Source organism: Somniosus microcephalus, unplaced genomic scaffold, assembly GCF_052327205.1.
Source record: "Somniosus microcephalus isolate GS21.2 unplaced genomic scaffold, FLI_Smic_1.0 unresolved_chr5, whole genome shotgun sequence".
NCBI lineage: Eukaryota > Metazoa > Chordata > Chondrichthyes > Squaliformes > Somniosidae > Somniosus > Somniosus microcephalus.
In genome coordinates, this window is record NW_028225183.1 from 17,198,174 (window position 1) to 17,270,068 (window position 71,895).

At 47.5% G+C, this 71,895-nt stretch overlaps 1 protein-coding gene across 1 annotated transcript; it reads left to right on the forward strand.

Annotated features, from left to right (window-relative positions):
• The first annotated feature begins 29,629 nt into the window (after nt 1–29,629).
• LOC147087634 (putative G protein-coupled receptor 139) lies at nt 29,630–41,061 on the forward strand. Its single transcript, XM_085977811.1, has 2 exons — nt 29,630–29,788; nt 39,363–41,061. Exons 1-2 carry the CDS (start codon nt 29,722–29,724, stop codon nt 40,271–40,273), a joined length of 978 nt encoding a protein of 325 aa, XP_085833937.1. The 5' UTR covers nt 29,630–29,721; the 3' UTR covers nt 40,274–41,061.
• The last annotated feature ends 30,834 nt before the right edge of the window (nt 41,062–71,895 follow it).

Sequence of the window (71,895 nt, forward strand, 5' to 3'; positions counted from 1 at the left end):
CAAGGTTGATTTGGGGAGAGTGCAGGAAGGTGGATTTGGGGATAGTGCAGATGGTGGATTGGCGTAAGTGCATGAAGGTGGATTTGGGGTTAGTGCAGGAAGGTGGATTTGGTGCTAGTGCGGGAAGGTGGATTTGGGGATAGTGCGGGAAGGTGGATTTGGGTTACTGCGGGAAGGTGGATTTGGGGTTAATGCGGGAAGGTGGATTTGGAGTTAGTGCGGGAAGGTGGATTTGGGGTTTATGCGGGAAGGTGGATTTGGGGTTAATGCGGAAGGTGGTTTTGGAGTTAGTGCAGGAAGGTGGATTTGGGGCTACTGCGGGAAGGTAGATTTAGGTTTAGAGCAGGAAGGTGGATTTGGGGTTATTGCGGGAAGGTTGACTTGGGGTTAGTGCGAGAAGGAGGATCTGGTGTTAGAGCAGGAAGTTGGATTTGGGGTTAGCGCGGGAAAATCGATTTGGAGATAGTTCGGGAAGTTGGCTTTGGGTTTAGTGTGGGAAGGTGGATTTGGGGTTACTGCGGGAAGGTGGATTTGGCTATAGTGCGGGAAGGTGCATTTTGGTTTAGTGCGCGAAAGTGGATTTGTGGTTATTGCCGGAAGGTGGTTTTGGGGCTAGTGCGAGAAGTTTGATTTGGTTTTAGTGCGGGAAGGTTGATTTGGGGTTCATGCTGGAAGATGGATTTGGGGTTATTGCAGGAAGGTGGATTTGGAGTTAATGCTGGAAGGTGGATTAGGTTTTAGTGCAGGAAGTTGGATTTGGGTTTAGTGCGGGAATGTGGATTTGGGAATTGTGTGGTTAGGTGGATTTGGGGTTAATGCGGGAATGTGGATTCGGGGTTAGTGCAGGAAGATGGATTTAGGGTTTGCACGGGAAGGTAGATTTGGGGTTAGTGCGGGAAGGTGGATTTGGGGTTTGTGCTGGAATGTGGATTTGGGGTTAGTGCGGAAAGGTGGAATTGGCGTTAGTGCGGGCAGGTGGATTTGGGGATAGTGCGGGAAGGTTGATTTGCGGATAGTGCAGGAAGGTTGATTTGGAGAGAGTGCGGGAAAGTAAATTTGGGGTTAGTGCGGGAAGGTGGATTTGAGGTGAGTGTGGGAATGTTGATTTGTGGATAGTGCGGTATGGTGGATTTTAGGGTAGTGCGAGAAGATGGATTTGGGGTTAGTGCGGGAATGTGGTTTTGGGAACAGTGCGGGAAGGTAGATTTGGGGTTAATGCGGGAAGGTTGATTTGGCGTTAGTGCGGGAAGATGGATTTAGGGTTAGTGCGGGAAGATGGATTTGGGGTTAGTGCGGGAAGGTGGATTTGTGGATAGTGCGGTATGGTGGATTTTGGGATAGTGCGAGAAGGTGGATTTGGGGTTAGTGCAGGAATGTTGATTTGGGAAAATATGAGAAGGTGGATTTGGGGTTAACGTGGGAAGGTGGATTTGGGGTTAGTGCGGGAAGATGGATCTGGGGTTAGTGCGGGAAGTTGGATTTGGGGATAGTGCGGGAAGTTGGATTTAGGTTTAGTGCAGGAAGATGAATTTGTGCTCAGTGCGGGAAGGTGGATTTGTGGATAGTGCAGTATGGTAGATTTTGGGATAGTGCGAGAAGGTGGATTTGGTGTTGGTGCGGGAATGTGGATTGGGGTTTAGGGCAGGAATGTGGATTTGGGTTTAGTGCGGGAAGATGGATTTGGGTTATGGCAGGAATGTGGATTTGGTGTTGGTGTGGGATAGTGGATTTGGGGATAGTGTGTGAAGTTTGATTTGGGGAGAGTGCGGGACTTGGATTTGGGGATAGTGCAGATGGTGGATTGGCGTAAGTGCATGAATGTGGATTTGGTTTTAGTGCAGGAAGGTGGATTTTGGTTTAGTGCAGGAAGGGGATTTGGGGATAGTGCGGGAAGGTGGATTTGGGGTTAGTGTGGGAAGGTTGATTTGTGGTTACTGCAGGTAGGTGGATTTGGGGATATTGCGTGAAGGTGCATTTTGGGTTAGTGCAGGAAGTTGGATTTGGGGTTATTGTGGGAAGTTGGATTTGGGGTTAGTGAGAGAAGTTTGATTTGTTTTAGTGCGGGAAGGTTGATTTGGGGTTAATGCGGGAAGGTTGATTTGTGGTTAGTGCGGGAAGATGGATTTAGGGTTAGTGTGGGAAGATGGATTTGGGGTTACTGCGGGAAGGTGAATTTGTGGATAGTGTGGTATGGTGGATTTTGGGATAGTGCGAGAAGGTGGATTTGGGGTTAGTGCAGGAATGTTGATTTGGGAATAGTATGGGAAGGTGGATTTGGTCTTAATGCGGGAAGGTGGATTTGGGGTTCTTGCGGGAAGATGGATCTGCGGTTAGTGCGGGAAGTTGGATTTGGAGATAGTGCGGGAAGATGGATTTAGTTTTAGTGCAGGAAGATGAGTTTGTGGTTAGTGCCGGAAGGTGGATTTGTGGATAGTGCAGTCTGGTGGATTTTGGGACAGTGCAAGAAGGTGGATTTGGTGTTGGTGCGGGAATGTGGATTGGGGTTTAGGGCAGGAATGTGGATTTGTGTTTAGTGCGGGAAGATGGATTTGGATTATGGCAGGAAGGTGGATTTGGGGTTAGTGTGGGATAGTGGATTTGGGGTTAATGCGCGAAGTTTGATTTGGGGAGAGTGCGGGATTGGATTTGGGGATAGTGCAGATGGTGGATTGGCATAAGTGCATGAATGTGGATTTGGGTTTAGTGCAGGAAGGTGGATTTTGTGTTAGTGCAGGAAGGGTATTTGGGGATAGTGCGGGAAGGTGGATTTGGGTTTAGTGAGTGAAGGTGGCTTTGGAGATAGTGCGGGAATTTCGATTTGGGGTAAATGCGGGAAGGTGGATTTGGGGTTAGTGCGGGAAGGTGGATTTGGAGTTACTGTGGGAAGGTGGATTTGGTGTTACTGTGGAAATGTGGATTTGTGGTTAATGCGGGAAAGTGGATTTGCAGTTAGTGTGAGAAGCTGGATTGGGATTAGTGCGGGAATGTGGATTTGTGAATAGTGCGGGAAGGTGGATTTGGGGTTAATGCTGGAAGGTGGATTAGGAGTTAGTGCGGAAAGGTGGATTTGGGGTTTATTGCGGGAAGGAGGATTTGGGGATAGTGCAGGAAGGTGGATTTGGGGTTTGTGTGGGAATGTGGATTTGTAGTTAGAGCAGGAAGGTGGATTTGGGGTAACTGCGGGAAGGTAGATTTAGGGTTAGCGCAGGAAGGTGGATTTGGGGTTAGTGCGGGAAAGTTGACTTGGAGTTAGTGCGGGAAGGAGGATCTGGTGTTAGAGCAGGAAGCTGGATTTGTGGTTAGCGCGGGAAAATCGATTTGGAGATAGTTCGGGAAGTTGGATTTGGGTTTAGTGTGGGAAGGTGGATTTGGGGTAACTGCGCGAAGGTGGATTTGGGTATAGTGCGTGAAGGTGCATTTTGGTTTAGTGCGCGAAGGTGGATTTGCGGTTATTGCCGGAAGGTGGTTTTGGGGCTAGTGCGAGAAGTTTGATTTGGTTTTAGTGCGGGAAGGTTGATTTGGGGTTCATGCTGGAAGATGGATTTGGGGTTATTGCAGGAAGGTGGATTTGGAGTTAGTGCTGGAAGGTGGATTAGGTTTTAGTGCAGGAAGTTGGATTTGGGTATAGTGCGGGAAGGTGGATTTGGGGTTAATGCGGGAATGTGGATTCGGGGTTAGTGCAGGAAGATGGATTTAGGGTTCGCACGGGAAGGTAGATTTGGTGTTAGTGCGGGAAGGTGGATTTGGGGTTTGTGCTGGAAGGTAGATTTGGGGTTAGTGCGGAAAGGTGGAATTGGCGTTAGTGCGGGCAGGTGGATTTGGGGATAGTGCGGGAAGGTTGATTTGCGGATAGTGCGGGAAGGTTGATTTGGGGAGAGTGCGGGAAAGTAAATTTGGGGTTAGTGCGGGAAGGTGGATTTGAGGTGAGTGTGGGAATGTTGATTTGTGGATAGTGTGGTATGGTGGATTTTAGGATAGTGCGAGAAGATGGATTTGGGGTTAGTGCGGGAATGTGGATTTGGGAACAGTGGGGGAAGGTAGATTTGGGGTTAATGCGGGAAGGTTGATTTGGCGTTAGTGCGGGAAGATGGATTTAGGGTTAGTGCGGGAAGATGGATTTGGGGTTAGTGCGGGAAGGTGGATTTTGGGATAGTGCGAGAAGGTGGATTTGGGGTTAGTGCAGGAATGTTGATTTGGGAAAATATGGGAAGGTGGATTTGGGGTTAACGCGGGAAGGTGGATTCGGGGTTAGTGCGGGAAGATGGATCTGGGGTTAGTGCGGGAAGCTGGATTTGGGGATAGTGCGGGAAGATGGATTTAGGTTTAGTGCAGGAAGATGAATTTGTGCTTCGTGCGGGAAGGTGGATTTGTGGATAGTGCAGTATGGTAGATTTTGGGATAGTGCGAAAAGGTGGATTTGGTGTTGGTGTGGGAATGTGGATTGGGGTTAAGGGCAGGAATGTGGATTTGGGGTTGGTGTGGGATAGTGGATTTGGGGATAATGCGTGAAGTTTGATTTGGGGAGAGTGCGGGACTTGGATTTGGTGATAGTGCAGATGGTGGATTGGCGTAAGTGCATGAATGTGGATTTGGGTTTAGTGCAGGTAGGTGGATTTTGGGTTAGTGCAGGAAGGGGATTTGGGGATAGTGCGGGAAGGTGGATTGGCGTAAGTGCATGAATGTGGATTTGGGTTTAGTGCAGGTAGGTGGATTTTGGGTTAGAGCAGGAAGGGGATTTGGGGATAGTGCAGATGGTGGATTGGCGTAAGTGCATGAATGTGGATTTGGGTTTAGTGCAGGAAGGTGGATTTTGGGTTAGTGCAGGAAGGGGATTTGGGGATAGTGCGGGAAGGTGGATTTGGGTTTAGTGAGTGAAGGTGGATTTGGAGATAGTGCGGGAAGTTCGATTTGGGGTAAATGCGGGAAGGTGGATTTGGGGTTAGTGTGGGAAGGTGGCTTTGGTGTTACTGTGGAAATGTGGATTTGTGGTTAATGCGGGAAAGTGGATTTGTGGTTAGTGTGAGAAGGTGGATTGGGATTAGTGCAGGAATGTGTATTTTTGAATAGTGTGGGAAGGTGGATTTGGGGTTAATGCAGGAAGATGGATTGGGAGTTAGTGCGGAAAGGAGGATTTGGGGTTTGTTGCGGGAAGGAGTATTTGGGGATAGTGCCGGAAGGTGGATTTGGGGTTAGTGTGGGAATGTGCATTTGTACTTAGAGCAGGAAGGTGGATTTGGTGTTAGTGCGGGAAAGTGGACTTGGGGTTAGTGCGGGAAGGAGGATCTGGGCTCAGAGCAGGAAGTTGGATTTGATGTTAGTGCGGGAAGGTGGATTTGGTGATAGTTAGGGAAGTTGGATTTGGGGTTAGTGTGGGAAGGTTGATTTGTGGTTACTGCAGGAAGGTGGATTTGGTGTTAGTGCGGGAAAGTGGACTTGGGGTTAGTGCGGGAAGGAGGATCTGGGCTCAGAGCAGGAAGTTGGATTTGAGGTTAGTGCGGGAAGGTGGATTTGGTGATAGTTAGGGAAGTTGGATTTGGGGTTAGTGTGGGAAGGTTGATTTGTGGTTACTGCAGGAAGGTGGATTTGGGGATAGTGCGGGAAGGTGCATTTTGGGTTAGTGCTGGAAGTTGGATTTGGGGTTATTGCGGGAAGTTGGATTTGGGGTTAGTGAGAGAAGTTTGATTTGGTTTTAGTGCGGGAAGGTTGATTTGGAGTTAGTGCTGGAACGTTGATTTGGGGTTAGTGTGGGAAGTTGGTTTGTGGGTTTGTGCTGGAATCTGGATTTGTGGTTAGTGCGGGAAGATGGATTTGGGGTTCGTGCTGGAAGGTGGATTTGTGGTTATTGCGGGAAGGTGGATTTGGAGTTAGTGCTGGAAGGTGGATTTGGTTTTAGTGCATGAAGTTGGATTTGGGTTTAGTGCAGGAATGTGGATTTGGGAATAGTGGTGGAAGGTGGATTTTGGGTTAATGCGGGAAGGTGGATTTGGGTTTAGTGCGGGAAGATGGATTTAGGGTTAGCACGGGAAGGTAAATTTGGAGTTAGTGCGAGAAGGTGGATTTGGCGTTAGTGCTGGAAGGTGGATTTGGCGTTTGTGCTGGAAGGTGGATTTGGCGTTTGTGCTGGAAGGTGGATTTGGCCTTAGTGTGGGCATGTGGATTTGGGGATAGTGCGTGAAGGTTGATTTGTGGATAGTGCGTGAAGGTTGATTTGTGGATAGTGCGTGAAGGTTGATTTGTGGATAGTGCAGGAAGGTTGATTTGTGGATAGTGCAGGAAGGTGGATTTGTGGATAGTGCAGGAAGGTGGATTTGGGGATTGTGCGGGAAGGTGGATTTGTGGATAGTGCAGGAAGGTGGATTTGTGGATAGTGCGTGAAGGTTGATTTGTGGATAGTGCAGGAAGGTGGATTTGGGGATTGTGCGGGAAGGTAAATTTGGGGTTAGAGCGGGAAGGTGGATTTGGGGATTGTGCAGGAAGGTGGATTTGGGGATAGTGCGGGAAGGTGGATTTGGGGATTGTGCGGGAAGGTGGATTTGGGGATAGTGCAGGAAGGTGGATTTGGGGATTGTGCGGGAAGGTGGATTTGGGGATAGTGTGGGAAGGTGGATTTGGGGATAGTGCAGGAAGGTGGATTTGGGGATTGTGCGGGAAGGTAAATTTGGGGTTAGTGCGGGAAGGTGGATTTGGGGATAGTGCGGGAAGGTGGATTTGGGGTTAGAGCGGGAAGGTGGATTTGGGGTTAGTGCTGGAATGTTGATTTGTGGATAGTGCGGTATGGTGGATTATGGGATAGTGCGAGAAGATGGATTTGGGGTTAGTGCAGGAATGTGGATTTTTGTTCAGTGTGGGAAAGTGGATTTGATTTAGTTCGTGAAGATGGATTTGGGGTTATGGCAGGATGGTGGATTTGGGGTTAGTTTGTGATAGTGGATTTGGGGATAGTGCAGGAAGGTGGATTTGGGGAGACTGCAGGAAGATGGATTTGGGGATAGTGCAGATGTTGGATTGGCGTTAGTGCATGAAGATGGATTTGGGGTTATTGCGGGAAGGTGGATTTGGGGTTAGTGCGGGAAGGTTGATTTGGGGTTAGTGCTGGAAGGTGGATTTGGGGTTAGTGCGGTGTTGTATCCGTGTGTTAATGGAGACACGGAATGCAGGAGTTGGTTTACAGGTGTTTATTGAACAAAGTCTGGAGGTGAACTAAAAGATACAAGACACTAAACAGGCTTATATAACCCGAGTGGCCACTACCGGCATTACAGTACACAGGGGCTCTTAAAGTTACATACACCACAATTCCTCCCCTTTTAGACAACCAGTACATAACATTTTAATTCATCATTAATTAACATGTTTACAAGAACAATAATCTACACATTTGCTGCAGTTAATCAATTATAATTAAGTCTCTCTGAAGGCTTCCTGACTCGGTCTGGATAACGCCTCGGTGGTACAGTAGTTTTCGGTGGTGTAGTAGGTTCTTTTGGCAAGGTCGATTCGTCTTGAATGCCAGTGTCGGGTTCTTCTGGTTCCAGTATCACCGGATCAGATGTAGATACTATGGGTATCTCTGCTTCATCATTAGGCATATAGAGTTGTGGTGTATGTTGTCCCTTTTCGGGTGACTATGATGTGGTCAGCATGGCGCCTTATTATGCTTTCTCCAATGTCCACTGTATACATCAGCGGTCCTAGTCATGTGCAAATAGTTCCAGGCTGCCATTTCTCGGTACGGTAGTCCCGGGCCAGAACTTGTTGACCTATCTGGAAGGTTCTAGTTGGCCTTTCATTCATGCCTTGAAATTGTCGGTTCTCTATGTCCCTTCTGATGTTTGGCTTAATCAAATCCAGCCGACATCTTAGTCTTCTATTGATAAACATTATGGCAGGAGTTTGGTTTGTAACCACATGTGTTGCATTCCTGTATACAAACAAAAAGTTATGTACCTTATGTTATAGATTTATGTCTTCATTACCCATGGCATTTATGACCTTCTTGAAGGTCTGGACAAACCTTTCAGCTAATCCATTTGTGGCAGGATGGTATGGGGTGGACGTGTAGTGCTTAACCCCATTGTTTTTTAAGAACTTCCTGAATTCTTCGGACACAAATTCGGTCCATTATCAGAACAGATCTGTTCAGGCAGCCCATTCCTGGCAAATATGGTCCTTAATACTGTGATGGTTTTTTCCGTGGTGGTGGAGGACATCTTTATTACCTCTGGCCACTTGGAGTGAGCATCAACCGCGATTAAGTACAATGAGTCCATAAATGGACCAGCAAAGTCGATGTGTACCCTTTGCCATGGAGATGAGGGCCACTCCCATGGATGTAGAGGGGCTTGTGATGGGGCGTTTTTATCTTCTGGCATCCTAGACAGCTCTTGTTCATTTCTCTGATGTCTCCATTGATACCTGGCCACCACACAAACGCTCTGGCTAGGTTCTTCATTTTCACTCTGCCCAGATGCCCCTCGTGAAGCTCCTTTTGCACTTTATGCTGGAGTTTGGGTGGAATCACCACTCTGGATCCACACATCAATGTTCCTCGGCACACTGAGAGCTGTTCTCTTCTTTGCGAGAATGCTGGCAGCAGTGGTTCACCATGTGCTGGCCATCCCTTCACCGTTATATCGTAGACTCGTGAGAGTGTCGGGTCATTTCTCGTTTCCTTTTCAATGGTAGAATTTGTTACTGGTAGACATTCCACTATGGTTGAGTGGAACATCTCCACTTGGTCCACTGTCAGTGCCTCTTCTACCATTGGCAACGGTAGGCGCGATAAACCATCAGCATTCTCAAGCTGTTTTGTTCCTTTGTATTCTATATCATATTGGTGTGCCACTAGGAAAAGGGAACGCCTCTGTAGCCTTTGCGCTGTCATAATGCGAACGCCCTTTTTAGGGTTGAAGATGGAGACGAGGGTTTGATGGTCAGTCAACAAGGTAAACTTTTGTCCGTGTAGGTAATGGTTGAATTTCTTCACTCCCCATACCAGGCTGAGTGCTTCCCTGTCGATCTGGGCATAGTTACGCTCAGCTGAGTTTAATGAGCGTGACGCAAAGGCTATCGGCCACTCCGAGCCATCAGGGAATCTATGCGATAATACCGCTCCTACGCCATAAGGGGATGCATTGCATGCCAACCTGATTGGCAGTGATGGGTTGTAATGAGCCAACACTTCCTTGGACGTGATCAAGCCTTTGCATTTATGGAAGGCACGTTTACAGTCTTCGCTCCATTTCCAAATTACTCCCGTTTGTAGCAGTGCGTTAAGAGGGTGCAGAACAGTTGACAAGTTCGGTAAAAAATTATGATAGTAATTTAACAATCCCAGGAACGACCTTAATTGTTAGATTTTTTCAGGTGCTGGGGCTTTTATGACAATTTCAATTTTTTCAGGTGACTTATGCAACCCTTCTTCGTTAATTGTATGGCCACAATATGATATTTGTTTTTGGAAAAATTCGCACTTGGGGCGATTTGCTCGTCGGCCCCGTTCTCTCAGCCTAGTGAGCACCTGCTCCAAATTGGCAAGGTGCTCGTTGTCGTTTTCTCCTGTTACATGTATGTCGTCTAGGTAGCATTGAGTCCCCGGAATCCCCTGCAGGATTTGCTCCATAGCTCTTTGCCAGATAGCTGGAGCTGATGCTACTCCGAAAACCAGTCGATTGTACTGGTACAGGCCTTTGTGTGTGTTTATCGTTAGATAATTTTTAGAGGCCTCCTCAACCTCCATCTGTAGATATGCCTGTGCCAAATCAATGTTGGTGAAACGTTTCCCTCCGGATAGTGAGACGAAAATATCTTCTATCCTCGGAAGAGGATATAGTACCGTGTGGAGGACCGGGTTTACAGCCACCTTGAAGTCCCCACAGATGCGAATTTTTCTCTGTTCTTCAGATTTATCATTATTCAACGTTTTCTTCATGACCGGGATGATGGGTGTTGCCCATTCGCTCCAATCTATCTTGGATAACATGCCTGCTTTTTCCAAATTCTCCAGCTCTGCTTCGACTGCTGGACGAATGCGTATGGCACCGGCCTTGCCTTAGAAAACTTGGAAATTGCCGCATCTTCCACTTTTATTGAGGCGGTGACGCCTTTTAAGGTACCTAGTTCCTGTTGAAACACTTCTTTGGCGTTGGCCAAGATGTCTTTCAATCGTTTAGGTTTGACGTCATCATCATTTTTTTTCTTACTGGTCACCGTCAGTGCCTGAACGGAGTGCCAGTCTAAACGTATCTTCCTGATCCATTCACGTCCCAACAGCGATGGACAACCATCTTGCAGAACGTATAAATAAAACTTCTGTATTTCCTTGCCGCTGTGTACAACAGGCACCCTTATTTTCCCTCTGGGGTATACTTTCTGCCCCATATATTTCTTCAAGATAATGGATGTGTCTTGCAAATGTATATGTGGAAATATCCGCTCGTAATCCCGTCGATGTATGACGGTCAGAGCTGATCCTGTATCTTGCTCCATTTTAACTGGGGACCCCGCTATCGTGAGGGTAACCCAAATGGTCTGGTAATCTTCATTGGCAGGTACATTATGTAATTTGAGACAGCTTAGTCTCTTGTTTCCAGAGTCGCTATCGCTCTTCTGGTCTTCGGAGCTACTGTCCGTCATTATTTGTACCTTTCTGTACTTTTCCTTATTGATTTTTTTTTCTGTCAGTGGATTTTTTGTTTCCACATCGGCATACACATTCAATGTGTCCCATCTTTCCGCAATGCCTGCATTCTTTGTCCTTGAACCAGCAGTCCCTCTGGTCATGGGTGGATCTGCCGCAGTGATAACATCTCTCGAAGCACCGTGTCATTTCATGGGTGCCGAAATCTTGTGGCTTTTGCTGTATCTCTGCAACTCCTCTCGCTGCTGCTTCGTATGATACAGCCACACTGAAAGCCTTGTCCAGTGTCAAACCTTTCTGAGAATGTAGCCTTTTTGTGTTCATTCACTTAGGAGACAGAAGACGAATTTGTCTCGTAGAGAATCTGCCAGTCCTGCCCCGAATTGGCAGTGGTTTGACAGCTTCCTTATTTCGGTGAGGTAATCAGCGTTACTTTCATCCTTGTGCTGATTCCTCCTGAAGAATTTGAATCGTTCCGCTATCAGCAGCGGTGTTGGGTTTAAGTGCTCCTGTAGGGTATCAACAATCTCCTTAAAATTCTTGTCCATCGGTTTGGCTGGAGTGACTAAGTTTCGTAACAGCCCGTATGTCCTTGCGCCCATCAGATTTAGAAGAACCGATGCCTTTTTATCATCCTCTACTTCATTCGCTGTGCAATATACCTCCACTCTTTCCACATATGTGGTCCAATCCTATATATCCCTATCGAAAGCAGTAATATTGCCAGTCTTATGCATCCTGAAAATCAAAAATGGCACCTCCCGCGCTTTCCTTTCTTCTCTGCCAAGAAAAAATGGCGCCTGCCGCGCTTTGCCGCCGCTGCCGCTGTTGAAAACGCTGTTCTCCGCGGTGTTTATTTACTCAGATATTTTTAATAGTGGGAGACTCGTTCCCGCCGGACTCTCTGGGACTTTTCCCTCCCTCTGCTTGGTCCGAAAGCCGATCTGCTTTGCAGCGCCGGCCGTCTCCCGAGTGCTCCACCATCCATCTCTGTTTGCCTCCGCCTTCCAACTTAATGCTGGGCCCCGCTGCAGAGCTATCCGATCGAGCCCCAGCCTGCCGCCCAGGAAGGATTATTGCAGTACCTGCCACCATCCCGGCTAGCTGGTGAAACCAAGTTTTTTTGTTTTTTTTCTTCGACCTTCGTCTGAGGAGGCGATCTTCTTGAGGTGCTGCCGAATTGCAGGAAACTCCGTTTCCAATTCGTCAACACTGTTGTATCCATGTGTTAATGGTGACATGGAATGCAGGAGTTGGTTTGCAGGTGTTTATTGAACAAAGTCTGGAGGTGAAGTAAAAGATACAAGACACTATACAGGCTTATATAGCCCAAGTGGCCACTACCGGCATTACAGTAAACAGGGGCTCTTAAAGGTACATACACCACATGCGGGAAGATTGATTTGGGGTTCGTGCTGGAAGGTGGATTTGGGGTTATTGCAGGAAGGTGGATTTGGGGTTAGTGCGGGAAGGTGGAATTGGATTTAGTGCATGAAGGTGGATTTTGGGTTAGTGCGGGAAGGTGGATTTGGGGTTAGAGCAGGAAGGTGGATTTGGGGTTCGTGTGGGATGGTGGACTTGGAGTTAGTGCGGGAAAGTGGATTTGGTGTTACTGTGGGAAGGAGAATTTGTGGTTAACGTGGGAAGGTGGACTTGGGGTTAGTGCGGGAAAGTGGATTTGTGGATAGTGCGGGAAGGTTGATTTGGGGTTACTGCAGGAATGTGGATTTGGTATTAGTGCGGGAAGGTGGATTTGTGTTCAGAGCAGGAAGGTGGATTTGGGGTTAGTGCGGGAAGGTGGATTTGTGGATTGTGCGGAAGGTGGATTTGGTGTTAGAGCAGGGAGGTGGATTTGGGGTTAGTGCGGGAAGGTGGATTTGGTGTTAGTGCGGGAAAGTGGATTTGTGGATAGTGTGGGAAGGTTGATTTGGGGTTACTGCAGGAATGTGGATTTGGGTTTAGTGCGGGAAAGTGGATTTGGATTTAGTGCGGGAAGGTGGATTTGGGGTTATGGCAGGATGGTGGATTTGGGGTTAGTGTGTGATAGTGGATTTCGGGATAGGGCAGGAAGGTGGATTTGGGGAGAATGCGGGAAGATGGATTTGGGGATAGTGCAGATGGTGGATTGGCGTTAGAGCATGAAGGTGGATTTGGGGTTAGTGCAGGAAGGTGGAATTGGAGTTGGTGCGGGAAGGTGGGTTTGGAGTTTGTGCGGGAAAGTGGATTTGGGGTTACTGTGGTAAGGTGGATTTGTGGTTAATGCGGGAAGGTGGATTTGTGGTTAGTGTGGGAAGGTGGATTGGTGGATAGTGCGGGAAGGTTGATTTGGTGTTACTGCAGGAATGTGGATTTGGTGTTATTGCGGGAAGGTGGATTTGGGGTTAGAGCAGGAAGGTAGATTTGGAGTTATTGCTGTAGGGTGGATTTGGGGTTAGCGCAGGAAGGTGGATTTGTGTTTAGTGCTGGGATGTGGATTTGGGTTTAATGCTGGATGGTGGATTTGGGGTTAGTGCTGGAAGGTGGATTCGTGGTTACTGCTGGAAGATGGATATGGGGTTATAGCAGGAAAGTGGATATTTGGTTAGGGCGGGAAGGTTGATTTGGAGTTAATGCGGGAAAATGGATTTTTGGTTCGTGCGGGAAGGTGAATTTGGGGTTAGTGCCAAAAGTTGGACATGGAGATTGTGCGGGAAGTTCGATTGGGGTTAGTCCATTAAGGTGGATTTGGGGTTAGTGCGTTAAGCTGAATTTGAGGTTAGCACGGGAAAGTGGATTCGGCGTTCGGGCAGGAACGTGGATTTGGGGTTATTGTGGGAAGTTGGATTTGGGGTTAATGCGGGAAGGTGGATTTGGGATTAGTGCGGGAAGGTGGATTTGCGGTTGGTGCGGGAAGATGGATTTGGTGTTAGTGCGGGAATGTGGATTTGTGAATAGTGCGGGAAGGTGGATTTGGGGTTAATGCAGGAAGGTGGATTCGGAGTAAGTGCGGGAAGGTGGATTTGGGGTTTAGTGCGGGAAGGTGGATTTGGGGATAGTGCAGGAATGTGGATTTGGGGTTTGTTTGGGAAGGTGGTTTTGGGGTTACTGCGGGAAGGTGCATTTGGGGACACTGCGGGAAGATGCAGTTTGGGGTAGTGCGGGAAGGTGGATTTGGGGTTATTGCGGGAATGTGGATGTGGGGTTAGTGCGAGAAGTTTGATTTGGGTTTAGTGCGGGAAGGTTGATTTGGGGTTAGTGCTGGAAGGTGGATTTGGGGTAAGTGCGGGAAGATTGATTTGCGGTTCGTGCTGGAAGGTGGATTTGGGGTTATTGCTGTAATGTGGATTTGGATTTAGTGCTGGAAAGTGGATTTGGTTTCAATGCAGGAAGTTGGATTTGTGTTTAATGCGGGAATGTGGATTTGGGAATAGTGCGGGAAGGTGGATTTGCTGTTAATGCGGAAAGGTGGATTTGGGGTTAGTGTGGGAAGATGGATTTAGGGTTAGTGCGCAAAGATGGATTTGGGGTTAGTGCGGGAATGTGGATTTGGGTTTAGTGCGGGAAAGAGGATTTGGATCTAGTGCGGGAAGATGGATTTGTGGTTATGGCAGGATGGTGGATTTGCGGTTAGAGTGTGAAGGTGGATTTGGGGATAGGGCGGGATGGTGGATTTGGGGAGAATGCGGGATGATGGATTTGGGGATCGTGCAGATGCTGGATTGGCGTTAGTGCATGAAGGTGGATTTGGGGTTAGTGCAGGAAGGTGGATTTGGGGTTGGTGCGGGAAGGTGGATTTGGAGTTTGTGTGGGAAGGTGGATTTGGGGTTAATGCGTGATGGTGGATTTGGGTTTAGTGCGGGATGGTGGACTTGGAGTTAGTGCGGGAAAGTGGATTTGGGGTTATTGTGTGAAGGTGGATTTGTGGTTAATGCGGGAAGGTGGACCTGGGGTTAGTGCGGGAAGGTGGATTGGTGGATAGTGCGGGAAGGTTGATTTGGGGTTACTGCAGGAATGTGGATTTGGTGTTAATGTGGGAAGGTGGATTTGTGCTTAGAGCAGGAACATGGATTTGTGGTTGGTGCGGTAAGGTGGACATGGGGTTAATGCGGGAAGGAGGATCTGGGGTTGGAGCAGCATGGTGGATTTGGGGTTAGTGCGGGATGGTGGACTTGGAGTTAGTGCAGGAAAGTGGATTTGGTGTTACTGTGGGAAGGAGAATTTGTGGTTAACGTGGGAAGGTGGACTTGGGGTTAGTGCAGGAATGTGGATTTGTGGGTAGTGCGGGAAGGTTGATTTGGGGTTACTGCAGGAATGTGGATTTGGTATTAGTGCGGGAAGGTGGATTTGTGTTTAGAGCAGGAAGGTGGATTTGGGGTTAGTGCGGGAAGGTGGATTTGTGGATTGTGCGGGAAGGTGGATTTGGGGTTAGAGCAGGAAGGTGGATTTGGGGTTAGTGCGGGAAGGTGGATTTGGTGTTAGTGCGGGAAGGTGGATTTGGGGATAGCGTGGGAATGTGCATTTGGGATTATTGCTGGAAGGTGGATTTGGAGTTAATTTGGGAGGGTGGATTTAGGGTTAGTGCGAGAAGGTGGATTTGGAGTTATTGCTATAAGGTGGATTTGGTGTTAGTGCAGGAAGGTGGATTTGTGTTTAGTGCTGTGATGTGGATTTGGGTTTAGTGCTGGAAGGTGGATTTGGGGTTAGTGCTGGAAGGTGGATTCATGGTTACTGCTGGAAGATGGATATGGGGTTATTGCAGGAATGTAGATATTTGGTTAGGGCGGGAATGTTGATTTGGGGTTAGTGCGGGAAAACGGATTTTTGGTTCGTGCGGGAAGGTGAATTTGTGGTTAGTGCGAGAAGTTGGATACGGAGATTGTGCGGGAAGTACGATTGGTGTTAGTCCATTAAGGTGGATTTGGGGTTAGTGCGTGAAGCTGGATTTGAGGTTCACACGGGAAAGTGGATTCGGTGTTAGGGCAGGAACGTGGATTTGGGGTTATTGCGGGAAGTTGGATTTGGGGTTAATGCGGGAAGGTTGATTTGGGATAAGTGTGGGAAGGTGGATTTGGAGTTAGTGCGGGAAGGTGGATTTGGGGTTACTTTGGCAAGGTGGATTTGTGGTTAATGCGGGAAGGTTAATTTGCGGTTAGTGCGGGAAGGTGGATTTGGGGTTAGTGCGGGAATGTGGATTTGGGTTTAGTGCGGGAAAGTGGATTTGGATCTAGTGCGGGAAGATGGATTTGTGGTTATGGCAGGATGGTGGATTTGCGGTTTGAGTGTGAAAGTTGATTTGGGGATAGGGCGGGATGGTGGATTTGGGGAGAATGCGGGATGATGGATTTGGGGATAGTGCAGATGGTGGATTGGCGTTAGTGCATGAAGGTGGATTTGGGGTTAGTGCAGGAATGTGGATTTGGGGTTGGTGCGGGAAGGTGGATTTGGAGTTTGTGTGGGAAGGTGGATTTGCGGTTAATGCGGGAAGGTGGATTTGGGTTTAGTGTGGGATGGTGGACTTGGAGTTAGTGCGGGAAAGTGGATTTGGGGTTATTGTGTGAAGGTGGATTTGTGGTTAATGCGGGAAGGTGGACCTGGGGTTAGTGCGGGAAGGTGGATTGGTGGATAGTGCGGGAAGGTTGATTTGGGGTTACTGCAGGAATGCGGATTTGGTGTTAGTGTGGGAAGGTGGATTTTTGCTTAGAGCAGGAAGGTGGATTTGGGGTTGGTGCGGTAAGGTGAACTTGGGGTTAATGGGGGAAGGTGGATTTGGGGATAGTGCGGGAAGGTGCATTTGGGATTACAGCAGCAAGGTTGATTTGGTGTTAGTGTGGGAAGGTGGATTTGGGGTTACTGCGGGAAGGTGGATTTGGCGATAATGCAGGAATGTGGATTTGGAGTTACTGCGAGAAGGTGGATTTTGGGTTATTGCTGGAAGGTGGATTTGGGGTTAGCGCAGGAAGGTGGATTTGGGTTTACTGCTGGGAGGTGGATTTGGGGTTAGTGCGGGAAGGTGGATTTGGTGTTAGTGCTGGAAGGTGGGTTTGGGGTCAGTGCGGGAATGTGGATTTGGGGTTATTGCAGGAAAGTGGATTTTGGGTTGGGGCAGGAAGATTGATTTGGGGTTAGTGCGGGAAGGCAGATTTGCGGTTAGTGCGGGAAGGTGGATTTGGTGTTCGTGCCAGGAGGTAGATTTGGGGATAGTGTTGTATGGTTGATTTTGGGATAGTGCGAGAAGGTGGATTTGGGTTTAGTACGGGAAAGTGGATTTGGGTTTATTGTGGGAAGATGGATTTGGGGTTATGGCAGGAAGGTGGATTTGGGGTTAGTGCATTAAGGTGGATTTGGGGTTAGTGCAGGAAGGTGGATTTGGGGTTAGTGCAGGAAGCTTGATTTGGGGTTAGTGCAGGAAGGAGGATTTGGGGTTAGTGTGGAAAGGTGGATTTGGGTCAGTGTGGGAATGTGGATTTGGGGTTAGTGCGGGAAGATGGATTTGTGGTTAGTGCGGGATGGTGGATTTGGGGTTGGTGCGGGAATGTAGATTTGGGTTTAGTGCGGCAAGGTGGATTTGGGGTTAATGCGGGAAGGTGATTTGGGGTTAGTGCGGGAATGTGGATTTCAGGTTATTGTGGGAAGCTGCATTTGGGGTTAATGCGGGAAGGTGGATTTGTGCTTTGTGCGGGAAGGTGGATTTGAGGATAGTGCGGGAAGGTGGGTTTGGGTTAGTGCAGAAATGTGAATTTGGGGTTAGTGCGGGAAGGTGGATTTGGGGTTAGTGCAGGAATGTGGATTGGGGTTAGTGCGGGAATGTGGATTTGGGGTTAGTGTGGTAAGCTTCATTTGGGGTTAGTGCAGGAAGGTGGATTTTGGGTTAGTGCCTGAAGGTGGATTTGGGGTTATTGTGGGAAGGTGGGTTTGGGGATTGTGTTGGAAGGTAGATTTGGGGTTTGTGTGTGAAAGTGGATTGGGGGTTAGTGGAGGAAGGTGGATTTGGGGATAGTGCGGGAAGCTGGATCTGGGGATACGGCGGGATGTTGGATTTTGGGTTAGTGTGGGAATGTGGATTTGGGGTTTGTGCAGGAAGTTGGATCTGGGGATATTGCGGTAAGATGGATTTGGAGTTAGTGCGGGAAGGTGGATTTGGGGATAATGCGGTAAGGTGGATTTGGTGGATTGCGCGGGAAGGTGGATTTAGTGTTATTGTGGGAATGTGAATTTGGGGATAGTGCGGGAATGTGGATTTGGTATTAATGCGAGAAGGTAGATTTGGGGATAGTGCGGGATGGTGGATTTGGGGTGTGCTCAGTAAGGTGGATTTGGGGACAGTGCGGGAAGGTGGATCAGGGGTTAATGCGGGAATTTGGATTTGGGGATAGTGCGGGAAAGTGGATTTGGGGTTAGTGCGGGAAGGTGGATTTGGAGTTAGTTCGGGAAGGTGGATTTGGGATTAGTTTGGGAAGGTGGATTTGGAGTTAGTGCGGGAAGGTGGATTTGGGTTTACTGTGGGAAGGTGGATTTGTGGTTAATGCGGGAAGGTGGATTTGTGGTTAGTGCGGGAAGGTGGATTTGGTGTTAGTGCAGGAAGGTGGATTTGGCGTTAGTGCGGGAAGGTGGACTTGGGGTTTAGTGCGGGAAAGTGCATTTGGGGATAGTGCAGGAAGGTGGATTTGGGGTTAGTGCGGGAAGGTGGTCTTGGGGTTAGTGCGGGAAGGTGGATTTGAGGTTATTGCGGGAAGGTGGATTTGGGGTTAGTGCGAGATGTTTGATTTGGGTTTAGTGTGGGAAGGTTGATTTGGGCTAGTGCTGGAAGGTGGATTTGGGGTTAATGCGGGAAGGTGGTTTGGGGTTTAGTCCTGGAAGGTAGATTCGGTGTTAGTGCGGGAAGATGGATTTGGGTTTCATGCTGGAAATTGGATTTGGGGTTAGTGCAGGTATGTGGATTTGGGAATAGTGCAGGAAGGTGGATTTGGGGTTAATGTGGGAAGGAAGATTTGGGGTTAGTGCGGGAAGTTTGATTTAGGGTTAGTGCGGGAAGATCGATTTGGGATTAGTGCGGGAACATGGATTTGTGGATAGTGTGGTATGGTGGTTTATTGGGATAGTGCGAGAAGGTAGAGTTGGGGATAGTGCAGGAATGTGGATTTGCGTAAAGTGCAGGAAAGTGGATTTGGGTTTAAGATGGGAAGATGGATTTGGGGTTATGGCAGGAAGGTGGATTGGGGTTTGTGTGTGACAGTGGATTTGGGGATAGTGCGGGAAGGTGGATTTGGGGAGAATGCAGGAAGTTGAATTAGGGGATGGTGCAGATGGTAGATTGACTTTAGTGCATGAAGGTGGTATTGGGGTTAGTGCAGGAAGTTGGATTTGGGATTACTCTGGGAAGGTGGATTTGTGGTTAATGCGGGAAGGTGGATTTGTGGTTAGTGCGGGAAGGTGGATTTGGGTTTAGTGTGGGAAGGTGGATTTGTGGATAGTGCGGTAAGGTGGATTTGGGGTTAATGCTGGAAGGTGGATTCGGAGTTAGTGCAGGAAGTTGGATTTGGGGTTTAGTGCGGGAAGTTGGATTTGGGGATAGTGCAGGAAGTTGGATTTGGGGTTAGTGCGGGATAGTGGATTTGGGGTTAATGCAGGAAGGAGGATCTGGGGTTAGAGCAGGAAGGCGGATTTGGGGATAGTGCAGGCAGGTGGATTTGAGGTTAGAGCAGGAATGTTGATTTGGAGTTAGTGTGGGAAGGTGGATTTGGGGTTACTGTGGGGAGGTGGATTTGAGTTTGTGCGGGAATGTGGATTTGGGAATGATGCGGGAAGGTAGATTTGTGCTTAGTGTGGGAAGGTGGATTTGGAGAGAGTGTGGGAAGGTGGATTTGGGTTAGTGCGGTAATGTGGATTTGGGAATGGTGCGTGAAGATATATTTGGGGTTAATGCAGGAAGGTGCATTTGGGGTTAGTACGGGAAGATAGATTTAGGGTTAGTGCGGGAAGATGGATTTGTGGTTAGTGCGGGAAGGTGGATTTGTGGATAGTGCGGTATGGTGGATATTGGGATAATGCGAGAAGGTGGATTTGGGGTTAGTGCGGGAATGTGGATTTGGGTTTAATGTGAGAAAGTGGATTTGGGTTCAGTGCGGGAAGATCGATTTCGGGTTATGGCAGGAATGTGGATTTGGGGTTAATGTGTGAATGTGGATTTGGGGATAGTGCGGGAAGGTGGATTTGGGGAGAATGCGGGAAGATGGATTTGGGGATAGTGCAGATGGTGGATTGGCTTTAGTGCAAGAAGGTTGATTTGGGGTTAGTCCAGGAAGGTGGATTTTTGGGTAAGTGCGGGAAGGTCGATTTTTTGGAGTTAGTGCAGGAACGTGGATTTGGGGTTTATGCGGGAAGGTGGATTTGTGGTTAGGGCATGAAGGTGGACTTGAAGTAAGTGCGGGAAGGTGGATTTGGGGTTAGAGCACAAAGGTTGATTGGGGATAGTGCGGGAAGGTGGATTTGTGGTTAGTGCGGGAAGGTGGATTTGGGGTTAGATCTGGAAGGTGGATTTGAGGTTCGTGCGGGAAGGTGGATTTGGTGTTAGTGCGAGAAGGTGGATTTAGAGTTATTGCTGGAATGCGGATTTGTTGTTAGCGCAGGAAGTTGGATTTGTTGTTAGTGCTGGAAGGTGGATTTGTGGTTAGTGCTGGAATGGATTTGGGGTTATTGCAGGAAAGTGGATTATGGGTTCATGGGGGAAGTTTGATTTGGGATTAGTGTGGGACGGCGGATTTGTGGTTAGTGCGGGAAGGTGGATTTGTGGTTAGTGCCAGAAGTTGGATTTGGGGATTTTGCGGGAAGTTCGATTGGGATTAGTGCATTAAGGTGGATTTGGGGTTATTGCAGGAAGGTGGATTAGGGATGAATATGTGAAGCTAAATTTTGGGTTAGCGTGGGAAGGTGGATTCGGGGTTAGGGCAGGAAGGTGGATTTGTGATTTGTGTGGGAAGCTGGATTTGGGTTTAGTGCGGGAAGGTGGATTTGGGGTTACGGCGGGAAGGTGGATTTTGGGTTACTGTGGGAAGGTGGATTTGGGAATATTGCGGCAATGTGGATTTGTGGTTGAGCGCAAAGTTTTATTTGGGGTTAGTGCGGTAAGGTTGATTTGGGGTTAGTGAGGGAAGGTGAATTTGGGATTAGTGCTGGAAGGTGGATTTGGGTTTAGTGCGGGAAGGTGGATTTGTGGTTAGTGCGGGAAGGTGGATTTGTGGTTAGTGCGGGAAGGTGGATTTGGGTTTAGTGCAGGAAGGTGGATTTGTGGTTAGTGCGGGAAGGTGGATTTGTGGTTAGTGCGGGAAGGTGGATTTGGGTTTAGTGCGGGAAGGTGGATTTGTGGTTAGTGCGGGAAGGTGGATTTGCGGTTCGTGCTGGAAGGTGGATTTGCGGTTATTGCGGGAAGGTGGATTTCGTTTTAGTGCAGGAAGTTGGATTTGGGTTTAGTGCAGGAATGTGGATTTGGGGATAGTGCGGGAAGGTGGATTTGGGGTTAGTGCCGGAAGGTGGATTTGGGGTTAGTGAGGGATAGTTAATTTGGGGATAGTGTGGGAAGGTTGATTTGGGGAGAGTGTGGGAAGGTTGATTTGGGGATAGTGCGGAAGGTTTATTGGCGTAAGCGCATGAAGGTGGATTTGGGGTTAGTGCAGGAAGGTGGATTTGGGGTTAGTGCGGGAAGGTGGATTTGGGGATAGTGCGGGAAGGTGGATTTGGGGTTTGTGTGGGAAGGTGGATTTGGAGATAATGCGGGAAGGTGGATTTGGGGTTAATGCGGGAAGGTGGATTTGGGGTTAGTGCGGGAAGGTGGATTTGGAGTTAGTGCGGGAAGGTGGATTTGTGGTTACTGTGGGTAGTTGGATTTGTGGTTAATGCGTGAAGGTGGATTTGCAGTTAGTGCGGGAAGGTGGATTTGGGGTTAGTGCGGGAAGGTTGATTTGTGGATAGTGTGGCAATGTGGATTTGGGGTTAATGCAGGAAGGTGGATTCGGTGTTAGTGTGGGAAGGTGGATTTGGGGTTTAGTGCGGGAAGGTGGATTTGGGGATAGTGCAGGTTGGTGGATTTGGTGTTAGTGCGGGAAGGTGGATTTTGGGTTATAGCAGGAAGGTGGATTTGGGGTTAGTCCGGGAAGGTGGATTTGGGGTAGAGCGGGAATGTGCATTTGGGGTTAGACCAGGAAGGTTGATTTGGAGTTAGTGCGGGAAGGTGGATTTGGGGTTGCTGCAGGAAGGTGGATTTGGGGATAATGCGGGAAGGTGGATTTGGGGTTAATGTGAGAAGTTTGATTTGGGTTTAGTGCGGGAAAGCTGATTTGGGGTTCGTGCTAGAAGGTGGATTTGGGGTTATTGCGGGAAGGTGGATTTGTTGTTAGTGCTGGAATTTGGAATTGGTTTTAGTGCAGGAAGTTGGATTTGGGGTTAGTGCGGGAATGTGGATTTTGGAATAATGCAGGAAGGTGGATTTGGGATAGTGAGGAAATGTGGATTTGGGTTTAGTGCGGGAAAATGGGTTGTGGGTTATTGCGGGAATGTGGATTTGGGGTTATTGCGGTCGGTCAGTTACTGTGTGCTCAGTAAGGATGTGTGCAGTAGGTGAGTTACTGTTTGCTCAGTCAGGATGTGTGCTGTAGGTCAGTTACTGTGTGTTCACTCAGAATGTGAGCAGTAGGTCAGATACGATGCGCCCAGTCAGGATGTGTGCAATAGGTCAGTTACTGTGTGCTTAGTCAAGACGTATGCATTAGGTCAGTTCATGTGTGCTCAGTCAGAATGTGAGCTCTACTTCAGTTACTGTGTGCTCCGTCAGGTTTTGTTCATGTGGTCATTTCCTGGGGCTTCGGTCATGCTTTGGTAATTTGTGCAGTTTCTGGTGTTCTCATTCAGGATTTGTGCAGTATGCCAGTTTCCGTGTGCTCTGTCAGAATGTGAGCAGTAGGCCAATTACTGTGCACTCATTCAGGATGTGTGCATTAGGTCAGTTATTATGTGCTCTGTTAGAATGTGTGCAGTCGGTCAGTTAATGTGTGCTCCATCAAGATGTGAGCAGTAGGTCAGATATTGTGTGCTCAGTCAGGCTGTGAGCAGTAGGTCAGCTGCTGTGTGCTCAGTCAGGATGCATGCATTCGTTCAATTACTGTGCGCTCAGTTAGCGTGTGAATAGTTGGTCATTTACTTTGCACTCAGTTAGGAGGTGCGCAGAAGGTCACTTACTGTGTGCTCAGTTAGGATGTGTGCAGTAGTTCATTTACTGTGTGCTCAGTCAGGATGTGCGCAGTAGGTCATTTGCTGTGAGCTCAGTCAGGATGTGTGCAGCAGGTCAGTTACTGTATGCTCAGTCAGGATGTGAGCAGTAGGTCATTTACTGTGCGCTCATTCAGGATGTGAGCAGTAGGTCAGTTGCTGTGTGCTCAGTAAAGATGTGTGCAGTAGGTCATTTACTGTGCGCTCAGTCAGGATGTGAGCAGTGGGTCAGTTACTGTGCGCTCAGTTAGGATGTGAGCAGTAGGTCTTTTACTGTGCGCTCAGTCAGGATGTGAGCAGTGGGTCAGTTACTGCGCACTCAGTCAGGATGTGAGCAGTAGGTCTTTTACTGTGCGCTCAGTCAGGATGTGAGCAGTAGATCATTTACTGTGCGCTCAGTCAGGATGTGAGCAGTGGGTCAGTTACTGTGCGATCAGTCATTATGTGAGCAGTAGGTCAGTTACTGTGTGCTGATCAGGATGTGAGCAGTAGGTCAGTTACTGTGTGCTCATCAGGATGTGAGCAGTAGGTCAGTTACTGTGTGCTCATCAGGATGTGAGCAGTAGGTCAGTTACTGTGTGCTTATCAGGATGTGAGCAGTAGGTCAGGTACTGTGCGCTCAGTTAGGATGTGTGCAGTAGATCATTTACTGTGTGCTCAGTCAGGATGTATGCAATAGGTCAGTTACTGTGTGCTCAGTCAGGATGTGAGCAATAGGTCAGTTTCTGTGTGTTCAGCCAGGATGTGAGCAGTAGTTCAGGTACTGTGCGCTCAGTTAGGATGTGTGCAGTAGATCATTTACTGTGTGCTCAGTCAGGATGTATGCAATAGGTCAGTTACTGTGTGCTCAGTCAGGATGTGAGCAATAGGTCAGTTTCTGTGTGTTCAGCCAGGATATGAGCAATAGTTCAGGTACTGTGTGCTCATCAGGATGTAAGCAGTAGGTGAGGTACTGTGCGCTCAATTAGGATGCGTGCAGTAGGTAATTTACTGTGTGCTCAGTCAGGTTGTGAGCATTAGGTCCTTTCCTGAGCGCTCAGTCAGGATGTGAGCAGTAGCTCAGTTACTGTCTGCTCAGTCAGATTGTGTGCAATAGGTCAGTTACTGTTTGGTTATCAGGATGTGAGCAGTAGGTCAGGTGCTGTGCGTTCAGTCAGGATGTGAGCAGTAGGTCAGTTACTGTGCGCTCAGTCAGGATGTGAGCAGTAGGTCAGTTACTGTTTGGCCATCAGGATGTGAGCAGTAGGTCAGGTACTGTGCGTTCAGTCAGGATGTGAGCAGTAGGTCAGTTACTGTGCGATCAGTCAGGATGTGAGCAGTACAGTTTCCACAGGGCCATGACCATTCCGAACCTAGATTCATGTCCAATTTCCTGCCCGCTCCCCGTAACCCTTAATTACCTTTACTTCTAGGAAACTATCTATTTCTGTTGTAAATTTATTTAATGATGTAGCTTCCACAGATTTCTGGGGCATCAAATTCCACAAATCTACCACCATCTGAGTGAAGAAGTTTCTCCTCATCTCAGTTTTGAAAGAGCAGCCTCTTACTCCAAGATTATGCCCCCGAGTTCTAGTTTCACCCATCATTGGGAACATCCTCACCGCATCCACCCGATCAAGCCCCTTCACAATCTTACATGTTTCAATAAGATCGCCTCTCATTCTTCTGAACTCCAATGAGTAGAGTCCCAATCTACTCAACCTCTCCTCATATGACCACCCCCTCATCCCCGGGATTAACCGAGTGAACCTTCTTTGTACTGACTCGAGAGGAAGTATGTCTTATCTTAAGTATGGACACCAAAACTGTATGCAGTATTCCAGGTGCGGTCTCACCAATGCCTTGTATAACTGCAGCAATACCTCCCTGTTTTTATATTCTATCCCCCTAGCAATAAAAGCCAACATTCAATTGGCCTTCTTGATCACTTGCTGCACCTGCATACTAACTTTTTGAGTTTCGTGCACCAGGACTCCCAGATCCCTTTGTACTACAGTACTTTCCAGTTTCTTGCCATTAAGATAATAAATGGCTCTATGATTTTTCCTGCCAAAGTGCATAACCTCACACTTTCCAGTATTGTATTCCATCTGCCAAATCTCTGCCCACTTACTTAGCCTGTCTATGTCACTTTGCAGGTTTTTTATGTCCTCCTCACTCAGTACTTTCCCTCCCATCTTTGTATCATCTGCAAACTTTGATACGTTAAACTCGGTCCCCTCCTCCAAATCGTTAATATAGATTGTAAAGAGTTGAGGACACAGCACTGACCCCTGCGGAACACCACTAGTTACTGATTGCCAGTCTGAGAATGAACCATTTATCCCAACTCTCTGCTTTCAGTCCTCCACCCACGCCAGAATATTACCCCCAATCCCGTGATTTTTTATCTTGAGCAATAATCTTTTGTTTAGCACCTTGTCAAATTCCTTTTGGAAGTCTAAATAAACTACGTCCACTGGTTCTCCTTTATCCACCCTGTATGTTACTTCCTCAAAGAACTCAAGCAAATTTGTCAAACATGACTTCCCCTTCTTGAAACCATGCTGATTTTGTCCTATTAAATTATGTTTATCCAAATGTCCCGTTACTGTCTCCTTAATAATGGACTCTAACATTTTACCAACCACAGATATTAGGCTAACAGGTCTATAGTTTCCAGCTTTCTGCCTACTACCCTTTTTAAATAAGAGAGTTACATTAGCAGTTTTCCGATCTGCCGGGACCTTTGCTGAGTCCAGGGAGTTTTGGAAAATTATTACCAATGCATCCACAATCCCTACCGCCACTTCCATCAAGACCCTAGGATGTAAGCCATCAGGTCCAGGGGATTTCTCCGGCTTGAGTCCCATTATTTTAGCAAGTACCACTTCCTTAGTGATTTTAATCGTATGTAGCTCCTCTCCCCCTCGAGCCCCCTGTTTGTCCAGTGTTGGGATATTTTTTGTATCCTCTACCGCAAAGACTGATACAAAATATTTGTACAACGTTTTTGCCATCTCCATGTTTCCCACCATTAATTTCCCGGTCTCATCCTCTAAGGGACCATCATTTACTTTAGCCACACTGTTTCTTTTAATATAACTATAGAAACTTTTGTTATCTGTTTTTATATTTTTTGCTAATTTACTTTCATAATCTATTTTCCCTTTCTTAATCAATCTTTTAGTTATTTTTTGCTGCCTTTTAAAGACTTCACAATCTTCTATCCTCCAACTAGATTTGGCTACCTTATATGCCCTTGTTTTTAGTCGGATACTATCCTTAATTACTTTACTTAGCCACAGATGGCGATCTTTTCTTTTACACCCTGTTTTCCTCAGTGGAATATATTTTTTTTGCAAGTTGTAAAATAACTCCTTAAATGTACACCACTGATCATGTACCGTCTTACCCTCTAATCTATTTTCCCAGTCCACTCTAATCAATTCCGCTCTCATACCTTCATAGTCTCCTTTATTCAAGCTCAGCACGCTTGTTTGAGATCCAACCTTCTCACCCTCTACTTGAATATGGAATTCAACCATGTTATGGTCACTCATTCCAAGGGGTCCTTTACGAGGACATTTTTAATTAATCATGTCTCTTTACACAGGACCAAATCTTGGTCAGTTGAACAGTTTCTGGGATATCGGTCAGATTGTTTTCTTGTGGAGAGTTTCTACGATTTCAGTCAGACTGTGGTTATTTTGTTTAGTTTATTGGTGAACGATCAGGTAGTTGTCATTTGGTCAGTTACAGGGTGATTGGTTAGAATCTGCTCGTGCGGCCAGTTTCTGTTCAATTTTGTTGATGTGAAGTGGCCAGTTTTATTTAATTGATCGAGTTATTTAAGCTATACCTCAATGAGTTGTGGATGTCGCTGGGAAGACAATCCTTTATTGCCACTCCTCAATTGCCCTTGAGAAGGTGGTGGTGAGCTAACATCCTGGACTGCTGCAATCGGTGTTGTGAATGTACTCCCACAGTGCCGTTAGGCAGGGAGTAGCAGGATTTTGGCACAGCGGCAATGAGTCAATGGCGATATTTCCAAGTCAGGATGTTATGTGACTTGGATGGGAAATTGGAGGTGGTTCTCCCATGCGTCTGCTGCCATTGTCTGCCAAGGTGGTAGAGGTTTTGGCTTGGGAGATGCAGTGGAAGAAGCCTTGACGAGTTGCTGCAGTGAAGCTTGTAGATAGTATGCATTTTTTATATTCATTCACTTCATTCAAATTCCCCAGCTGCCGTGGTGGAGATCTGAACTCATGTCTCCGGATCATTAGTCAGGCCTCGGGATTACCAATCCAGTATCATAACCAATAGCTACATTACCCCACAGCCAAATTGCAGCCACGTTGAATGATTAAGGTGGTGAATTGCGTGCTTATCAATCAGGATCCTTTTAACTGGATGGTATTGATCTGTATTGGTTTGAGGTGCTGTATTAATTTCATGTGCTACATTGGGTTGCGGTGCTGCATTAGTTTGAGCTTCTCCATTAGTTTGAGGTTCTCTATTAGTTTGAGGTTCTCTATTAGTTTGAGGTTCTCTATTAGTTTGAGGTTCTCTATTAGTTTGAGGTTCTCTATTAGTTTGAGGTTCTCTATTAGTTTGAGCGGCTGTATTCGATTGAGGGGCTTTATTCGTTTGAGGGGCTGTATTCGTTTGAGGGGCTGTATTCGTTTGAGGGGCTGTATTCGTTTGAGGGGCTGTATTAGTTTGAGGGACTTTATTAGTTTGAGGGGCTGTATTAGTTTGAGGGACTTTATTAGTTTGAGGGGCTGTATTAGTTTGAGGTGCTGTATTAGTTTGAGGGGCTGTATTAGTTTGAGGGGCTGTATTAGTTTGAGGTGCTGTATTGGTTTGAGGGGCTGTATTGGTTTGAGGGGCTGTATTATTTTGAGGGGTTTTATTAGTTTGAGGGGCTGTATTAGTTTGAGGGGCTGTATTCGTTTGAGGGGCTGTATTCGTTTGAGGGGCTGTATTCGTTTGAGGGGCTGTATTAGTTTGATGGACTTTATTAGTTTGAGGGGCTGTATTAGTTTGAGGGACTTTATTAGTTTGAGGGGCTGTATTAGTTTGAGGTGCTGTATTAGTTTGAGGGGCTGTATTAGTTTGAGGTGCTGTATTAGTTTGAGGTGCTGTATTGGTTTGAGGGGCTGTATTGGTTTGAGGGGCTGTACTATTTTGAGGGGTTTTATTAGTTTGAGGGGCTGTATTAGTTTGAGGTGCTGTATTGGTTTGAGGGGCTGTATTGGTTTGAGGGGCTGTATTATTTTGAGGGGCTTTATTAGTTTGAGGGGCTGTATTAGTTTGAGGGTCTGTATTAGTTTGAGGGGCTGTATTAGTTTGATGGACTTTATTAGTTTGAGGGGCTGTATTAGTTTGAGGGACTTTATTAGTTTGAGGGGCTGTATTAGTTTGAGGTGCTGTATTAGTTTGAGGGGCTGTATTAGTTTGAGGGGCTGTATTAGTTTGAGGTGCTGTATTGGTTTGAGGGGCTGTATTGGTTTGAGGGGCTGTACTATTTTGAGGGGTTTTATTAGTTTGAGGGGCTGTATTAGTTTGAGGTGCTGTATTGGTTTGAGGGGCTGTATTGGTTTGAGGGGCTGTATTATTTTGAGGGGCATTATTAGTTTGAGGGGCTGTATTAGTTTGAGGGTCTGTATTAGTTTGAGGGTCTGTATTAGTTTGAGGGTCTATATTAGTTTGAGATCCTGTATTAGTTTCAGAGGCTGTCTTAGTTTGTGGTGCTTTATTATATTAGCGTACTGTATTAGTTTGAGAGGCTGTAATAGCTTGAGGGGCTGTATTAGTTTGAGGGTCTGTATTAGTTTGAGGGGCTGTATTAGTTTGATGGACTTTATTAGTTTGAGGGGCTGTATTAGTTTGAGGGACTTTATTAGTTTGAGGGGCTGTATTAGTTTGAGGTGCTGTATTAGTTTGAGGGGCTGTATTAGTTTGAGGGGCTGTATTAGTTTGAGGTGCTGTATTGGTTTGAGGGGCTGTATTGGTTTGAGGGGCTGTACTATTTTGAGGGGTTTTATTAGTTTGAGGGGCTGTATTAGTTTGAGGTGCTGTATTGGTTTGAGGGGCTGTATTGGTTTGAGGGGCTGTATTATTTTGAGGGGCTTTATTAGTTTGAGGGGCTTTATTAGTTTGAGGGTCTGTATTAGTTTGAGGGTCTGTATTAGTTTGAGGGTCTATATTAGTTTGAGATCCTGTATTAGTTTCAGAGGCTGTCTTAGTTTGTGGTGCTTTATTATATTAGCGTACTGTATTAGTTTGAGAGGCTGTAATAGCTTGAGGGGCTGTATTAGTTTGATGCGCTTTATTAGATATTTTATTTTTATTTGGTTTAATAGATTCATTAGCTTTAGCGTATATATTGGTTTGAGAGGTACTGGTCGTTTAGGACATGGGAAAATTAAGAGCGCAGCCCCAGCCCAGAGTGCTGCACTGAGAGGGCACTCTAGCATTTGCAGTTTGATTACTGAATGAGCACAACAGCATGAAGGACATCACAGAAACAATATGAGATATGAGATGCACTGAAGGTGTTTGAAACAACAAACCTAGTGCTGGGAGAACACAGCTTGCAATTTCCATTGGTTAATTAATATGATCAGAATTCTCAAGTCTTTGGGGTTTTCAATTTAAAACTCAGCGCTAAATATATTCCATTATAACAGGGAATTAACTTGGCTGTCGTAACTTGTTTGTTCAACCTTTTAACAATGTTGCAACCTCAATCTCCCCGTGGAGATCGCGCAGGGTATAAATGAAAGGCTGTGGGATTCGGCTCAGAGTATAATTCAGAGAGATTGCCTGCAGCACGGACACATCGCTTCACACAGAAAATGTATCACACATTTGAGAGTGTCCAGAAAATATATTACATGATCCTTGCCGTCATTGGAGTTCCTGGTAAGTGATAATAACCATTGAAGTTGTGTAAATCTGTATGTGAGCTGTTCTCTGCTTTAGTTCTCTGGCTGATAATGTTACATGCTCGTCTAGTGGACATAGTTTTACAGACGTGCGATCAGTGTTTGGTAATTTCGTTAAGTCTAGTGTCTTGACACAACCTGTTTAATGCCATTTCCTGAACTGAAAATATACCTGTTTGTAGCTCACGGGCTCTCTGAATGATCAAGTTATTGCCGGTGGTGGAATATGATGTACAGTTAAATCAGTCCTCATTCCGGGAAATGTCTCTGAGAAATGGTGTTAGTGCAATGGTCTGTCACTGTAAAATTGTACTAAGTGTGGGTCACTAACCAGAGTGGAACACCTGACCCCAGTGACTATGTATTACTTGGAGTATCTCTCACTGTAGAATTTTACTGAGTGTGGGTCACTAACCAGAGTGGAACACCTGACCCCAGTGACTATGGATTACTTGGAGTACCTCTCACTGTAGAATTTTACTGAGTGTGGGTCACTAACTGGAGTGGAACACCTGACCCCAGTGACTATGGATTACTTGGAGTATCTCTCACTGTAGAATTTTACTGAGTGTAGATCACTAACTGGCGTGGAAGAATTCAGTTCGACTTTGTAATCACTATTTTAGGTGACTGATTTCTCCCCTCCATTTGTTTTATGAAGTGCAGCTCGGAACAGAGTGTAGAGCTGCGAGTTTGGTGAGAGAGGGAGTTCGGGGAGGGAGCTGTTACTTTCTTTTTCTATCTTTGTTAGCTTCCAGGAGAGCAGGAGTTACAAAGCTTTACAAGAGGGTACGGAGAACCAGCGGACGTTCATCTCGGTGGCACCACCCCGCTCCCGCTCCCCGCATTTGGAGAAAAATAAAAGGTGACATCACAGGAAAAAGGTTAAGGGATTGGTTGGTGAGTATTTTGCTCACTGCCCTTATCATTTAAAGCCAAGAACATTTATTAGTAATTGTAAGGTTTCAATAGTACTAATTTGTATCAGTAACAAATCTTATTAAAAGTAGTATCGTTTATTAATTAATAAAAATAAAGTAATTAAACCTCTATAATTAATGCAGGGCAGGTGATGTGTGGCGACTGCAGTACGTGGGAGCTACTGGATGCGTGATCCAGGATGAGCACATCTGCGGTAAGTGTCTGCGGCTCGAGGAGCTTCGGCTCAGAGTTGATGAGCTGGAGGCCGAGCTGCGGAAACTGCGATGCATCAGGGAGGGGGAAAGTTATCTGGCCACTTTATTCCAGGAGGCAGTCACACCCCTTAGGATAGTGTCTTCTGATTTGGTCAGTGGTCCAGGGCATGAGTATGTGACTGCGAGTGAGGCAGGTATGGGGATCCAGGACGTGGAGGAGCCTCAGCCTTTGCAATTGTCCAACAGGTTTGAGCTTCTTGCGAAAAGTATGGATGAAAGTGGTGGCTGCAGGATGGATGAGCAAACTGACCATGGCACCGAGATACAGGAAGCCGTTCAAGCGGGGGTAGTTAATAGGAATGTAGCAGTAATTTGGGACAGCATAGTCAGGGAATAAAAACAGTTCGCTGCGGCCAAGAGTGAGATTACAGACAGCTGTGTTGCCTGCCCGATGACAGGGTTCGGGACATCTGCTCTGGGCTGGACAGGAACTTGCAGGGTGAGGGGGAGGAGCCAGTGGTCGTGGTCAATGTAGGTGCCAAAGTTATAGGTAGTACTAGGAAAGAGGTTCTGCTGAGAGAGTATGAGCAGCTAGGGGTTAAGCTAAAAAGCAGAACATCAAGGGTAACAATATCTGCATTATTACCCGAGCCACGAGCAAATTGCCATAGCGTAAATAAAATAAGAGTGATGAATGCGTGGCTGAAAGCCTGGTGTGGGAGAAATTGGTTTCAATTCCTAGGGCACTGGCACCAGTAGTGGGGAAAGTAGGATATCTATATTTGGGTCGGTCATCACCTGCACTGTGCTTGGACCAGTGTTCTGGCGAGTCGTATAATTAGGGTAGTAGCGAGGGCTTTAAACTAAATATTGGGGGCATGGGATCAAATTAGGGAAGATGTTGTAATTTAAAGATTAGAGACAAGGCAATAGAAAAAGATATTAACGTGGAAAATGTTAAACAGACAGTGACAGAAATTATAGAGAGTACACAGCTAAGAGTAAATCAACAGATAAGGCTAGAGGTTACAAAAGTAATATAAAGACAAAACTAAAGGCACTGCATCTGAACGGAATTAGCATGCGAAACAAAGCAGATGAACTGAAAGCGCAAATAGAAATAAATAAATCTGATTTGATAGCCATTACAGAAACATGGCTGCAGGGTTATGTAGATTGGGACCTGAATATTGAAGTGTACATGATATTTAGGAAGGCCAGGAAGGTGGTAAAAGTTGGAAGGGTGGATCTGTTAATTAATGATGGTATTAGCACTATAGAGAGTGATGACTTAAGTTCAGGAAACCAGGATGTAGAAGCGGTTTGGGTAGAGATGAGAACTGATAAATGCAAGAAGTCACTTGTGGGAGTGGTGTACCGGCCAGCTAACAGTAACCACATGGTAGGATGGAGTATAAAGGAAGAAATAATGGGAGCTTCTCAGAAGGGTTCAGCAATAATCAGGGGATTTTAAACTGCATATAGACTGGAAAAATCAGACGGGCAAAGTTGGCATCGATGAAGAGTTCTTGGAATGTTTTCTGGATAGTTTCTTACAAAATCACGTTCTGGAGCCAACCAGAGAGCAGGCTAAATTAGACCTGGTGTTCTGCAAGGAGATAGTATTAATCAATGACCTCATAGCGAAGGCGCCCCTAGGTAGCAGCGATCATAATATGATTGAATTTTACAATCAGTTTGACAGAGAGAAGAGTGGGTCCAAGACTTGTAATTTAAGCTTACATAAGGACATTTAAGAGTGCATGAAAGCAGAGCTAGTTAAAGTGAACTGGCAAATTAGGTTAAGGGATACATCAATAGAGTTGTAGTGGCAGACAATTAAGGGGATGTTTCAAAATACACACAATATATGCAATCGAACGAGAAAGGAAAATATCAAGGGGAGGAACCACCATCCGTGGTTAACTAAAAATTTTAAGACAATATTAAACTTAAAGAAAAAGCTGAAACTTGCGCAAAGATGGGTGGCAGGATTGGACAGAATGTAAAAAACTGCAAAGAATGACTAAAAGATTAATAAGGAGAGAAAAATTAGTGTACGAGTGAAAGCCAGCTAGAAATATAAAAACAGATAGTAGAAGTTTTTATAGATATTTATAAAAGAAAAGATTTAACAAAGTTAGCATTGGTCCTATAAAAAGTGAGGCTGGGGAATCAATAATGGATAATAAGGAGATGGCTGTTGAATTGAACAGGTATTTTGCATCGGTCTCCACTATAGCGGATACGACTAAAATCCCAGAAATAGCTGAAATCAGGAAATGGAAGGGAGGGAGGAAATCAAGATAATTATAATCACCAGGGAAGTGGTACTGAGCAAATTGTTGGAGATGCGGTCTATCAAGTCCGCGGGCCTGATTGACTTCATCCTAGGGACTTAAAAGAAGTGGCTAGTGAGATAGTTGATGCGTTGCGTTTAATTTTTTTAATTTCCCTAGATTCGGGGAAGGTTCCATTAGATTGGGAAATAGCGAATGTAACTTTATTCAAAATGGAAGGGAGACTGAAAGCAGGAAACTACAGGCCAGCTAGCTTACCATCTGTCATAGGAAAGATGTTAGAAACGATTATTAAAGGTGTTGTAGCAGGGCACTTCGAAAAGTTCAAAGTAATCAGGCATAGTCAACATGGTTTTGTGCAAGGGAAATCATGTTTAACAAATTTATTGGAGTTGTTTGAGGAAGTAACATGTGCTGTGGATAAAGGGGAAACTGTGGATGTACTGTCCTTAGATTTCCAGAAGGCATTTGTTAAGGTGCCACATCAAAGGTTATTGCAGAAAAGAAAAGCTCATATTGTAGGGGGTAACATATTGGCATGGATACAAGATTGGCTAGCTAACTGGAAACAGCGAGTAGGCATAAATGGGTCATTTTCTGATTGGCAAGATGTAACCAGTGGTGTGCCACAGGGATCAGTGCTGGGCTTCAACATTGTACATTTGTATAAATGACTTGGATGAAGGGACCGATCGTATTGTTGCTAAATTTGCGAATGCCACAAAGTTAGGTATGACGATGCATTGTGAAGAGGACATTAGAAGGCCGTAAAGGGATATAGATAGGATAAGTGAGAGGGCAAAGATCTGGCAAATGGAGCATAATGTGGGAAAATGTGAAGTTGTTCATTTTGGCAGGAAGAATAAAAAAGAAGCATAATATCTAGATGGTGAGACATTTCAGAGCTCTGAGATGCAGAGCGATTTGGATGTCCTAGTCCATGAAGCGCAAAAGGTGCAGCAAGTAATTAGGCAAGCTAATAGAATGTTATAATTTATTGCGAGGGCAGCACGGTGGCATAGTGGTTAGCACTGTTGCCTCACAGCGCCAGAGACCCGGGTTCGACTCCGGCCTCGGGTGACTGTCTGTGTGGAGTTTGCACATTCTCCCCGTGTTTGCGTGGGTTTTCTCCGGGTGCTCCGGTTTCCTCCCACAGTCCAAAGATGTGCGGGTTAGGATGATTGGCTATGATAAAAATTGACCCTTAGTGTTAGGGGGATTAAATACGTGGGGTTATTGGGATAGGGTGGGATATGTATTGGTGCAGGGGTTACGGGGATCGGGTGGGATATGTGTCAGTGCAGGCTCGATGGGCCGAAATGGCCTCTATCTGCACTGTGAGGTTTCTGTGATTCTGTGAATTGAATACAAAAGTAGGGAGGTTAAGCTACAGTTACACAGGGCATTGGTGAGACCACACCTGGAGGACTGTGTACAGTATTGGTCTCCTTATTTAAGGAAGGATGTAAATGCGTTGGATGCAGTTCAGAGAAGGTTTGCTAGACCAAAACCTGGAATGGGCGGGTTGTCTTATGAGAAAAGTTTGTGCAGTCTTCGCTTGTATCCGATGGAGTTCAGAAAAGTAAGAGGTGACTTGATTGAAACATATACGATCCTGAGGGGTCTGGACAGGGTGGATGTGGCGAGGGTGTTTCCTCTTCTGCGAGAATCTAGAACTAGGGGTCACTATTTAAAAATAAGGGGTCACCCATTTAAGATGGAAATGAGGAGAAATGTTTTCTCTCAAAGGGCGGTGTATGCAGAGTCTTTGAATATTTTTAAGGCAGAGGTAGATAGATTCTCGGTTAGCAAGGGGGCGAAAGGTTATCGGGGGTGTGCGGGAATGTGGACGAATCGGATGAGCCATGATCTTATTTAATGGCGCAGCAGGCTCGAAGGGCCGAGTGGCCGACTCCTGCTCCTAAATCCTATGTTCGAAATTGATGGCGAAAGAGAATATTTTTGCTTTTGGGTAAAGATGTTTTAAAAACGCGTATGAAGTGAAATGCATTGATATTGAGCTGCAAGAACAGAAACAGGTTTAAATACTTTTCTTACACTAAGAGTAGTTACTGTAAGCACTTCAGTTGTTTTAGTGCTGAATATTCCCCTTCCCCCAACACGTTCCTGTAAGCCTGTGGGTCATGAGTTCTGAATTTCATTATCTGTCTACTAGTCAGGATGAATATTACGCTGTGGTTTTTGATTATTGCACTTCGGAAAGTGATTAATGTTTGACAGATCAGTTCTTATCTATGATTCAGAGGGCTAGAAATTCATCATAGCCTAGGAATGGGCTGTAGCATTAGAAAAGTTGGAGAATTAGTGTCAGGCGCTAATGGTTTAGCGAGCATGCAACATTCATGCACAATGCTCAAATAAATGATTGGAAATCTATTTCAAGTTTTTAACCACAAGCTCATTGGCGTTACACTCAAAGGGTGGACCAATATCAGTAGCACTCTAATCACAAGTCATGATTGCCGCAGGCTTTTTCTTGTTCTGGAAGGGAAGGATCATTGATGCTGCAGAACTTCATTCTCAGCATGGCTGGCTGTGCAGCTGCCTCAGCAAGCTTCAGCAGGTCAAGGAAAAGGAGTTGGAGGACTAAAGCAGCTGTAGTCATTGCAGATCCATGCCCCAGGGAGAGTGCCTGCAGATTCTGCGATTAAACATTGGAGGCATTGGTGTTCGCTGTGGAGAGATGGATGGCGGTGCACTACCCAGCAAGTGGCAGAAGGCCCTCGCCAGAAGCCTTCTGCACCATGGGTAGGGAAGTAGCGCAGCACGTCTTGGGCAGAACTGTCATCCCCTGGATCCGCACAAAGTGCAGGAAGAAATTTAGCGACTTCACTTGCGTGGACAGGGTGAGTGAATGCTTCTACAAATCTATGTACCGCCATCTGAACCAATCTTCACACTCCACGAAAAGCACCACACCCGCAGCACTCAACCACCAACAAAATCTATCTACCAACACTCACAGCCACATCTCACACCTTGCACACAAAGACACCTATACACCGATGGCAAGCACATTAGCCAATCACATTGTTCCACAATCACTCACACACTTTCCTTTCCTTTCCTTCCTTTCCAAGGTCGTTCAGAACAGGAGGGGGCAGCAGCGCGCATGCGGTGTCCAAGTCGACACCTAACCACTGTCTGCACTGGAGAAACGAGTGCTGCAGATTATTGGGCGCCAGGTGGTGGATGCCGTGGCCCACGGCGACGTTGACCCCCTTGGGTACAAAAACGGTATATTCTATCCTAATCCTTCTTCCAACATCCCTCTTCCACCTCACGCCACAAGCCATTCACACATTCCCCCTAATCAGACTGTATGCATGCATTTCTCCCCTTCTGTCCCCTCCCCTCACCTTAGCATGACTCTTGTGCCAGTAAGATTTAAAGTAATGAGCAAGCAGCTGAGCAGCCTGTCCCTGAGGGCACTATACAGAGCGAGGTGGAAGAAGAGGAGGAGGAAGAACACACCGAGTCATTGCCTCTCTCTCCCTTAGGCACCAGCTCAGACACTGGCACTACTCCTTCTTTACAGGCTAGTATAGTCGCCGGATCTGCAGAAGGGAAGGCACCGGTGACGAGTGGGCTGCAGCAAGGTAAGGGGGAAAGGGTAGCTCAGGGCCCATCTCCCAGGAGGGCGAGTTCGACTGGGAGTTCGGCTGCACAGGACTCAGATCAGGACCCCGATGGTGAGGCTGCTAGAAGAATGGTGAAGGGCATGCACAGGGAGATGATAGGTGCAATAGCAAGGTTGCCCGAAATCACATCGGCAATGATAAAGAGCATGGAGGAGTCCGCCCACAAACTTGCACAATGCTTTGCACACACCTTGTATCCCATCATTTCCAGTCTGCAAGGAATGGTAGATTCCCAGAGAGACCTTGAGTCCCAGACCCGAAGACGCCTGTGAATGGCAAGCTGGCAGCTTCCATTGCAGCACAGGCAGAAGTGACACAACGTTTAGTGCTGTAATGCAGTGTTTTCTTGGTGGTATCCAAACTCAGACAGGTGCCATGCAGTCTCAGCTCTGACAGCTGCCATCGTGGCTGAGTCTATCACTGTCGACCAGAGCTTTCACGATACCTCAGCAGGTCAACAATCTGTGTTCCAACAGATTTCTTGGGATGATGTGGTGCTGCCCCGGGAGAGTGTCAGTGCATCAGTGGAGCAGGAACCTGCTGTCTTCTCCAGAATCACAACATTCCTGCTCCCACAAATGCCACTAAGCCTTTGCCTGTCATCCAGCCAGCCCAGACAACTGCCGCCCGTGCTGAGGTGGTGCAGTCTCTAGCTGGCCCTGCCAGGCCCAGAGCTGGTTGAGTCGCTCTTCAAGACCATCTTAAGTATCCCGCAGGGAAACTCAGCAGCCTTCCACCTGTCCTGCTGCAGCCACTAGGTCAAAACATCGTAGGAGCACTGGCGTTGGCAAAAACACAGTAACGAGAAGCACCCAGCGACTGCACAGGCGTGAATAGTTAATTCATTTTTATTAAGTATGTGTTCACTGATTATTCATAAATTTATTCATTAACTTTTGATCCTTGAGTGGTGTCTCTCACTTCTTCTTTGCGCTGTGATATGGCCTGAAGTAAAGATGGTGATGTGGTGAGCAATGGAGATCTGTGGTATACTTCATTCGTATGTCAGTTATTTGAGTTGGTCACGGACCGCCCTTCTGGAAAGCTGATAGAGTGGATGTCTCCTCCCTCTCTCCTGTTGCTCCTCCTCCTCGTCTACCTCCTCGTGGTCCTCATCCTCCTCTTCCTCCTCGAACTCCTCCTCCACATCCTCCTCACCCTCTTCCTCCTCCTGAGGTGCTTCCGTAATCCCAGGTGGCAAGGGCTGGGCTCCCAAGTTGTGGCGCATGCAGCAAACATCAGGAAATGTGACACCCGCTCCAGCAAATACTGGAGGGCTCCTCCCGATCGGTCAAGGCAGTGGAACTGTTGCATCAGCATGCAGATGGTCGGCTCGATAATGTTCCTGGTGGCAGCATGGCGCTCATTATATGACTGCTGGGCAGGGGCGTTGGGTCTGCAGAGGGGAGTCATGAACCAGATGGAGAGCAGGTAGCCCTTGTCTCTGACCAGCTAGCCGTGAGCTTGATGTGGTGGCTGGAAGAGTGCGGGCACACCAGTCTTGGGCAGGATGAAGGCTGGTGCGTATATCTGAGGTCCACCCACCATTCTCTGCCAGATTCCCTGGCCACTGGAACCTTCTCCTCTTTTACAGATTTTCCGTCCTTGCCTCCCCCTCTGTTATTCTGCTACAGCCATTTATTCCTGATCTGGTCCAATCTTTTATTTCTTTAATTGTCCTATCTCCCTTGACCAATTATCCATTTTATTCCTGGATCACTTCTGCCCTCCACCCGAGCATAGACCTCTCAATTGTTCTTTCCTCCCCTCCCCTACTTTTCTCTGGCTCTATCATTGCTTTAAAACTGTTAATATCTAATATGTTTCAGTTCTGATGAAAGATAGTCGAACTTAAATGTTAACACTGTTTCTCTCTCCACAGATGATGCCTGACTTGATGTGTGTCCACATCATTATCTGTATTTATCAGAGTTACAGCATTCTTAATATTGTGCTTTTGATATCGACCAGGCGGGTTCGGTAGGCAGGTTATAGTTTTGTCGTTGACAGCTTCCCTGCATGAAGTCAGCGGGATTGGCCAGCTTTGATTTCAGTCGGGGGGGGAGGAATCTGGAGAAGATCGCAGGACCAAGTCCATGGCCCTGAGATGCTGGGTGGCCGATCCTGGGTTTTTTTCCGATCCCCCGGCCCCGGGGGGTGATGGCTGTCCAATACCAGGGTGTGATCTGATCCCCGAACACGGGAAGGGTTCTGCAAATCCGGGGGCAGTCCAATCACGAGCCAGGATGGTGGTCCGATTTATCTGTTAAACTCGGAAGCAGGTGGTCTGGAGGCGGGCTGTGGTCGGATGGAGATTTAAACCTGATAATCTCTTACCCGACTAAAAAACAACCCGTTCTTGGTTATAAAATACGGCCCATATTCTCTGGGCCCAGATACGGAGAATGTTTGATCAGTAGTTTGCATTCTCTTTTCCCTGCTCTTTTTTTCAGTTAATTTAGTGGCGATTGTGATCCTGTCCCGGGGAAAGTGTGGGCTCTCCACCTGCACCACTCGCTATCTGGTGGCGATGGCAGCGGCAGATCTACTGGTCATCATCACTGAGGTCATACTGAACCAGATCAATTGGTATTATTTCCCAATGTGTTTCCTGGACATCACTCCTGTGTGTAGTGTTCGCACTGTCCTGGTCGGTGCAGCCACAGACTGTTCTGTCTGGTTCACCGTCACTTTCACCTTCGATCGATTTGTGGCCATTTGTTGCCAGAATCTGAAAACAAAATATTGCACTGAGAAAACTGCGACTGTGGTTCTGGCAACAACCTGCATTCTGCTCTGTTTAAAAAACGTTCCCTTCTACTTTATATTTAAACCAGGAGAGATAATCGACAATGTGCCATGGTACTGTTACGTAAAACCAAGCTATTATTCTGAGCCCGGTTGGGTCGAATATGACTGGCTTGACACAATTTTAACTCCATTGCTCCCATTCGCTTTCATTTTGTTGCTCAACGCTCTGACAGTCAGGCACATTTTAGTGGCCAGTCGAGTCCGTAAGGTACTGAGGGGTGAGAGCAAGGGAGAGAATCGCAGTGACCCAGAGATGGAGAGCAGAAGGAAGTCTGTGATTTTACTCTTCACCATATCTGGCAGCTTCATACTTCTGTGGTCGGTATATGTAATATATTTCATATACTATTACATTAGACGTGTAGATTCCAATTATCACAATGATTCTATATCTATATTTAATGAAGTCGGATATATGCTGCAGAATTTAAGTTGCTGCACAAACACATTTATTTATGGGGTGACCCAGTCCAAGTTCAGAGAGCAGTTGAAGAGTGCGGGGAAATATCCGGTTGCCTCAATTATTCAATTAATTAAGAAGCAGAACAACTGAGCGCAGCCCAGATTCGGGTCCCAGTGTTTCCAGCCCATAAATCTAATACTTACCCCAGAATGCCATCAACTGTATTACATCAGGAATCGCTGGTGATCTGAAAATAGAACCATCGGCGGGGCAAGCACTTTTTTTTAGAACGCAGCAGCATTTCTGACTGAGAGTTCTCACCTTGTCTTTCGGGACAGGACCACTAGCTTTTTGCATATTTAGTGCATCATTTCACTTGCAGCTTCCAGAGTAAGAGCAACGTCAATAGGAAGGCAGGCAGAGCTGAGCGGTAGTTCTGGTGCTTATATTAAAAGATTAAGCAGCACTGAAACCGGATATTCGGCCCAACTAGTCTGTGCTGCTTATTGTGCTCCTCACGAGATTCCTTCCATTGGTTCCACCTCATCTCAGCCTCTCAGCAAAAACATCTTACATTTATACAGCGTCTTTAACGGAGTAAAAGATCCCAAGGTGCTTCACAGGAGGTTACAGAACAAAGGTGCGGTAGAGAGCCAGTAATGTATAGGGGTGAATCCCAGAGCTTAGTGCCGAAGATTGACTGCTGCAGTTTGTTGGCAGCAATAAGTGTAAGAAGTAAATTCCCGTCCCTGAACTGTCACAGAACTTCCTGCTCCTACATCGATTTGCAATGTATTGACAGAAAGTTGTTTTTGTTGTATCTGTTGTGGGATCTGTAACAGCAAATTTTAGCCAACCAATGAGAACAACCTTCAATTTATTTTACATGTTGTTATTTAATGTGTACTGAATTTTTTTTGCTGTTCATATTCCACACTTCTGGTAAGTAATTTTCAGCCTCTGATCTCACTCTGTACTCCGGGCAGTCACTGAGTGGATAACTAGTGCCTGGCCCTGCTGTATTCTAACAGTAATGTGGTATTACTTTGTTCTTTTTGTCCAAGTTACATTGTGAGTTTTGAAGAATTAAGAATAAAGATTGAAGGGTAAATTGATTTGACATGAAATTGGTCATTTTCTTCTGAACTATTGATAGCTAGGAAAGTAAATGTTTTATTGCAAAAGAAAGTTGGAAATATCAATTTATTTACCACCTGTCACAAACTTGGAACGTCACAAAGTGGTTTTGCAGCCTCGGGTCAGGAGTCACACGCGGCACACATTGGGCGTGGGGCTGGAGCCGGAATCCATGTTCAAAAAGCACCAATCACTGACATGATTGTGGCGTCATCCACCACAGGGCAAAAGGCAACAGCTGGCGGCCAAGTTTGTATCACCTATAGACGGCCAGGTTTGTGTTAACAACAGCCGGCATCTTTGTGTTACCTGCAGACGACCGTTTCTCTGTGACCTACAGGCGACCGTGTTTCTGTCACCTACAGAAGGCCAAATTTGTGTCACTTACAGATGGTTATATTTGTGTAAGCTACAAACAGCCATGTTTCTGTGACCTGCAGACCGCTATGTGTAAGACACGTGCAGAGGTCTTGGTTGTATGACCTACAGACGGCCATGTTTGTGTCATCTACAAACGGCCATGTTTGTGTTACCTACAGACGGCCAGATTTGTGCCACCTACAGACGGTCATATATTTGTGTCACATACTGATGGCCATGTTTATGTCTCCTGCAGACGGCCATGTTTGTGTCACCTACAGACGGTCGTATATTTGTGTCACATACTGATGGCCATGTTTATGCCTCCTACAGACGGCCAAGTTTGTGTCACCTACAGACGACCATATTTGTGTCACCTACAGACAGCCATGTTTATGTCACCTACAGACAGCCAGGTTTTTGTCAGCTACAGATTGACATCTTTGCGTCACATACAAACTGTTTCCCTCACCTACTGACAACAATGCCTGTGTCACCAGCAGCTGGCCATGATTTTATCAGCTACAGACGGCCATGATTGTGTCATCAATTTCCGGCCATGTTTGTTTCTCCTACAGACGGCCATATTTGAATCACCTAGAGACGGCCATATTTGAATCACCTAGTGACGGCCATGTTTGTGTCACCTACAGACGGCCATGTTTGTGTCATCTATAGACTGCCATGTTTATGTCACCTACAGATGGCCATATTTGAATCTCCTACAGGCGGCCATGTTTGTGGCATCTACATACGGGCTTGTTTCTATCACCTACAGACTGCCATGTTTGTGTCACCTATGGCCAGCCTTGTTTCTATCGCCTACTAACAACCATGTTAATGTCACCTACAGAATGGCATGTTTGTATCACCTACAGACGGCCATGTTTGTGTCACCTACTGACGGCCATGTTTGTGTCACCTACAGACGGCCTTGCTTGTGTCACTTACGAATGGCCATGTTTGCATCACCTACAGATGGCCATGTTTGTGTCATCTACAGACTGCATTTTTGAATCACCTACGAAAACAATGTTTGTGCCACCTACAGAAGGCCATGTTTGTGTCACCTACAGACGGCCATGTTTGATTCGCCTACTAAAACAATGCTTGTGTCACCTACAGATGGCCATGTTTGTGTCATCTACAGACGGACATGTTTGTGTCATCTACAGACGGACATGTTTGTGCCATCTACAGACTGCCATGTTTGTGTCACCTATAAACGGCCATGTTTGTGACATTTACAGACAGTCATGTTTGTATCACGTACAGCCGGCCATGTTTTTGTCACCTACAGACGGCCATGTTTGAATCACCTACAGACAGCCATGTTGGTATCACCTACCGACGGCTGTGTTTGCGTCACCTACAGACGGCCATGTTTGTATCACCTACAGATGGCCCTTTTTGAATCACCTACAAACGGACATTAATGTCTCACATACTGCCAGCCGTATTTGTCTCACCTACTGACAACCACGATTGTGTCATCTACAGACGGTCATATTTGTGTCACCTACAGACGGCCATGTTTGTGTCACCTACTGACAGCCATGTGTGTGTCACCTACAGACGGCGGTGTTTGTGCCACCTACAGACGGCAAAGATTGTGTCATATAGAGCCGGCCATGTTTGTGTCACCTACAGACGGCCATGTTTGAATCACCTACAGACGGCCCTGATTGTGTCACCTACAGATGGCCATTGTGTATCACCTACTAAAACAATGTTTGTGTCACCTACAGAAGCCCATGTTTGTGTCACCTACTGACAGCCATGTTTTTATCAATTACAGATAGCTGTGTTTGTGTCAGCAACAGACTGCCATGTTTGTGTCACCTACAGATGGCCATGTTTGTGTCACCTACAGACGGCCATGTTTGTGTCACCTGCTGACGGCCATGTTTGTGTCACCTACAGATGGCCTTGTTTGTGTCACTTACGAATGGCCATGTTTGTATCACCTACAGACTGCTATGTTTGTGTGACATACAGACTGCCATGCTTGCGTCACCTACATAAGGCCATGTTAATATCACCGAAGCCCGCCATGTTGATGTCACCTAGAAACAGCCATGTTTGTGTCACCTCAAGGCGGCCTTGATAGTGCCACCTACAGATGGCCAATTTTGCATCACATACAGTCTGTCATTTTGTGTCATCTTCAGACGGCCATGCTGGTGTCACCTAGGGATGGCCATGTTTGTGTAAGCTACAGACGGCCATGTATGTTTCACCTGGAGCCGACCATGATTGTGACAGCTACAGACGGCCATGTTTTAGTCACCTACGGACAGCCCTGTTTGCGTCAGCTACAGACTGTCAAGTTTGTGTCACTTACAGACAGCTTGGTTTGTGTCAGCTACAAATGGCCCTGTTTGCGTCACCGACAGACGGCCATCACAGTGTCACCTACAGCCGGCGAATTTTGTGTCAGCGACAGAGGGCTGTGTTTGCATCACCTACAGATGGTCGCATTTGTTTCACCTAATGACAGCCATGTTTGCGTCACCTACAGGCGGCCAGGATTGTGTCACCTACAGACGGCCATGTTTGTATCAGCAACAGACGGCCGTGTTTGTGTCACCTACAGATGACTGTGCTTTTATCACCTACTGACAACCATGTTTGTGACACACTCAGGCAGCTGTGTTTGTGTATCCTACAGATGGCGATGTTTGTGTCATCTACAGACGGCCATGTTTGTGTCACCTGCAGACGGCCATGTTTGTGTCATCTACAGATGCCCATGTTTGTGTCACCTACAGACGGCAATGTTTGCCTCACCTAATGACAACCATATTTGTGTCACCAACAGACGGCTGTGTTTGTTTCACCTACAGACGGCGATGTTTGTGTCACCAACAGGTGGCCATGTTTGTGTTACATACAGACGGCCATGATTGTGTCGCCTACATACGGCCATGTTGGTGTCACTTACATACGGCCATGTTTGAAACACCTACAGACGGCCATGATTGTGTCACCTACAGACGGCCATGTTTGAATCACCTGCAGACTGCCATGATTGTGTCACCTACAGACGGCCATGTTTGAATCAACTACAGACAGCCATGTTTGTGTCACCTACATACGGCCATGTTTGTATCACCTACAGACGGCCATGATTGTGTCACCTACAGATGGCCATGTTTGTATCACCTACAGACGGCCATGTTTGTGTCACCTACATACGGCCATGTTTGAATCACCTACAGACGGCCATGATTGTGTCACCTACAGACGGCCATGTTTGTATCACCTACTAAAACAATGTTTGTGTCACCTACAGAAGGCCAGGTTTGTGTCACCTACTGACAGCCAAGTTTGTATCAATTACAGATAGCTGTGCTTGTGTCAGCAACAGACTGCCATGTTTGTGTCACCTACTGATGGCCATGTTTGTGTCACCAACAGATGGCCTTGTTTGTGTCACTTACGAATGGCCATGTTTGTATCACCTACAGACTGCTATGTTTGTGTCACATACAGACTGCCATGTTTTTGTCACCTACATATGGCCATGTTTTTATCACCGAAGCCCGCCATGTTGATGTCACCTAGAGACGGCCATGTTTGTGTCACCTCAAGGCGGCCTTGATAGTGCCACCTACAGATGGCCAATTTTGCATCACATACAGACTGTCATTTTGTGTCATTTCAGACGGCTATGCTGGTGTCACCTAAAGATGGCCATGTTTGTGTGAGCTACAGACGGCCATGTTTGTTTCACCTGGAGACGACCATGATTGCGACAGCTACAGACAGCCATGTTTTTGTCACCTACAGATGGCCGTGTTTGCGTCACCTACATCCTGTCATGTTTGTGTCATTTACAGACAGCTTGGTTTGTGTCACCTATAAATGGCCCTGTTTGCATCACCGACAGATGTCCATCACAGTGTCAGCTACAGCCGGTGAAGTTTGTGTCAGCGACAGAGGGCTGTGTTTGCATCACCTGCAGTTGGCCGCATTTGTTTCACCTACTGACAACCATGTTAGTGACACATTCAGGCAGCTGTGTTTGTGTCTCCTAGAGATGGCCATGTTTGTGTCACCTATAGACGCCCATGTTTGTGTCACCTGCAGACGCCCATGTTTGTGTCACCTACAGACGGCAAATTTAGTCTCACCTAATGACAACCATATTTGTGTCAGCAACAGATGGCTGTGTTTGTTTCACCTGCAGACGGCGATGTTTGTGTCACCAACAGACGGCCATGGTTGTGTCACCTACAGACGGCTGTGTTTGTGTCACCTAGAGACGATTGTGTTTGTGTCACCAAAAGCCGGCCATGGTTGTGTCACCTACAGACTGCCATGTTTGTGTCACCTACAGACGGCTGTGTTTGTGTCACCTACAGATGGCCATGTTTTGGTCAGCAACAGCCGGCCATGCTTGTGTAACCTACATACGGGCATGTTTGTGTCACCTGCAGACTGCCATGATTGTATCAACTACTGACAACCATGTTTGTGTCACCTACAGACCGCCATTTTTGTATCACCTACAGACGGCCATGTTTGTGTCACCTACATACATTCAAGTTGTATCACGTACTGCCTGCCATGTTTGTGTCAACTACAGACGGCCATGATTTTGTGAACTACGGGTGGCTTTTTGTGTCAGCAACAGACGGCCATGTCTGCGTCACTTACATATGGCCATGTTTGTATCACCTAGAGATGGCCATATTTGTGTCACCTCAAGACGGCCATGTTTGTGTTACCGACAGGTGGACATGTGTGCGGAACGTACAGATGGCCATGTCTGTGTGACCTAAAGATGGCCATGTGTGGGTTACCTACAGATGGCCATACCTGTGTGATGTACAGACGGCCATGTGGGTGTCACCTACAGAGGGCCATGCCTGTGTGACCTACAGTCGGCCATGTTTGTTTCACTTACAGACGGTCATGTTTGTGTCACCTACAGACAGCCATGTTGCGTCACCTACAGACTGTCATGTTTCTGTCATCTTCAGAGGACCACGCTTGTGTCACCTACAGACGGCTACATTTGCGTCACCTACAGATGTCCATGGCTGTGTGACCTACAGATGGGCATGTTTGTTTCACCTACAGACGACCATGTTTGTGTCAGCTACAGACGGCCAAACGTTTGTCACCAACAGACTGTCATGTTTGTGTCACTTTCATATGGCAGTGTTTGTATCGCCTACAGACAGCCAAGCTTGTGTCACCTACAGATGGCCATGTTTGTGTCAATTACAGACGGCCATGTTTGTGTGAACGACAAATGGCCATGTTAGTGTCTCCGACTGACGGCCGTATTTGTGTCCCCTACAAGATGCCTTAATTGTATCAGCTAGTAAAAATGGCCATCTTTGTGCCAGATACAGAGGGCCTTGCTTGTTTCAGCTGCAAACCGCCATGTTTGTGTCACCTACAATATAATAACAAAAACAACATGAGCAGGAGTAGGCCATTCGGCCCTTCGAGCCTGCTCCACCATTGAATGAGATCATGGCTGATCTTCCGCTTTAACTCCATTAACCGGCCCTACAAACATATCCCTTTTTGCCTTTCCTATTCAGAAATCTATCGACATCTGTTTTGATAATATCCAATGACTGAGCCACCATAGCCCTCTGGGGTAAAGCATTCCAAATATTCAACATACTCTGCGTGAAAAAATTCTTCTCATCCCAGTCCTTAACGGCCTTCTCTTTATCCTGAGGCTCTGGCCACTGGCACTAGAATCCCCAGCCAAGGGAAACATTCTCCAGGAATCCATCCTTTCAAGCCCTGTAATAATTTTGAATGCTTCAATGAGAACCCCTCTCATTCTTCTGAATTCAAGAGAATACAGTCTGTCAGGGCGAGGCTGGTTCTGGACCCAAGTGCAGACAGACGAGGCGAGAAGCAGGTATGCAGTCTTAAATAAAAGTACTTTACAGAATACCACAGGTAAACAGTTAAAACATAGCAGCTCAAGACAAGCTACCACTAGGCAAACGTCTTGTCAAGACTGAGCACAGAGGGATGAAACCACAGAACTTAAATACAAGCAAAAACATGTGAAACCAATAAACCTGATAAAGGCAGTTAATTAAACTAGTAACAATTTAGCAAAAGGAAACATACAAGTGAAAGTGCCATCTAGGCATTACCAAGGGAACTAACCAGCAACCTCACAGGAACCCCTCCCCTAGGAACGGCTCCTGACGTTCCTCCTGGACGATCAGGGTGGCGATTGCGAAAATCCCTGATGTGTTCAGGATCCAAAATGTCCCGGGCCGGAACACAGGAATGCTCTTCAGGACCATAACCCTCCCAGTCGACCAGGTATTGAATGCTCCTCCTAACCCGGCGACTATCAAGGAGGCGACGGACAGTGTAGACTTGCTGACCGTCAGTCATGCGGGGTGGGGGAGAGGTCTGGAAGCAGGAACCAAGGGACTGTTAAGTACCGGCCTGAGGTGAGAGACATGGAACATGGGATGTATCTTCATCAACCAAGGAATGAGGAGCCGGCAGGCAACACGGTTTACTTTTTCCAAAATCCTAAAAGGTCCGATGAACCAGGAAGCCAACTTGCAGGACTCCACATGGAGCGGAAGATTCCGGGTAGACAGCCAGACCTTCTGTCCAGTCCGGAACCGAGGAGCTGGGCGGCGGTGTTGGTCAGCCTGCACTTTCTGCCGAGAAGAAGCGAGCTGCAAGGCGGATCGGACCCTCCTCCAGGTGCGGCGAAAGCGTTGGAAGAACTGCTGGGCAGCCGGGACTCCTATCTCCCTCTTCTGTTCAGGGAAGAGTGGCGGTTCGTAGCCATATTGACATTCGAAAAGTGAGAGGCCAGTGGAGGAACTCTGAAGGGTATTGTGCGCGTACTCTGACCAGACCAGATACTTGCTCCAGGTGGAAGGATTGGAAACATAAAGCTTCTTAGCACCCTCTCCAGATCTTGGTTGCTTCTCTCAGTCTGGCCGTTAGATTGTGGGTGGAACCCAGAGGAGAGACTGACGGTAGCGCCCAGGAGGTAAAAAAAAAGCCTTCCAGAATCTGGATGAGATCTGGGGACCACGGTCAGAGATGACATCCAGGGACAAGCCATGGAGGCAGAAGACATGCTAGACAACCAGCTGGGCAGTCTCTCTGGCAGAGGGAAGCTTGACAAGAGGGACGAAGTGAGCAGCCTTGGAAAAGCGATCGACCACAACTAGGATGGCAGTGAATCCCTCAGATGGAGTTAGCACAGTGATGAAATGCAGGGCGATATGAGACCAGGGATGGCTGGGGATGGGCAAGGGAGGCAGTAGACCAAGTGGAGGTTGTTGGGATGTCTTGTTCTAGGCACAGACGGGACAAGCGGAGACAAAGACCTGGGTGTCGGCTTCAATAGAGGGCCACCAGAACCTCCTCTTAAGGAACTCGAGAGTCCAACTGATCCCAGGATGACCAGTCAATCGAGAAGAGTGCCCACATTGAAGGACATGGGCACGCACCTGACTGGGGACATAAAGGCTATTAGGAGGGCCTCCTCCAGGGTGAAACGCCTGACTTTGGGCCCCTTGAACCACAGTCTCAATCTCCCATGCGACGGGAGCAATGATGCAGGAACTGGGGATGATATGTTCCGGGGTCCGGTCCTCTTCCGAGGGGTCAAACTGGCGAGAAAGGGCATCAGGTTTGAGGTTCTTAGATCCTGGGTGGTAAGACAGGAGAAAGGTGAACTGGTTAAAGGAGAGAGCCCACCTGGCCTGCCGAGGGTTGAGGCGCTTGGAGTCCTGGATTTTTTCAGAATTTTATGGTCGGCCCAGATGACAAAAGGATGCTCTGCTCGCTCCAACCAATGTCTCCACTCCTCCAAGGCCAACTTAACTTCCAAGAGCTCCCTGTTGCCGACATCGTAGTTATTCCCTGCTGGCTTCAGGCGATGGGAAAAGAAGGCACAGGGATGTAGCTTTTGGTCCTTAGGGGAGCGCTGGGAGAGGATAGCCCCGAATCCAATATCCGAGGCATCCACATCTATGATAAAGGGCAGAGTGGGGTCCGGGTGTACCAGAATGGAAGCCGAGGTGAAACGTTGTTTGAGCTCCTGGAAGGCCCGTTCCGCTTCAGAAGACCAACTGAACCGTAAAGACAACGCCTTGGTCAATGCAGAGAGGGAGGCGGCAATGGAGCTGAAGTTGCAGCTGAAGCGTCTGTAAAAGTTGGCGAATCACAGGAACCGCTGAAACTGCTTAACCGATGTGGGACGCGGCCAGTTCAAGATGTCTTGAACCTTGCTAGGATCCATCTGGACGCTTCAACAGGAGATGACCTAGCCCAGGAAGGTGACCTTAGAGACGTGGAATTCACATTTCTCGGATCTGACAAAGAGACGGTTCTCCAAAAGCCTCTTCAGAACCTGTCTGACGTGTTGGACATGCTGCTGGGGGGACTTTGAGAAGATGAGAATGTCATCCAGATAAACAAACACGAACTGGTTCAGCAGGTCCCAGAGCACGTCATTGACCAGAGCTTGGAAGACAGCAGGAGCGTTAGTGAGGCCAAAGGGCATGACGAGGTATTCCCAGTGACCACTAGGGATGATAAAGGCAGTCTTCCATTCATCCCTATCAGCATTCAACACTATCGCCCCAACAAGCTGTCCACCAAACTCCACACTCTTGGCCTGAACACTTCCCTTTGCAACTGGACCGTGGACTTCCTAACTAACAGACCCCAGTCTGTCAAATTAGGTAACCACACCTCCCCACCCCTGACCCTGAATGCGGGGGCCCCACAAGGTTGTGTGCTGAGCCCCCTCCTCTACTCCCTCTTCACCCACGACTGTGTGGCTGTTCATGGTTCCAACACCATCATCAAGTTTGCGAATGATACCACGGTGGTAGGCCAGATCACAAACAACGATGAGTCAGCCTACAGGGAGTAGGTGCAGCATCTCGTGAAGTGATGCGCCGATAACAACCTAGCCCTTAACATCAAGAAAACCAAGGAAATCATTGTGGACTTCAGGAAGTCTAAAGGCGGAAGTCATACCCCCATCCACATCCATGGGGCTGTGGTGGAAAGGGTGGACTGCTTTCAGTTCCTCGGAGTCCACATCACAGAAGACCTCTCCTGGTCCCTCAATACCTCCTCTTTGGTGAAGAAGGCCCAGCAGCGCCTATATTTCCTAAGGAGGCTGAAGGGATGTAACCTGTCACCCCTGATCCTCTCTAACTTTTACCGCTGCACAATAGAGAGCATACTGACGAACTGCACCACAGTGTGGTATGGCAGCTGTAGCTCCTATGACCGGTAAGCCCTGCAGCGGGTAGTCAAAACTGCCAAACGCATTACCGGCACCCGGCTACCGACCATAGAGAACATCTACCAGCAACGCTGTCTACGGAGGTCACTGACCATCACCAAACACCCTACCCAGCCCAGCCACAGTTTGTTTGCCCCCCTGCCATCTGGGAGACGCTCCAGATGCATTCGCACCCGAACGACCAGATTTAGGAACAGCTTCTTTCCCAGGGCTGTCATCCTACTGAACTCGACAAATAAACTCTAAAGCCTGCACATCTGCCAATGCACTTTATTATGTTTATGTTTATGTATTACAAGCCAAATGAATGTTGAATGTTAAATGTCTTAATCAAAATGTACACTCCCGGGAGCTGCAAGCATACATTTCATTATACTGCACTTGTGCAGTAACAATGACAATAATGTTGATTATTATTATGCGGACCAGGTTGTACGCATTGCGGAGGTCAAGTTTGGAGAAGATGGTTGCTCCCTGCAGCTGCTCAAACGCTGAAGACATCAAAGGGAGAGGATAGCGGTTCTTAATGCTAATTGTTTTAAGCCCCCGATAGTCTATGCAAGGCCTAAGACCACCATCCTTCTCCTTTACAAAAAAAAGCCATCACCCGCTGGGGAGGTGGAAGCGCGCATGAAACCTGTAGCGAAGGCTTCCTTGATGTATTCTTCCATGGAAACATTCTCAGGGCCAGAGAAAGAGTAGAGCCGACGCCAAGGGGGGCTAGTGCCAGGCAGGAGATCAATGGCACTGTCTTAGGACCGCTGTGGGGGGAGTGTAGTGGACCGCCGCTTACTAAACACAGCATGGAGGTCCGAATTTCGGGGGCAGATGAGCAACGTCCAGCTGATCAGCTGGCTCGGGAGAGGAAGGATGGGGCAGACTAGGGAAGACCTTAAGACAGTTGACTAGACATGAAGGACCCCACTCCAGCACAGTCTCGGTAGTCCAGTCAATGTGAGGGCTGTGAAGAGAGTGCCACAGATGTCAAAGAGGGAGCACAGGTGAATCAATAAGGTGAAACTGCAGCAACTCTTGATATCTCTCCACTACTTGTACATGTAATGCTCCAGTGATATGATGAATACGCCCAGAACCAAGGGGTCTGCCGTCGAGGGCGGGGACTTGTAAAGGCTTGTCAAGGCAGGAAAAAGGAATTTTCAGGCTACGCGCCAGGGCGGCATCGATAAAACAGCCAGCGGCCCCGGAGTCAATAAACGCCTGGAGGTTGTACTGTTGTCCCTCCCAAGAGAGACGAGCGGGAAGCAGGGTTTGGAAGACAGAAGGGGTAGGAGAAGGGATTTGATCTGTCCATATTTTCCCAATCCTCCTGGCTTCTTTACGAAGCTCAGGGCATGTGGCTCTGAGATGGCCAGACAGGCCACAGTAAAGACAATGCCTCTCTCTCAATCACCTCTGTTTCTCAAACTGGGAGAACCGAGTTCTGCCGAGTTGCATAGGTTCCTCTTCGGCGCTAACAGGTGGATTCGGGGGACCTTGGATACTCTTGGTCAGATTCGAAACTCCAGAAGATCTCACCTATGTGGACGTAGTGAATCTCCTCTCTCTACCATGCTCCCGGAGGCGGTTATCCACTCTGATGGTGAGGGAGATGAGCGTGTCAAGGTCCTCCGGAACCTCTCTGGACGCTAGTTCATCTTTGATAGATTCGGAGAGGCCATGAAGAAACGTGGAGAGAAGGGCCTCGGTGTTCCAGTGGCTCTGCGCAGCGAGTGTGTGGAATTCAATGGCGAATTTGGCTGCGCTGCAGTTGCCCTGGCGGAGATTCAAAAGTCTCTTAGCTGCCTCCCGTCCACTCACAGGATGGTCAAAGACTTTGCTCATCTCTTCGACGAAAAGGAGAATGTCCGAGCAGACGAAAGATTGCTGCTCCCAGATAGCGGTAGCCCAGGAGAGGGCTTTTCCCGAGAGTAGTGATATGATGAACGCTAGCTTAGAGCGGGGTGATAGGAACATGGAGGGTTGGAGTTCAAAAACTAGGAAGCACTGAGTCAAGAAGACGCAACACTTGCCCGGATGACCGTCATAGCGCTCTGGCGCGGGTAGGCGAGGCTTTCGGTGAGTCTGGAGATCGGCGACCGGTGGTGCAGCACCCAAAGGAACTGACTGAGGTGGAACATCCTGCGCAGAAGCCACAGCGGCTGGGTGTTGAATGGTCTGAATACACGTACCTACCTTGCCCAAAATGCTTTGGAGAAGATGCTCAAGGCGGCTGAGTAAAGCAACTTGATGGGAGCGAATAGAACGAAGTTCCTCTATCACTGCTGGGTCCATACTGGCTCAGTCTTGCTGTCAGGGCGAGGCTGGTTCTGGACCCAATTGCAGACAGACGAGGCGAGAAGCAGGTATGCAGCCTTAAATAAAAGTACTTTACTAGAATAACACAGGTAAATATTTACAAACATAGGAGCCCAAGACAAGCTACCACTAGGCAAACGGCTTGTCAAGACTGAGCACAGAGGGAAGAAAACACAGCACTTAAACACAAGCAAAAACAGGTGTATCCAATAAACCTGATAAAAGGCAGTTAAGTAAACTCGTAACAATTTAGCAAAAGGAAACAAACAAGAGAAGGTGCCATCTAGGGGTTACTGAGGGAACTAATCAGCACCCTCACGATAGTCCTAGTTTACTCAATCTCTTCTCATATGACAGTCCCGCCATCCCAGGAATTACTCTCATGAACCTTCGTTTCACTCCCTCGAAGGCAAGTCTAATATTCCTCAGGTAAGGAGACCAAAATTATACACAGTACTCCATGTGTGGTCTCACCATGGCCTTATATAATTGTAGTAAGACTTCTTTATCGCTGCACTCAAATCATCTTGTAATGAAGGCCAGCCTATCATTTGCCTTCTTAATGGCTTGCTGCACCTAAAAATTCACTTTCAGTGACTCATGTACACGGACACCCAGGTCACTTTGAGCATCTGCATTGCACAATCTATCACCATTTTTGAAATACTCTGCCTTTCTGCATTTTTGTACCAAAGTGTATAACTTCACATTTAGCCACAATGGCCCAAAAAATCGGGTCGGGGGCTTACCTTGCGCGCCGACAGTTGAGCTGTATGGCCCTGCAGAATTTCGCTCCGGGGCCTGGCCCAGCTGCCGGCGCACTGTGCTTGCGTGTCCCAGGGGCGTAGTTAGGGCAATGCGTCACCTAGGATCGTGGGCAGCCAATCGGAGGAGGGAAAAACCCATTCATAAGATTGACAGGAAGACGTGTCCAAACTTATGAATACTACAGCCCGAAAATAGCAGTAATCTATCGGATAATTTTCTTTTTAAATCACATTTTAAATAAACTATTAATTAAATTAAATAACTATTTTAAACAATAATTTAAATTTTTGAAAAAGATAATTTTATATTCTAACAGGGCTAAGAATAAACTTACCTTGCTTTAAAGTATTTAAAAATAATAAACCTGTGGAAAAATGTTTTAATTTTAATTAATTGACCACTTAGCTTGTAAAAAGCAGGCCTTACGCCTGCTTTTTACATTTCTAAATACTGCAGGCATACGATCCCGGGAAATCCTGCAAAAAAAAAACTAAGTTCAAAGCACACGCGCATCCTCTCCTGTATGCGCGTTCGACCTCTGCACCCCTTTGTTTAGAGGATCGGAAGTGCCGGTTTCCCGCGTCTGAACAGTGCATGCCGATAACCGTTACTTCCATTCAGCCTACGGGTAAGTACACCGTGCATACTCACCCATGGAGACCCGAATTTCTGGGCCATTATATTCCATCAGCCAAGTTCTCGCCCGCTCACTGAACCTGGCGAGATCCCCTTCAAGCCTCCGCACCTCCTCTTCAGAACTGACTCTGCCACCTAGCTTTGTACCATCATTAAATTTGAAAATATTACATTTAGTCCCCTCATCCAAATCATTGATATAGATTGTGAATAGCTGGGGCCCGCGCAGTGATCCCTGCAGTACCCAGTAGTCACAGCCTGCCATGCTGAAAATCTCCAGTTTATCCCTACTCTTTGTTTTCTGTCTGTTAACTAATTCTCAATCCATATAGAATATTACCCCAATTCCATGTGCCCTAATTGTGTTCAGAAACCTATTGAGTGTGACCTTATCGAAGGCCTTCTGAAAAAAACAGATACTACACATCTGCCGGCTCCCCTTTATCTACTCCATTAGTTACATCCTCAAAGAACTCCATTAGGTTTGATAAACAGGCTTTCCCTTTCATAAATCCATGTTGACTCTGCCCAATCTTATTACAGTTTATAAGTGCACAGTTACTTCATACATTTATAATAGATTCCAGCTACTGATGTGAGGCTAACAGGTCTGTAGTTCCCTATTTTCTCTCTCACGCCTTTCTTAAATAGCAGACATGCGTTTGCTACCCTCCATTCTGCAGGAACCGTTACAGAATCTACAGAAACTTGAGAGATGACAACCAATGCGTCCACGATCCAAATGGCCACGTCTTTCAAAACCCTGCGATGTAGGTCATCCGGTCCTTGCGATTTATCGACTTTTAATCAGATTAATTGTGCTTATGCTGTTTGTTTATTAATAATAATTTCTTTAAGTTCCTCATTTCTGCCACACTCTTGCATTTTGCGTAATTCTTTGAGTTTTGTTGTGTCTTCCGCCGTGAAGAGAGAAACAAAGTATTAATTTAACTTCTCTGCCATGTCAACCTGCATCTGTGTCTACCTTCTGCCTCGTCCATCCTAACACGCACATCCTTCACGCTATGTCACCCACCATCGGTCACTCACTTCTGCCTCCTCCATACTATCACACACATCCTTCTCTGTATGACACCCACCATCGGGCACTCACTTCTGCCTCCACCATCCTATCACGCACATCCTTATCCCTCTGTGCCAGCCAACACCTGCATATTCCGTCTGCCTGCTCCATGCTATCATGCCTATCCTTCTCTTTCTGTCACACACCATCCTATCGAACACAGCCTTCTGTCTGTGTCACCTACCATCTGTCTCTCGCTTCTGCCTCCTCCATACTATCACAAAGATCCTTCTCTCTATGTCAACCACCATCGCTCACTCACTTCTGACTCCTCCATCGTAACAAATCATTCTTTTCGCTCTGTGTCACCCACCATCTGTCTCTCATTTTGCCTCCTCCATCCTATTACAAACAACCTTCTCTCTCTGTGTCACCTACGATCTGTCGCGCCATTCTGCCGCCTCGCTCCTATCACACCGATCCTTGTCTCTATTGCAAACATCATCTGACTCTCCCTTCTCCCTCCTCCATCTTATAACACCCATCTTTCTTTTTCTGTGAGAGCCAACATCTTTCTCTCCCGTTGCCTCCTCCACCCTGCACACACATTTTACTCTGGCTGGGTCACCCACCATCTCTCTCTCTCTCCCTTCTGCCCCCTCCATTCTATCACACCTATCCATCTCTCTCTGTGTCTCACACCATCTGTCTATCCCTTCAGACTCGTCCATCCTATCACACCCATCCTTCAATCTCTGGGTCACACACTATCTGTCTGTCGCTTCTGCTTGATCCATGCTACCACACCCATCCTTCTCTCTCTCTGTGTCACCCACCATCTGTCTCTGTCTTCTGCCTCATCCAGACTATCATACACGCCATTCTCTCTGTGTCACCCAAACTCTGTTTTTCACTTCTGCCTCCTGCACCCTCTCACACGCATCCTTCTATCTCTCCATTACCCAGCATCTGTCTCTCCCTCCTGCCCCCTCGATCCTAGCACACCCATCTTCTCTCTCTGTGTAAACCACCATCTGTCTCTCTCTTCTGCCACCTCCATACTATCACAACCATCCTTCCTTGTCTTTGTCCCCTGCCATCTTCCTCTGCCTTCTGCCTCCCGAATCCTGTCACACGCATCCTTCTATTTCTGTGTCACCCAACAGCTGCCTCTCCCTTCTGCGTTCCCTATCCGATCACACCCGTCCTAATCTCTCTCTCTCTCTGTCACTCACTATCCATCTTTCACTTCCTCTTCCTCCTGCTATCACACATGTCCTTCTCTCTCTGGATCACCCACCATCTGTCTCACCTTCTGCTTCCTCCATCGTCTCACGCCCAACCTTTCTCTCGAATTCACCGACCATCTGCCTCTCACTCCCGCCTCCTCCATCATATCCATTCGTCCTTCTTTCTCTTGATCACCCACCGTCTGTCTCGCCGTTCTGCATTCTCCATCATATCCACCCATCTTTCTCTCTCTGTGTCACCCACCACCTGTCTCTCCCTTCTGTCTCCTCCATCCTATGCACCCATCAATTGCTGTCTGGGTCACTCACTCTATGCCTGTCCCTACTGCCAGCTCCATCATATCAGACACTGAAATCACTCTCTGTTAACTACCACCTTCCTCCTCTATCCTATCCCACCCATCCATCTCTCTCTCTGTCACCCACCATCTGACTCTCCCTTCCGCCTACTCTATCCTAACATGCATAACCCCCTCTTTCTGTGTCTCCAACCTCCTGCTTCTTTCTTCTGCCTCCTCATTCCTGTCATTCCCATTCATATCTCATCGGATCACCCACCATCTATCTCTCACTTCTGCCTCCTCCATCCGATCACAACAATCCTTCTCTCTCTGTGTAAGCCAACACCTGTCTCTCCCTTCTGGCGCCTCCATCCATTCACATGCATCCTTCTCTCTCTGTCACCCACCACCTGTCTATCGCTTCTGCCTCCTCCATCCTTAACACCCATTCTTCTCTCTCTGTCTCACCAACCATTTGCCGCTCCCATCTCCCTCCTCCATTCTATCACAGCCATCATTCCCTCTCTCTGTCACCAACTAACTCTCTCTCCCATCTGCCTCATCTATCCTATTACACCCATCATTATCTCTCTGTGTCACCAGCCATCTGTCTCTCCCTTCTGCCTCGGCCGTCTAATCACACCCAACCTTTCCTCACTGTGCCACCCACATTCTGCCTCTGCATTCTGCCTCCTGCAACCTATTCCAACCATCCCTCACTCTCTGTGTAACCCAACATCTGTCTCTCCCTTCAACCTGCTCCATCCTGTCACACCCTTCCTTATCTCTCTAAGTCACCCACCATCACTATCTCCCTTCTGCTTCCAAGATCTTATCAACCCATACTTCTCTCTCTCTGTGTTACACAACATCTGTATCCCCCTTCGGCCTCCTCCATCATATCACACACATCCTTCCCCCTCTGTGTTACCCACCATCTGTCTCTCCCTTCTGTCTCCTCCATCCTATCCATCAATGCTTCTCTCTCTGTGTTACCCACCATCTGTCTCACCCTTCTGCCTCCTCCATTCTATCCATCCATCCTTCTCTCTCTGTGTTACCCACCATCTGTCTCCCCTTCTCCCTCCACCATCCTATCACACGCTTCCTTCTCTCTCTGTGTCACACACAATCTGTCTCACCCTTCTGCCTCCTCCATTCTATCCATCCATCCTTCTCTCTCTGTGTTACCCACCATCTGTCTCCCCTTCTCCCTCCACCATCCTATCACACGCTTCCTTCTCTCTCTGTGTCACACACAATCTGTCTCGCCCTTCTGCCTCCTCCATTCTATCAAACCCATCCTTCTCTCTTTCTCCCAACATCTGTCTCTCCCTTCTGCCTCCTCCATCTTATTACATCCATCTTTCTCGCTCTGTCACTCACCATCTGTCTCTCATTTCCTCCTCCTCGCTGCTACCACATCCCTCCTTCTCTCGCTGGGTCACCGACCATAGCTCCATCCATTATGCCTCCTCCATCCTATCATACCGATCATTCTCGATCTCTCTCACCCACCATCTGTCTCTCCTATCTACCTCCTCCATCCTATCACACCCATCGTTCTCTCTCTGCGTCACCTGCCATCTTTCTCTGCCTTATGCCTCCTCATTCCTATCACACGCATTCTTCTCTTTCTGTGTCACCCACTATCTATCTCGCCCTTCTGCATTCTCTGCCCTATCACACCCGTCCTACTGTCTCTCTGTTACTCACCATCTGTCACTCACTTCCTCCTCCTCCTTGCTATCTCATTCATCCCTCTCTCTCTGGGTCACCATCTGCATCTACCATCTGCCTCCTCCATCCTATTACATCCACCCTTCTATCTCTGTCACTCAACCATCTGTCGCTCCATTCTGCCTCCTCCATCCTATTACACACGACTGTCTTCCTCTTTGTTACCCACCACCTGCCTCTCTCATCTGCCTCCTCCATCAAATCACACGCATCCTTCTCTCTCTGTGTCACCAACCATCTGCCTCTCCCTTCTGCCTCTTCCATTCTATCACACCCGTTATTCCATCCCTGTGTCACCCACCATCTGTCTCTACCTTCTGCCTCATCCATCCTATTACATCCATCCGTCTCTCTCTGTGTCACCCACCATCTGTCTCTCCCTTCTGCGTCATCCATCCTATTACATCCACCCGTCTGTCTCTGTGTCACCTACCATCAGACTCTCCCTTCTGCCTCCTCCATACTGCTCATCGCTCCTTCTCTCTCTGTGTTGCCCACCATCTTTCTCTCCCTTCTGCACCCTTCATCCTATTCCAACCATCTTTCTGTCTTTGTCACCCAAGATTTGTCTCCCCTTCTTCCTCCACCATTCCATCAAACCATTCCTTCTCTCTTCGTGTCACCCACCATCTGTCTCTCCCTGCTGCCTAATCCACCCTGTCAAACTCATCATTCGCTCTCTCTGTGTCACCCACCACCTGTCTCTTCTTTCTGCCTCCTCCATCCTATGCACCCATCAATTGCTGTCTGGGTCACTCACTCTCTGCCTGTCCCTACTGCCAGCTCCATCATATCAGACACTGATATCACTCTCTGTTAACTACCACCTTCCTCCTCTATCCTATCACACCCATCTTTCTCTCTCTCTGTCACCCACCATCTGACTCGCCCTTCTGCCTCCTCTATCCTATCATGCATAACCCCCTCTTTCTGTGTCTCCAACCTCCTGCCTCTCCCTTCTGCCTCCTCAGTCCTGTCATTCCCATCCATACCTCATCGGATCACCCACCATCTATCTCTTACTTCTGCCTCCTCCATCCTATCACAACAATCCTTCTCTCTCTGTGTAAACCAACACCTGTCTCTCCCTTCTGGCGCCTCCATCCTTTCACATGCATCCTTCTCTCTCTGGGTCTCCCAGCATAAGTCTCTCCCTTATACCTCATGCAGTCTATCACACCCGTCTTCTCTCTCTGTGTAAACCAACTTCTGTCTCTCTCTCTTCTGCCACCTCCACGCTATCACACCCATTCTTCTTTTTCTGTGTCACCTTCCATCAGACTCTCCCTCCTGCCTCCTCAATACTGCTCAGCGATCCTTCTCTCTCTGTGTTGCCCACCATCTTTCTCACCCTTCTGCATCCTTCATCCTATTCCACCCATCTTTCTGTCTTTGTCACCCAAGATTTGTCTCCCCTTCTTCCTCCACCATTCCATCAAACCATTCCTTGTCTCTTTGTGTCACCCACCATCTGTCTCTCCCTGCTGCCTAATCCACCCTGTCAGACCCATCATTCGCTCTCTCTGTCAGCCACCATCTGTCTCTCCCTACTGCCTCCTTCATCCTATTACATCCATCTTTCTCTCTGTCACTCACCATCAGTCTCTCACTTCCTCCGCCTTGCTGCTATCACATCCAATCTTCTCTCGCTGGGCCACCGACCATTTGTCCCTCCCCTCTGCCTCCTCCATCCTATCACTTCCATTCATCTCTCTCTGTCACCCACCATCTGACTCTCCCTTATGCCTCCTTCATCCTATTACACCAATCGTTCTCTCTCTGTTTCACTTGCCATTTTTCTCTGCGTTATGCATTCTCAATTCTATCACACTGATCCTTATCTCATTCGGTCACCCACCATCAGTCATTCCATTCTGCCCCCTCCATACAATCCATGCATCCTTCCCGCTCTGTGTCACACACCATCTGTCTATCACTTCTGCCTTCTTCATCCTATTACACCCATCTTTCTCCCTCTGGCACTCACCACCTGTATCTCGCTTCCTCCTCCTCGCTGCTATCACATCCATTCTTCTGTCTTTGGGTCAGCGACCATCTGTCCATCCCTTGTGCCTCCTCCATCCTATCACTTCCATTCATCTCTGTGTGTGTCACCCACCGTCTGCCTCTCACTTCTGCCTCCACCAACCAGTCACACCCATCATTCCCTCTCTGTGTCACCCACCATCTGTCTCTCCCTGTGTGTCACCCAACATATGTTTCTTGCTTCTGCCTCCTCCATCCTATCACATCCATCCTTCTGTCTCTGTGTCAGCCACCATATGTTTCTCCCTTCTCCTTACACTATCCAAGCGCTTCATCCTTCTCTCGCTTTGTCACCCACCATCTCACTCTCCGCCCTGCCTCCTCCATCCTATCACACCAATCATCCTCTCTCTCTGTCAGCAACCATCTGTCTCTACCATCTGCCTCCTGAATCCTATCACACCCATCCTGTTCTCATTGGTTCACCCATCAGCTATCCCTGTATTTCTGCCTCCTACATTCTATCACATCCGTCCATCTGTCAGTGTGTCACGCACCATCTGTCTCCCTCTTCTGCCTCCTCAATCCTATCACACCCATCCTTATCTCGGTGGGTCACCCACCATCTATTCCTTTATTTCTGCCTCCTCCATTCTATCACATCCGTCCGTCTCTCTGTGTGTCACCCACCATCTGGCTCTCGCTTCTGCCTCCTCAAGCCTATCACACCCATCCTCTCTCTCTATGTTACCGAACCCCTGTCTCTCCCTTCGGCCTCCTCCATCCTATCCACCATTCTTCTCTCTCCGGGTCACTCACCATCTTTCACTCCCTTCTGCATCCTCCTTCCTTTCACATCCATCCTCGTCTCTCTGGTTAACCCACCATATGTCTGTCGCTTCTGGCTCCTCCATCCTATCACACCCATCCTTCTCTCTCTGTGTCACCCACCGTATGTTTCTCCCTTCTGCTTCCTCCTTCCTATCACACCAATCCTTTTCTCTCTGTGTAACGTACCATTTGTCTCTCTCTTCTGCCTCCTCCATCCTCTAACACCCATTCATCGCTCTCTGTGTAGCCCACCATCTGTCCAACTTCTGCCTCCTCCATCCTATCACACCCATTCTTCACTCTCTGTGTCTCCCACCATCTGCCTCTCTCTTCTGCCTACTTCCACCTATTACACCAATTCTTCCCTCCCTGTCACCCACCTTCTGTCTCCCCCTTCAAACTCCTCCATCCTATCACAAAAAACCTTCTCTCTCTGCGTCACCCAGCATCTGCCTCTCCCTTCTGCCTCCTCCATACTATCACAACCACCCTTCTCTCTCTTTTCTCCCACCATCTGACTCTCCATTCTGGTTCCTCCATCCTTTCACAAACATATTTCTTCCTCTGTCACCCACCATCTGTCTGTCTCTTCTGCCTCCTCAATCCTATCACACCCATTCTTATCTCATTGGATCACGCACCATCTATTACTTTATTTCTGCCTCCGACATTCTACCGCAGACGTCCTTCTCTCTGTGTTTAACTCTCATCTGCCTCCTCCGTATTCTCGCACCCATCTTTCTATCTCACTTCGACCCACCTTCTGTCTCACCGTTCTGCCTCCTCCATCCTATCCACCCATTCTTCTCTCTCTGGGTCACTCACCATCTGTCTCACCTTTCTGACTGCGCCATCATATCTGCTGTTCCTTCTCTCTCTTGGTCACAAACCATCAGTCTCTCGCTTCTGCATCCTTCATTCTATCACACCCAGCCTTCTCTCTCTGGATAACCCACCATCTTTCTCCCCGTTCTGCCTCCTCCTTCCTAACACACCCATTCTTCTCCCTCTGGGTAACCAACATATATCTCTCGCTTCTGCCTCCTCCATCCTATCACAGCCATCCTCCTTTCTCTGTGTCACTTACCATCTATCTCTCCCATCTCCCACCGCCATTCTATCACACCCTTTTTTCTCTCACTGTCTCACCAACCATCTGTCTCCATCTTCTGCCTCCTCAATCCTATCAAACCCATACCTATCTCATTCAGTCACCCGCCATCTATCCCTTTATTTCTGCTTCCTCCATTCTATCACACCCATTCTTCGCTCTGTGTGTCACTCACCTTCTGCCTCTCTATTCTGCCTCCTCAAACCTAACACACCCACCCTTCTCTCTCTGTGTCACCCACCATCTGTCTCTCCCTACTGCCTCCTCCATTCTATTATACCCATCCATCTCTCTCTGTCACCCACCAGCTGTCAATCTCTTCTAGCTCCAACATCTTATCACACCCTTCCTTTTCTCTCTGGGTCATCCACCATCTGTCTCTCCCCTCTGGCTCCTCCATACTATCACACCCATTCTTCTCTCTTTGTCACCCACCCTCTGACTCTACCTTCTACTTCCTCTACCCTTTCACACACATCTTTCTCTCTGTCAATCACCATCTCTCTCCCTTCTGCCTCGTCCATCCTATCACACCCATTCTTCTGTCCCTCTGTCATCCACCATCTGTATCTCCCTTCTGAATCCTAACTCACCCTTTCTTCGCTCTGTGTCAACCACCAACTTTCAACCACTTCTACCTCCTCCCTCCTATCACACCCATCCTTCACTCCCTGGGTCATCTACCATCTGTCTCTCTCTTCTGCCTCCTCCATACTATCGCACCCATCCTTCTATCTTTGTGACTGCAACTATCTTTCTCTCCCTTTTGCCACTTCCATCCTATACACACATTCTTCTCTCTCTGGGCCACCCGCCAACTGTCTCTCCCTTTTAACTTCTCCATCCTATCACAGCCATCTACTCTCCCTATTTCCCCCACCATCTGTTTCTCCCTTTTGCACCCTCCATCCCATACACCAACTTTTCTCTCTCAGTGTAACCCAGAATCTCTCTCTCCATTCGGCCTCTATATCCTGTCACACCCACCCTTCTCCCCGTGTGTCACCCGCAATCTGTCTCTCCCCTATGCCTCCTCAATCCAATCACATCCATCCTTATCTCATTGGGTCGCCCTCCACCTATCTCTCCCTTCTGCCTCATCCATCCTATCACACGCATCATTCTATCGCTGTGTCACACACAAAAATGTGTCTCTCTTCTGGCTCCTCCACCCTATGACGCCCATCGTCTCTCTCTGTGTAACACACCATCTGTCTCTCTTCTGCCACCTCCATACATTCACACCCATGCTTCTTTCTCTGTGTCAACTGCCATCTTTCTCTTACTTCTGCATCCTCCATCTTATTACACATATCGTTCACTTTCTATTTCACTCACCATCTGCCTCTCCCTTCTGAGTTCTCCATCCTATCACACCCATCCTTCTCTCTCTCAGTTACTCACCATCTGTCTCTCACTTCCTCTTTATCCCTGCTATCACATGCATCCATCTCTATTTCGGTTACCCAGCATCTATCCCTCCCTTATGCCTCCTCCATCCTAACAAACAATCCTTTTCTCTATGGGTCACCAACAATCTGACTCCACTGCTGCCTCCTCCATCCTAACACATCCATTCTTCGCTCTCTGATTCACCGACCTTCTGTCTCTCCCCTCTGCCTCCTCCATCCTATTATGGATGTCCTTCTCTCTCTTTCTCTCCCACCATCTGACTTTCCCTTCTGCCTTCTCCATCCGATCACACCCATCGTCTCTCTCTGTTAACCCACCAACTGTCTCTCTCTTCTGCCACGTCCAAACTATCACACCCATCCTTCTCTCTCTGGGTCACCTATCAACAGCCTTTCCCTTCTACCTTCTCCATCTCGGTCACACACCATTTATATCTCACTTCCTCTTCCTCCCTGCTATCGCATCCAACCTGCTCTCTCTGATTCACCCACCATCTGTCCCTCCTTCGTCCTGCTCCATCTTCTCAAGCCCATCCTGTTCCCTGTGGGTCACCGACCATCTTATTCTCACATCTGCCTCCTCCATCCTATCACATCCATCCTTCATTTGCTCAGCTATACGCAATCTGTCTCCCCTACTGCCTCGTCCAACCTATCACAGCAGTACTTCTCTCTCTGTGTCACCCACCATTTTTCTCTACCTTCTGTAAGCTCCATCATATCACATCCACCATTCTCTCTCTCTGTCACGCACAATATTTTTCACCCTTATGCTGTCTCCAACCTATCATACCCACGTTTTTCTGTGTCAACATCCACCTGTCGCTCCCATCTGCCTCTCCATCCTAACACACCCATCATCCTCTCTCTGCGTCATCCACCTTATGTCTCTCGCTTCTGCCTCCTCCATCCTCTCACATCCATCCTTCTGTCATTGTGTCACCCAGCGTATGTTTCTTCATTCTGCTTGCTATCTCCAATCACACCCATCGTTCTCTGTCCTTTACACCAACCATCTGACTCTCCCATCTGCCCATCTGTCCCTCTGTTCTGCCTCCTCAGTGCTATCACATCAATCTTTATCTCATTGGACCAACCAATATTGATCTATCCCTTCTGCCTTCCCCATCATTTCGCAGCCATCCTTCTCTCTCTGTCACCCACCATCTGTGTCTCCCTTCTGCCTCGTTCATCCTATCACACCCGTCCTTCTCTCTGTCTGGCACCGACCCCCTGTCTCTCGCTTTTGCCTCATCCATCCTATCACGCCCGTCCTTCTCTCACTCTGTCACCCACCATCTGTAACTCCATTATGCCGTCTCCATCCTATCAAACCCATGTTTTTCTCTGGGTCAACAGCCATCTGTCTCCACATTCTGCCTCCTCCATACTAACGCACCCATTCTTCTCTTTATGGTTCACCCACCATATGGATCTCGCCTATGCCTCCTCCATCATATCACATCCATCCTTCTGTCACTTTGTCACGCATCGTATGCTTCTTCATTCTGCCTCCTCCATCCTATCATACCCATTCTTCTCTCTCTCTGAAATACACCATCGGTCTGCATCTTGCTCTTCCTCCGTGCTATCACATGCATCCTTTTCTCTATTGGGCAACGTCCATCTAACTCATTCTCCTGTCTCCTCCATCCTATCACATCCATCCTTCTCTCTCTTTGTCACACACCATTTGTCTCCTCTTCTGCCTCCTCAATCCTATCACACCCATCTTTCTCTCTCTGTGCCACCGACACTCTATATCAGCATTCTCTCTCTTCCACCATATCACACCGGTCCTTCCCTCTCTGTGTCACCCACCATCGTTTTCAACCTTCTGCTTCCTCCATCCTATCAAACCCATCATTCTCTCTCTCTGCCACTAACCATATGTCTATCGCTTCTGCCTACTCCATCCTATCACAGCCATCCTTCTCTCTCTGTCACGCACCATCTGTCCCTACCTTCTGCCTATTCCTTCCTAAACCACCCATTCAGCTGTCTCTGGGTCACACACCGTCTGTCTCTCTCTTCTTCCTCCTACATCCTATCACATTAATCCTTCTGTCGCTGTGTCACCCACCAGATGTTTCACCTTTCTGCCTGCTTTATTCTATCACACCTATCCTTCTCTCTCTGTGGCAGCAACCATCTATCTCTCCCATCTGCCTATTCCTTCCTAACACACCCATTCATCTCTCTCTGGGTCACCCATTATCTGTCTCTCACTTCTGCCTCCTCCATCCTATTACATCAATATTTCTGTCACTGTGTCCCCCACCATATGTTTCTCCTTTCTGGCTCCTCGAACCTATCAAAACCATCCATCCCTCTCTGTGTCAACCACCATCTGTCTCATCCTGTGCCTCCTCCATTCTATCACAACCATCCTTCTACCTCTGTCACCCATCGTCTGCCATCACTTCTGCCTCCTGCATCCTATGACAACCATCGGGCTCTCTTTGTGTCACCCACCGTCAGCCTCTCCATTCTCACTCCACCAACTTATCACAAGGATCCTTCTCACTCTGTCTCACCGATCATCTGCCTCTCCTTTCTGTCTCTTCCATCATATCACACACATCCTTCCCTCTCTGTCACCCACCATCTGTCTAAACTTCTGCCTCCTCCATCATGTCAAACCCATCTTTCTCTCTCTGTGTCACCCAAAATCAGTCTCTCCCTCCTGCCTCGTCTATCCTATCACACCCGCCCTCTTTCTGTCACCCGCCATCAGTCTCCGCCAAGTTTGAATCCATCCGTCTCTCTCCGCATCGGCCTGTCTCTGTCCACCGGTCAGTTGTTCGCTCTCTGTCTCCCACCATATGTCTCTCTGCCTGTCACCCTACTGTCCGTCTCTCTCTCTCTCTTTCTCCACCGGGATACCTCCCTCCTGTCTCGCTGTCCCCGTCTGTCCCTGTATTTGATTTCCATCATCTGTCCTCCAATTCTGTCTCCACCCTGTCTATTTTCCAAGTCTGTCACTCTCTGTGTTTATCTACGTCTGCCACCGCCCTTCTGTCTCTCTCTCTCTCACTTTGTGTCTCCCTCTCCCTCCCCATCTGCCTCCCCCTGTCTGTCTTATTCGCGTCTGTCTCCCTGCATTTTTTCTACCCCAGTCTGTCCCCCATCTGTCTCTCTCTCTCTTTCTGTCGCCACAGTTTTTCACACATATTTCCATCTTCTGATGTCAGATTTAGCACTACTGTCTCCACATCTGTGTCCCCTCCTCTGTCCCCCCCGCTGTCTCACTATCTATCTCTCTTTCTCCTCCATGTCTGTCCCTCTCTTTCTGTCTCACCCCATCTGTCTGCCCCGTCTCTCTCTCTCTGTTTCTCCCCACATCTCTTTCCGCTGACTGCCTCCTCCTCTCAGTCTCCCACTGTCCATTTCTCTCTCCCTCTATCTCCACTGCCTTTCTCCCTATCCGTTTCCCCGCCTGTCTAAATGTATATCTACATCAACCCCCGTCTTTCTCTCTCTGCCTCACCGACCCCGGCTGTCTCTCAATCTATCTCACCCCATCTTATCTCTTTCCCTGCTCCCGCGTCTGTTTCTCTCTGTATCTCCCTAGTCTGTCTCCATCAATGCCGCTCTCCCCATACATTCTCGCCCCCGGTCTGATTAAGGCTCTGTCTCCCATATTCCTCTCTCGCTCTGTCTCCCCTTCCTGTATTTTGCTCTCTCCCTTCCAACTATCTCCCCCATCTGCTTCCTCCCATCTATCACCCCGTTTGACAGCCACATCTGTCTCTTTCTGTGTCACCCACAATCTGACTCCCCACAACCTGTCTCCATCCATCTCCCTCCCAGTCGGTTTGACACTCTGTGCCCTGGGTCTGTCGCTGTCTCTCTATTTCCCACCATGTGTCTCTCTGTCTGAGAGCACAGACTGAACATTTTGGAGTTTGGTAAGTGTGGGTGTTTTAAGGGTTAATCTCCTTTTAGGGTTAATCTCTTTAAAATCTAGTGTTAATTGCTAGTAGCTCTTAATTAGGATAAACTGTTTAAGTTGAACTTTAAACTTTAAATTTTAAATTTTCTTTCAGGATTAAGCAGAAACAAACAAGCAAGCTCTCCTACTAGAGAGCTGCTGTCGTTAGTTAACTAGCTAGCTAGAGTAAACTGGTTCCTAAAATAACAGCAGCGCAGTGCTGACTGATCTGCTTTACAAATAGTATAAATCCAGGGATCTGTGAGTGCAACCGGCACCAAGTGCAGCGGGGAGAGTGAACAAGTTGGAGTTTGTTAAGTGTGTGCGTTCGGGGAAGAGGGAGATGGAGGTGTTGCTTTGCCTTGCTTTTTCTGACTTCTCCCTCAGACCAGCAGCGGACCTGAGCGGGAGCAAACCAAGTCCTGAGAGCGAGGATAAAAGCAGCAGCTGAACTGCATTTACTAGAGAAAACGGCAGTGTGACGTTTGAGGTAAGGCAGGTAAGTGATTGGTGCTGACTGTCGGCTATGTTTTAAGTTAACATATAGCATAAAACAACATTTTAAAAACTAAACTTAATTCAATTAATTTAATAAACTAAACGAAGTAAATGATTTGAATAACACTAAAATAATTAATAAAATAAATAAAATAATGGGAGAACAGTAGATGTGGCTGCTGCAATATGTGGGAAGTTGTGGACATTTGTTTCCAGGGTGATTACATCTGCGGTAAGTGTCTGTGCTTCAAGGAAATTTAGCTCCGAGTTGAGGAGCTGGAGTCCGAGCTGCAGATATTGCATGACATCAGGGAGGGAGAAAGCTACCTGGAGCTTTTGCTCCAGCAGGCAGCGATAGCCATTTGATGAAATGCTTTAGAATTGACACGTGGTCAGGGACAGGAGTGTGTGACTGCGAGTGAGGCAGTTACAGGGATCCAGGAGGTAGTATTTCAGGAGCCTGAGTCTCTGCACTTGTCCAATAGATTCGATGTTCTTGCAACGGTTGTGGACAAGTGCGGGAATTGAGGGGGTGACGTTCAAACTTACTACGGCACCATAATAGTGGAAACCGTTCAAGTGGGTGATGTAAACATGAAGGTGCTTCTTGTGTAGCTAGGGGGATAGACACTTTGCTCTGCAGCCAGGAGCGTGAGTCCCGAAGTTTATTTTGCCTACCCGGTGCCAGGTTAAAGGACATCTTCTACTAGCTGGAGAAGAACTTGGAGTGGGAGTGGGAGGATCGAGTTGTCGTGGTCCACGTAGGTACTAACGATATAGGTAGGTCAAAGAAAGAGGTTCTGCGGAGAGAGTTTGAGCAGCTAGGAATTACGTTAAAAAGCAGAACCACGACAGTCTTAATCACTGGATTATTACTGGAGCCACAAGCAAAATGGCATAGTTTCAACAGGATCAGGGAGATGAATGCGTGGTTCAAAGACTGGTGTGGGAGAAGTGGATTTTGATCCGTGGGGCACTGTCACCAGTACTGCGGAAAGAGTGAGCTGTTCCGTTGGGACGGACAACACCTGAACCATGCTGGGATCGGAGTTCTGACGAATCGAATAACTATGGAGGTAGATAGGGATTTAAACTAAATGAGGTGATATGGGGGAGGCTCCCGGTGGAGAGAAATCTAGAATGCGAAAGAGAAAACGCAAGGAAACAGTGCAGGAATGTGTTTGGGGTAAGGATAAACCGATTGTAACAGTAAGGGTCAAAGCGTGCAGAAAAGGGAGTGCACCAACAAATAATGTCCGGGTAAGTAAAATGGTAAGAAGACAATTAAGGTCATACTATGTTAAGATGTCTAAAGATTTTAAAAAGAGAAATCTAAAGGCACTGTAATTGAATGCGTGAAGCATTCGTAATAAGGTAGACGAATTAAAAACGGAAAAATTAAGACATAGCTGCAGGGTGACCAAGACTGGGAACTGAATATCCAAGGATATTCGATATTTAAGAAGGAGAGGCAAAAAAGTAAAGGAGGTGGGGTGGCGTTGGTAGTAAAGGATGACATTAGAGCAAAAGTGAGAAAAGTTATTGGCTCAGAAAATCAAGATGCAGTATCAGTCTAGGTGAAGCTAATTTGAGCTGTAAGGGCTAAAAAAAAATCTGACTTTTCATTTTTTTAAATTTTATAAGGCAGTTTTCCTTCAATGGACCACACTGCACAGTGCTGCCACCCAATCATCAAAATCCACGACAAGACCATGGACAACGTGAACCACTTTCTATACCTCGGGAGCCTACTGTCAACAAGGGCAGACGTCGACGACGAAGTCCAACACCGCCTTCAGTGTGCCAGTGCAGCCTTCGGTCGCCTGAGGAAGAGAGTGTTTGAAGACCAGGACCTCAAAGCCGGCACAAAGCTCATTGTCTACAGGGCAGCAGTGATACCTGCCCTGCTGTATGCCTCAGAAACATGGACAATGTACAGCAGGCACCTCAAAGCACTGGCGAGGTAACACCAAAGCTGCCTCCGCAAGATCCTGCAAATCCATTGGCAGCATAGACGCACCAATGTCAGTGTTCTTGCTCAGGCCAACATCCCCAGCATCGAAGCTCTGACCACGCTCAATCAGCTCCGATGGACGGGTCACATTGTCCGCATGCCCGATACGAGACTCCCAAAACAAGCGCTCTATTCAGAGCTCCGGAAAGGCAAGAGAGCCCCAGGTGGGCACAGGGCACGTTTCAAGGAGACCCTCAAAGCCTCCTTGAAGAAGTGTAACATCCCCACTGACACCTGGGCATCCCTGGCCCAAGACCGAACAACGTGGAGGAGAAGCATCCGGGAAGGCGCCGAACACCTCGAGTCTCTTCGCCGGGAGCAAGCGGAAGCCAAGCACAGGCAGTGCAAGGAGCGCACTTCAACCCAAGCACCACACACACCCATCCCTTCAACCACCTTGTGCCCCACCTGTGACAGAGACTGTAGTTCCCGAATTGGACTCATCAGTCACCTGCGAACTCATTTTTAACGTGGAAGAAAGTCATCCTCGGTTCCGAGAGACAGCCTAAGAAGGAGACAAAGAAGAAAAAGAGATGCTTGCATTCAGAGAAGGCTGATCTTGCTGAGAGAGTGCAGCCATCGGCAAAGATTGAAGAGGTTGGGCCCTATTATTTCAGACGTGGGAAAAATTAGAAGTTAGATGTTACTAAATTATGAATGGGTTGGGCAGGATCGATTTGGAGAGAATGTTTAGATTGTGGAAGAATCCAAGACAAGGAACGATAAATGCAATATATTTCCTGATAAATCAAAAGGGAAATAAGGCGCAATTAGCGGAGTTGTTGAAATGTGGAACTCGCCGCCTTGGCAGGTAGTTGAGGCAAATAGCTTAGGTGCTTTTAACAATTAAACATAGAAGAAAGGAGCAGGAGTAGGCAATTCGGCCCGTCGAGCTCCCACCACCATTGATCATCCAAATTCAGTACCCTGTCCCTGCATTCTCCCCATAGCCCTTGATCACTTTAGCCTGAAGAAATATATCCAACTCCTTCTTGAATATAATTAATGAATTGGCCTCTACTGCCTTCTGTGGTAGAGAATTATACAGGTTCACCACTGTATGGTGAAGAAAGTCCTCCTCATTTCTGTCCTAAATGGCTTACCTCTTATCTTAGTCTGTGATCCCTGGTTCTGGACTCCCCGACCATCGGGAACATCCTTCCTGCATCTAGTCTGTCCAGTCCTGTC

Excerpts from the sequence above, each read along its gene's own strand:
- LOC147087634 (XM_085977811.1), top strand. The coding sequence starts at position 29,722 with ATGTATCACACATTTGAGAGTGTCCAGAAAATATATTACATGATCCTT. Across the intron at positions 29,789-39,362 it reads TGCCGTCATTGGAGTTCCTG|TTAATTTAGTGGCGATTGTG; the intron begins GTAAGTGATAAT and ends TCTTTTTTTCAG.